The sequence below is a fragment of the Cavia porcellus genome, unplaced genomic scaffold (genome assembly GCF_034190915.1).
Source record: "Cavia porcellus strain 051 isolate PalLab524CR breed Dunkin Hartley unplaced genomic scaffold, mCavPor4.1 scaffold_36, whole genome shotgun sequence".
NCBI lineage: Eukaryota > Metazoa > Chordata > Mammalia > Rodentia > Caviidae > Cavia > Cavia porcellus.
The window spans coordinates 28,571-97,500 of NW_026947519.1; the positions used below are offsets into that span (position 1 = coordinate 28,571).

The 68,930-nt window shown below is 37.5% G+C and overlaps 1 protein-coding gene across 1 annotated transcript; it reads right to left on the reverse strand.

Moving 5' to 3' along the window:
• Positions 1-22,421: 22,421 nt before the first annotated feature.
• LOC134474720 (uncharacterized) lies at positions 22,422-41,932 on the reverse strand. Its single transcript, XM_063243240.1, has 10 exons — positions 39,622-41,932; positions 38,461-38,673; positions 37,780-37,948; positions 27,462-27,721; positions 27,138-27,271; positions 26,696-27,023; positions 24,731-24,866; positions 24,117-24,364; positions 23,333-23,466; positions 22,422-22,814 (listed from the first exon to the last, which is right to left on the reverse strand). The coding sequence occupies exons 1-10, from the start codon at positions 41,702-41,704 to the stop codon at positions 22,542-22,544; spliced, it is 3,978 nt and encodes a 1,325-aa protein (XP_063099310.1). The 5' UTR covers positions 41,705-41,932; the 3' UTR covers positions 22,422-22,541.
• Between the last annotated feature and the right edge of the window lie 26,998 nt (positions 41,933-68,930).

Genomic DNA, 68,930 nt, shown 5'->3' on the forward strand with positions numbered 1-68,930 from the left:
TCAATGCAATTGAATCTAAATAAAAAACAATACAAGGAATTCATGAATTAAAGACGTGGCTATTTGACAGAATAAAAATTCACTGACATACATCTAGGTAACCTTATGAAGAAAAAGAAAGAAAAATCCAAATTCATGAATGAAGGAATGTAAAAAATGAAATTACTATAGATGCCATGGAAATTCAAAAGTTAATGAATTCCTACACTGATGATCTCTAATCAAAAGGGTAGAAAACACAGAGGAAATGGACAGATTTCTAGGAACATATGAGCTACTGAAGCTAAACCACGAAGAAATAGCAATCTTGAAAGACCCAATATAAGCTGTTGAAATTGTAAATGTAATTTAACATTTATCAACAAAGGAAAGCCCAGGTCTTGAGGGATTCATGGCTGAATTCTACAAGAAATTTAGAGATTTGGTGCCAATAATCCTTAAGCTCTTCAAAAAAATGGAAATGAAGCAACCCTCCTTAAATCATTCCTGGAGGCAGATTTTTCTATGATACCAAACCAGAGGAAGACTCAACCAGTAAAGGAGAATTTTAGGCCAATCATACTAATTAACACTGAGGAAAAAATTCTCAGTGAAACACTGACAAATAGAATACAACAAATCATCAAGAAGATTATACATCATGACCAAAGATGAATCATTCCAGGAAGGCAGATATGGTGTAACATATACAAATCAATAAATGTAATACATCACATCAAATGAGCTAAAAAAAAAAACCCATATGACTATCACAGTAGATGCAGAAAAGGTCTAGATAAAGTACAACACAAGTCCATGAGACTAAACCCTTACAAACTGAGAATACATAGGGTCTACTTCAATCTCATAAAGGCCATCTATGACAATCCTCAGCCAGCATTATATTAAATGCCAAAAACTGAAAGCTTTCACTTAAAAATCAGGAACAAGACAGGAATATCTAGTATCACCAATCCTATCCAATATATTTCTGGAAGTACTAAACAGGAAAATTAGAGGAGAGAGAGAAATAAATGTAATAAATATAGGAAATGATAATGTTGAACTAAAAGTATTTGCAGATGACATGATACTCTATATGAAGACCCAAAAAACTCAGTTAAAAAACTACTGCAGGTAATAAAAAAAAATTCAGCCATGGAGATGAATAGAAAGCCAATGCTCAGTAATCAATAGTACTCCTGGACTAAACCGAAAAGCTCACTGACTGATAAATTTTTAAAAATTACATTTACAATAGCATCTAAAAAATGAAACACTTAGGAATCAACATAACCAAGAATGTCAAAGATCTATATGCTGAAAATTATGCTATATTATAAAAAGGGATCAAAGAGGATATTAGAAAGTGAAAGAATATTATTTGCTCTTGGCTTGGAAGAACCAATATTATGAAAATGTTCATAGTCTCAAAACTGTTATACAGATTTAATGCAATCACAATCAAATAGCATTGACATATTTCACAGATCTAGATAAAGCAGTTTTAAAATTCATTTGGAAATAGAAGAGGCCAACAATAGCAAGGAAAATTCTGGGTAACAAAGGCAAGGCTAAAGGAAACTCAATTCCTGACTTTGAACTATACTACAAAGTTTCAGAGATAAAATCAGCATGGTGCTTGCAAAAAATAGATTTGAAGATTAGTGGAACAAATTAGAAGATGCAAGCACAACTACAAAGAAGCTTAGCCACTTTATCTTTGACAAAGTGGCTAAACATGTTAATTGGATGGCAGCCTTTTAATTAATGGTGTTTGAAAATTTGGATTTCCACATGCAAAAAACTGAAAGTAGACCTATGCCTCTTTCCATGCATAATTCTAAAGTCTAAATGTATCACAGATCTAAATATTAAACTAGAAACACTAAATCTACTTTAATACAAGCTCATAGAATTCATGGAGACATAGGGATAGGCAGAGAATTCATGAACAAAATGTAAACTGCACTGGAAAAATTTCAAAGAACCAACAACATGAATCCAATACTATTGAATGGTATCTGCAATTCAAAAGAAATCACCAATAGTGTGAAAACAAATCTCAAAGAATTTGAGCAATTACCAGCAATCCCTCAGACAATGGGCTTATATGCAGAAAATATAAAGAATTAAGAAACATCAAGACCCCTCAAATTCAAAGACCCTCTCTAATAATGGACATCTGAGATGAACACACATTTCTCAGATGAAGATATAATAAATTCATTCTTAGAGAATTATGATTATATATATTTCAGTATTTTTCTGAAGGTCCTGTTTAACTGTATAATTAATGAAAGAAAAGAATGACACATGAAAATACTGCTAAAGAACATATTCTGTTATACTATAAGCATAGTGGTGTATGGAGTCAAAGTAAGTAAATTTACAAAACAAGTAAAAATATCCTTTCACATTTTGTATGAGCATAAAATTTTTTTGATATACTACTTTACTTAATTCTAGTACTTTATTGTGAGGTTTTGTATTCAAAACAGATAAGACTCATAAGCAATTACAAAACATAATGAAGTTAACAAATTTTAAAAATTTAAAATGTTATAAATAAGCTCTCCCACTAAACGATTATCTCAGTCAAAGAAGATCTAAGTGCCACACCAGAATCAAACAAATCTCACCACCATGCCCATCCCTTAGCTTGTCATAATCAGGTTCAAGATCCTACTCACTGACTTAGCCTCAGGCCCACTGCCCATCACTTTAAAACAAGCAGTCTACCACACATTTTCATGGGTCTGCCCAGTAGAAGAGAGGAAAGCCTAGATACAGTTCTACTTGTCAGTATTTTATTTTCTCCTTGCATGAGTTTCATTGTTTGAAGAATTTTTGTCATAGAGTAATTATTACTTATTGTAAAAGGATGTATATAGTATATATCTAATTCAAAGAAGAAGCATCTTAGGTTATTCTGAGTTTCAAATTAACTGTCACCCATGATTACAGACATTTTCTTTAGGTTCTAGACCTGAACACAGATACAGCCTTAGACTAAAGTGGCAGCAAAGCAATTCAGCTACCACAGAAAAATGTATAATTTGGCAAGTTCCTTGACAAAATCTTAATTCTCTCCTATTTGTTATGTTTGTGAGATCCATTGGGTGGCATTTTATGCTCTGTAGTATCAATTTAACTTTGGATCAAGCATTCCAGCAAAGAACTGGCCAGTGTAGATGTTACATGATGTATAAGGAAGTAATCCATTCCAGGAATCTGGGCATAAACCAAGGGTCTCTTAGGGAGTGGCTTTCTGTTTGAGCTGGTACATTTGTCCATCCCCAGAGCCCCTTCTTCCTGCTGGATATCAAGAACACAAACCCTTCCACAACATTTGGGGTGAACATTCTGTGAACCCATCTGAAATTGTTGTAAACTGTCCCTAAGAGGTTGATTGGATGAAAATCTCCTACACTAATGCACAAACTACAATACTGTTGCCATTTCCTTCCTCTCAATAAATATGGAAGTGGAAGCACAGTATCACACCATTCAACCAATATTATTATAGCAACATATTATGGCCAATAATAAAATAAATCCCTGGAATTGAGTCTTCATGCAGTGTTCATTTCTGAGACACTAATTTTGTTCCTCATTGTGCAAGCATAGCTCATCAGGGATATAGCCCTTTGCTGTGATGGTTGAGCATTTTAATTCGATAGGAGTTGTGGCTAGTATTTTCTGCAGAGACCAGGTGACAGAGCTGGATGTTGCTTTAGAGATCCTGTGATGTGCAAAGCCCTGCATTAATCAGACTCTTTTCAAGGATGGTATTGGAAACACATGATTTTGTTTAGCAGGTGCATGCCTGGAATCACCTAAGGCACACAGTTGAATATTTTGGTTCCCTCATCAAGACACAAGAAAACAAGGATAAGGAATCATTTTAACCACCTGTGTTTCCATCATACGTATTGAAGTTTTCTTTTTTTTTTTTTATTTAAGAGGAAAAAGAGAAAAACACAAAACAAAACAAAGCAGTGTAAGGTTACACATAATACAGAACTACCAAAAAAAAGAAAACATAACAGTAAGAAATCACCTGTTAATAGATTACATAATATCATCTTGGAAATAGTTGCTCAAATCACAGTATCAAAGAATACAAAGTAGACATTCAAACGGAGAGACTGCAAACAGCTGTGTTCAATGATCCAAAAACATTAATATAGTCAGCTATTTAACATCCCTAAACACACTTGTTGTTATATCCGTTAGAGCTCTTTTTTTCCCCTCCCTCTCTTTTTTATAACAAAATTTACACATTTTGGATTTTATTACTCCTTAGTTCTTATTACTTTTTTGGGGGGGGAGAGAATAAAGTCAAATATGGCAAAACAAAGCTGTAAGTCAAAACCAAGGATAGACATAGCACATGGTGTAGAACAGAGTACAAGGTCATCAACAATGGTTATCAACATTGTCTCTTGTTTCCTTAAAAGGAATTGTCCATCTCATTAGATATTATAAAGCCGGACAAAACAGTGGAGAACAAGACCAATAAGTTTTCAAAATGAGAATCTTGCTTGCAACACCAGCGAACTCCAGCCAGAGGTATGCATGGGGCTGGCCTGGACTCGGGTCTCTCATGCAACTCCAGCCTTCTCTGCTGGCAGCATTGTGGCACCCAGAAACTCCAGCCAGAAGTACATATGGGGGTGGCCTAGATATAGGTTTCTCCTGTGACTTCTGTCTTCTCTGAAGAACACATTTCATCACCTGGGAACTCCAACCAGATGAGTGCATAGGGCTGGCCCAGATTGCATGCCTCTCCTATAACACCCATCTTCTCCACACATGACTTCACAGCAACCAGGAACTCCAGCCAGATGCATTTACAGGGCTAACCTTGGCACAGGCCTCTCTTGAAACTCTGGATTCCTCTTCATGCCACATTGCAGCACCCAGGAATTTCAGCAAAGGCACATATGTGGTCAACTTAGATGTGGGACTCTTCTGTGACTCCTTCCTTCTCCACAGACCAACTCAAGACACCAGAAACTCCAAACAGAGGCACACACAGGGCCAGGCTAGACCAGGGCCATCCTGCAATTCCTGCGGTCTCCACAGGCCACCTGCAGGACCCAGGAAATATTGCCAGAGGCATGTATAGGGCCAGCATAGATGTGGGCTCCTCCTTTGACTCCTGCCATTTCTGCAGACCACCTCTCACACCTGGAAACACCAGCCAGAAGCACCCAAGGGGTCAGCCTATACACGGGCCTCTCCTGGGACTCCTGCCTTCTCTGCAGATCACATTATGGTACCCAGGGACTCCATCCATGCACAGAACCACTCTAGAACAAGGCCTTCCTGAAACTCAAACTGTCTTCACAGACCACCTTGCAAGACTCAGGAAATTCATCCAGAGAACCTTGGATTGGATTGGATTAAACATGCAATATTGAGAGGAGATTCAGTAAAAAGAACTCAGCACTCTTCCTCAGGGAGGTGAGATTGCTCCTAAAATAAGAATAGAGTTTGCAACCTTCAGTGGGTAAACAGAAGCAACAGAGAAGCCCCTTTCAAACATAGGCCATAGGTGAACTTAAAAAGTGGATGGGTGAGTCCTTCTTCTACACAGAAATATCAGGTTGCATGAGGAGGGTGCCAAACAAGATCTCCCCCAACCTGGGACACAGCAGGATTTAAGATGAGGCAAACACTATGCACAGGAAGATCTGGTGAACCTCATGCACCTAAAGACATAATAAGAGCAGGAACTATCAGTACTGACAGGCTTTTACGCCTAGGAAGAACATAGAACTCACCCAACAGGCCCCTCTGGGAGAATTCAGGTGACTGGCCCACCTCTTTATTGTAGGACCCAGCAAATGGACGAACGTCAATCTAACAGAATTCTCTCTGAGTTACTTTTTCCTCATTGTTGAGACAAATGCCTGAACCCAAAGCTGGGAAAGTAAAGATTTGTTTCTTACAGTTTTTGGAGGCTTGGGTCCACACTCTAAGGCAGGCAGGCATGGCTGGGCCACAATTCATGGTGGCTGCAAACAGCAAGCAGGAACCAGCTAAGAGCAAGATACACCTTCTTCCTGCCATTAAATCACATCCTGGCTCCAACCTATGCGTTGGAGCACAGACACCATCAATCTAAGCCCGAGACAATGAAACATAACAATGCACAATGCATACTCGTGAGGCCTGGGGAACACAGACATAAAACATGACGTCCCACCCCTGGCCCCCAGGACTCAAAGACATTTAGTCCACCTCCAAGAGTTGCGAAAGTCCTAAGTTTCAGCAAGGGTGAAATCTCCAAGTCCAAGTCTTCTCCAAGATCTATGGTAAACTCTTAACTGTAAACCCCTGTACAAATGAAACAAGGTTAAACATTGCTCCAATGCAAAGGCACAAGATAAACATTACCATTCCAAAAGTTACAAAGAGGGGAATATAAAGCATTGGAAATAAAGCAAGGCCAAAATCCATCAGGACAAACATTAAGTCTTAGAGTTTTATGCTCACCATCTGCAGCAATCTGGTTGTAAGCTCAAAAGGCTTGGGTGATTCCACCCCCATGACACTTCTGGTGATTTCAGCTCCCAAAGATTTTCTCTTAAATCTTTTCTGCTCACTTTTTCAGCTTTCCTTGGATCACCCATGTTTCTGGCTTTGCCAAACTTCGGGATCTCCACTGCACCTTTAGTTTCACCCTTACATTGTCACAAATTGCCCTCTCAGGGGCACACTGCTTGGCTTCCCAGGCCCTTTGCAATCCAGGTGGAAGCCATCTTACCCTCAGAATTCATGCAATTTCCTTGCACCTAAAATCAGCACCGTGTGGATGCTGCCACAGTCTGCTACCAGCTGAAGCAGTAGCCAGGCTTTTCTCTCTCTTGGCTGTGAGGGTCAGTTGCCAGGATCACAGGGCTCTGTTTACCTGATTGAGAGGGAAGCTTCTCTATGTTGCCACCATTCTGGAATCTCTGGTGGCCTCAGTCATCATTCTAAAACCTGGTGTTATGCAGCTTTCTCCTCTGAGCAAATTCTTTTACTTTGCAGTGAGGCTGCAAAGGGTAGGGACCTGATTCCTTGGATGCCCTGGGGCCATTTTTCTTTTCTCTCTGTTTCTCCTCAACAATCAAAATATCAACTCTGTCTTTACAATACACATCCTTCCTGGAATTGTCCTTCTGACCAAGTTCACAACATTGTAAATTATCCTGCTGGGCTATTTGTTCTTGTTTTCCAAATAAAGCTGGTTAAAAGCCCCCAACAATAGCCATGCCACAGCCTCAAGGTTAGATTGCATTTTAATTTCTTTTTCAAGATTAAGCAGTCCATTGCCCTATGTCTCAGTTTCAGGGAAAGTTTCTTGGCAGGAGCAAAATGCAGACAAACTTTCTGCTAAGCCACATCAAACTTTCTGCTAAAACACATCATATGGAGTCCAACTACCAATGCAGTCCTTCCTCCCAGCAGAAAGCTCTCAAGCCTGGTCTTTGCCATAAGGCTTTCTATCAGCCTTCTGGTCTCCTTAGCTGTGACCAGTATCTCCTCTACAGAACACCCTGAGCTGATCAAACTCTATGCATACAAGCAACATGTCCGAATCTTTCCAAACTCTGTCCTCAATCCATTTCCAAAGCCTTTCAAGAAACATGGTCAGGTATAGTCATAATGAATGACCCCACTCCTTGGTACCAAATTATGTCTTAGTTACCTTGTACTCATTGCTGAGACAAATCACCTGAAGCCCAAGTTGGGAAAGGAAAATTTATTTCTTACAGTTTTTGGAAGTTTCTGTCCACACTCATTGGCTCTAAGTCATGCAATGCATGGCTGTGCCTCAGTTCATGGTAGCTGCAAACAGCAAGCAGGAATTGGCAAAGAGCAAGACAAACCTTCCTGCCATTACATCTCATCCTGGCTCTACCCCTATGTGGTTGGAGCACTGACACCATCAATCCAAGCACTAGACAATGAACCATCACAAATGCACAGTGCAAACCCATGAGGCCAGGAGGCCACAGACATAAACCATGACAGGCCCAAAGATGCACGCTACAAACAGTACGCACTAGTGGGATTAAAGGACCAAATATTAATCCCCCATGGGAAAATGGCAAAATGAAAAAGCAAACTGCAATCTCAAACATCCTGTGCTCCGTGAGCAAGAACAAAAAAACACGAAAATAGAGGAATTCAAAAGTAGCTCACCAGATAACTCTTAAAAGGTCGCAAGTGAAATAAAAAAAAAAAAAAAAAGCTCCATCAGGCTATAGAGGTAATCAAGTTAGAAGTAATCTCTCCTATGAAAACACAAATAACAACCTAAATAATGGACCTACTCAACACAGCTAGAAAATAAATAGTAAAAAAAAAAAGGTAAAGCATCACGGGAAACTGATGACAACGAACAATATAAAAAACAATAATGAACAATATAAAAAAAGCAGAATACGTGAAACAAATTCAAAGAGACATGCAAAGTAAAGAGACATGCAAAAACCAAAAAAGTCTATTTAAAGCTGGCACATTTTAAAGGTAGCTGAGGATCGAATTTCAGTTTGAGGACAGGATCACAATTACTAATCATGAAAGACTAGGTCTTTCTTAAAAATAATAAAGAAGCCTTAGATGACAATCCAAAAGTTTCAAGATGATGCCAAGAGAAATAATGTAGGATTAATAGGCATCAGTGAAGATGTAGGAGTCAATACAAGACATAACTAAAATATTCACAGAACCAATAAAAGAAAATTTCCCAAACATGTGGAAAAAAATTTATATGCAGATAAATGAGGCAAATAGGACACCAATCACAATCAACATAAATTTACACCCAGACATATAACAATTAAGATCCCAGACATGCAGCATAAAAATCAAAACACTAAAAGCTGTTAGACAAAACATACAACTCACCTATCGGGGAAGCCCATTAGAATCATGGCAGACTTTTCAACACAAACTATCAAGTCAAGTGTGGATTGAGGTATTTCAAGTCCTAAAAGAAAACAACATTCAACCCAAATGGATGTACCCAGCAATACATTCATTCAAATTTAATGGAGAAACAAATACTTCCATGACAAAGAACAATTGAAGAAATTCATGTCCACCAAATGAACCCCGGAATTTTGAATACTAGATTCAAAGCTAAACCCAAATCTCACAGAAGAGAGGAAATTGTAAAGATTGGGGCATACTAGGTAGAGAAAAAACATGACTACAATCCCCAGAACAACAGTGGAAAAAAACCACCAGGTAGGACAAGCAACTAACAAAGTCAAAAGCAGAAAGCAAACAGGGTATATAACATAGCAAAGTCAAGCTAGTACATAAAAGTAAATGGCCTAAATTCACAAATCAAAAGAAACAGATTGACAGTAGGGATCAAGAAACATGATCTTGCAATATGCTGTATACACACAACACATCAAACCCACAGTCAAACTCATATATTAAAAGTCAAGGGATGGCATACCATATTCCTCACAACAGAAGCCCCCAAAAAAGCAGGGATAACCATTTTGTCTGCAGACAATATGAATTTTAAATCTAAAATTATTTGAAGTTATAAAGAATGTTACTACATACTTATTTGTGGAAAAAATCAAGAGAAAAATTTAAAAATTATAAATATATATGCACCGATACCAGAGCACCCAACTATATAAGACAAATACTAATGAATATGAGAAACCAAACACAGAACACAATTAAAAGAAGTGACCTTAATACCCCACTGTCACAAAGAGATCAACTACACAAAATTCATCAAAGTAATAATGAACTGTATCATACCCATGAGCATTTGGATTTAGTAGATGTTTACAGAATGTTCCACCCAACCAAATCAGAATACACATTAATATCAGCTGTACTTCTGTCATTCTTCAAAATACACCATGCATTAACTATAAAGTATTCTTAAATAAATTCAAAGACATTGAAATTATCCCTGTGTAATATTTAACAACATCACAATTAAATTGGAATTTAATGGCAAAAGAAAAAGAAAAATCTTCATGCATACATGGAAGTTAATCATAGCCTTCAAACAATCAGAAGACTACAGATGAAACTAAAGGAGAAATAAAGCAATATCTATAATTTAATGTCAATGCAGAAATAACATGCTGTAATTTGTGTGATGCAATTAAAAAGGTCTTAAAAGGAAAACATATAGCAATAAATTGCCATATCAACTAAAGTGTGAGCACTAGTAAACAACCTGATACTTCATCTCAATTTTCTCGAAAAGGAAGAGAAAGCTAAACCCAAATCTCACAGAAGAGAGGAAATTGTAAAGATTGTGGCAGAAGTTAATGCAATTTAAGCTAAAAAAATTAATTAATGAATCAAAAAGTTGATTTTTTGAGAGAATAAACAAAATTCACAAACCTCTAGCAAACCTTATCAAGAAAAAGAAAGAAAACCCCAAATTCATGCAAAGAGGACTGAAAGGAATGAAATTACTACAGGTTACATGGGAATGCAAAAGACTATGAACATCTGTTTTCAAAATCTCTACTTATGTAGGGTGGAAAACCGAAAGGAAATGGAAAGATTTCTAGGAACATATGAACTACCAAAGCTTAACCAAGAAGACAAAGCAATCTTGAATGACCCAATATCAGTTATTAAAATTGAAAATGTAATTTAAAATTTACCAACAAATAAAAGCTCAGGTCCTGAAGGATTCATGTCTGAACTTTACAAGAAATTTTGAGAAGATTTGATGCCAATACTCCTTAAGATCTTCAATGAAATCCTCCCTAAATCATCACTGGGGGAGAGTATTATTTTGATACTAAAACCAGAGACTCAACCAAAAAGAATTAAAGGCCAGTCTTACTAAACACTGATGCAAAGATTCTCAAGAAAATACTGACAAATAGAATGCAGCAAGTCATAAAGAAGATTATACATCACAGCCAAGGGTGATTCATTCTAGGAATGCAGAGATGGTATAACATTGTTGGGAGCCGCAGCAGCGCTAGATCACCATGCGCGGCGGTCATGCGGCCTGTAGGAAAGAGCAAAGCCTGAGCTAAATTACCCCTCCCATCGAGTGAGCCGAGATGGTGCCTGCCTCCTGCTTTCTGATTGTCCTGGCTACATAAACAGCCCGCTCAGCGGAATAGTCTACCTAGCAACAACTGATGCTAGCCAATCAGCTTGCATCACCCGCTTTTGCTTGATTGGATGATGGGTCTGCATATAAGCGAGTGCCTCTCCCGCTCGAGGAAGAAGCATGGAAGGAGCCGCGGAGAGCGGACCTGTAGAGGCTTCGGCCGGGAAGAATCCCGGGGCAGACTGTACGGAGAGAAAATAAAGAAAGACTTAGCCACTGCCAGACCTTGTCGTGTGTCTTTCCTGCCGGCCGGGAGCGACACCGACATAACATACACAAATCAATAAATGTTATACACCACATCAACAGAGCCTAAAACAAAAACAACTTAATCATCTCAATAGATGTAGGAAAGCTTTTGATAAAGTCCAGCACATGTTCATGAGAATAACCCTTTAGAAACTCAGGTATAGTGTCTACTTTGATCTCATAAAGGCTATCTATGACAAACAAACAGCAAACATTATATTAAATGCACAAAAACTGAAAGCTTTCACTTAAAAATCAGGAACAAGATAAGGATGCCTAGTATCACCACTCTTATTCAATATAGCTCTGGTAATACTATCCAGCGAAATCAGACAAGAGAGAGAAATAAAAGGAATGAAGATAGGAAAGGAAAAAAAAAAACTATCACTATTTGCAAATGACATGAACTGTATATTTAAGACCCAAAAAACTCCATTAAAAGCCTGCTGGAGGTAATAAACAAATTCAGCTGTATAGCCAGGTAGAAAGTCAATGCTCAAAAATCAATAGTATTTCTGTACAAAACCAAAAACATTTACTGATAAATTATGGAAATATTGCCTTTACAAAAGCGCCTAAAAATGAGAAATACTTAGGAATGAACATAACCAAGAATTTTAAGGACCTAAATGATGAAAATTATGCTATGCTAAAAAAAAAATGGGATCAAAGAGTATATGAGAAAATGGAAGAGTATTCTTTGCTTTTGGCTAGGAAGAACCAACATGTTGAAAATGGCCATAATCTCAAAACTGTTATACAGATTTAATGCAGTCACAAAATACAATTGACATATTTACCAGATCTACAGAAAACACTTGTAAAATTCATTTGGAAATATAAGAGACCAACAATAGCAAAGGCAATTCTGGGTAACAAAGGCAAGGCAGAAGGAACCCCAATTCCTGACTTGGAATAAAAATTACAATGAAGCAGAATTTAAAATCAAGATGATAAAAAAAACTATAAAATTAATATTCTTTTATGTTCTTAATTCTTAAGTTATGGATCCTCTTATCATCTTCTAGTCTTTGTATTATTGCTGTTTGTTTCTTTGTTACTTTTAAGAAGTTTTTCATTTCTTTCTCCCATATTAGTCTGTCCTTAGTTTCTTTCAAGCTGTTATGCCAATTTTTGATAGAGTTTTTAGTTTCCTGGTAGTCTCTTTGCTTTCTCTATTTTCTCCATCAAACAATTCTATGCTTTCTCTATTTTCTCCATCAAACAATTAGTGTTTCTGTTTTAATATTTAAATATTTGATGTATTTAGACTTTAGGTTTATGAATGGCAATAGGCAAGGGTCTACTTTCATTTTTTGGCATGTGGAAAGCCAATTTTTCCAGCACCATTTGTTAAAGAGGCTCTCTTTCCAGTGAACATGTTTAGCACCTTTGTCAAATGCTGAGCTTCTTTGTAGTTGTGATTGCATCTTCTAATCTTTTCCACTGATCCTCAGGTCCATTGCTTTGCCAGCACCATGCTGATTTTATCACTGAAATTTTGCAGTATAGTTGTAAAGCTCTCAAGTTGATACAGTGTATCAGAGCCAGAACAATAGTTTGGATATTCCTTTAAAATCTAGTAAGAGAGGTCCCTTTCAACTTACATATTCCACTTCTGAATATCTTTCCAGAAGTATTAAAAATGTATCACAGAAATGCATGTGCACTCATATATAGCAGCACAAGTTCTAATAGCTCAATCTGGGAAATAACCCAAATGTCCATCAATCAAATAATGGGAATAAGATGTGTTACACATGTAAATGTATATTACTTAGTCATAAAGAACTCTTGAGACATTTATAGATGAATGAATGCAACTCATGGCCATACTCATAGGTGAAGTTGATCATACCCAAATACATAAACAATGTATTGTGTCACTAATATGAGCATCTGAAGGGGTAAATCAGATCAAAATTGTAAAACAGATATTGTTAATTGTGAAATATTTCAAAAGTAAATACAAACCATAGTGGGGGAGATTAATGGAAGGAAGCATAAAAGGAAGAAAAATATTTATCCACAGTTAAGATAGTTACACACCTAGTTCTAGTTAGTTCATTGATTTTTGTGCTAATATTGTTGCAAAAGGTATCATGCCTATATTGTGTACTCTAAAAAGGAAAAAAAATATTAATTTTATAGTTTTTTATCATCTTGATTTTAAATTCTGCTTCATTGTAATTTTTATTCATTCTTTGCTCTTGAAAAAATAATGCAATTATTATTTGTGATAATTTCTGTGAGAATGATGATGGTTCATAAAGATTTTGCCTACTCATACCATCCAGATTCTCACCTATCCTATTTTCCATCATGTTTTTGTATGGAACATTTTTAGTATATATGGAACAGCACATGGTGATAGATGGGCATCTAGTTTTATTTAGTCTGTGGTATGTAGAAAGCCCAATGTCCGATACTTTTTATGAAAAAGGCTATACTTCAGTAAACAGAATTAGGTACTTTGCAAAATATCCTGTGACTGAGTACATTAGAAATTGTTTTTGATTGTTCTAGTCTATTCATTTGATATTTAGGTTAGTAATGTTTCTAGTGTCATGGTGCTCTTACCACAATAACTCTGTAGCATAATTCAAATTCAGAGGTTATACTTCTTTAGATTTACCCTTGTTGCCAAAAATTGCATTTGCATTTCTAGGCCCTTTTGGTAACCAGGAAATTTCAGGAAAACTTTGTGTACCTCTTTGAGGATTAATAGCTTGATTAGTACTGCATTCATTCTGTAGAAAAATATTGGCAGTCATAACTATTTTTACTATAATTATGTTTCTGCAAGTGATATCTTTACATTTGGCCCTTTCTCATAGTGTAATAGTTTTCAAAATAGAGAACTTTGCTTTGATTATTATATGATTCCTAGGAATTTCAAATTTTGTAAATATCATGAGATTTTTAAGCTAAATTCTATTTCCGAAGTTTTGCTACTTGTACACAGCTTTGCTATTGATTCGTGCATTGAATGTTTATTTAGCTACTATGAAAAAACGTGGTAATTTAATATAGAAGTCTTCTTTGGAACTTTGGTATATTCTATCCAGGAAAATCTGCAATCTTCAAAGAATGGAAATTTAAATTTTTGCTTTTCTAAATTTATTTTACTTTTCTCTGATGTGGTTTTGCTCTAATTAATGTTTACATAATATTAATAGATGTGCTAATAGGCAAATCTTTTTCTTTTGTTCCCAGTGTTACAGAGACAAATTTTGGTTTTTGAACACTTATTTTAGTGTGGTGGATTTTCCCCTTATATATGACTTCATGAGATTTAAGTAAATATAATCTATGTAAATATTCTGTAATGTTAAGACGACTGTGTTGAATATTGACCATATTTTTCTTTCATTTTTCTCTGAAATATTTTATTGAATCTCATCTACTGAAATATTTTATTTCAACTTGGTCCCCTCATAATAGATTATACAAAATTAGTTATTTTTTATGTTGAATTATCCCAGAAAGCCTAGGATGAACACTACTTGTATGACCTGCTTGAAAATTATGGTAGATGCAGTGTGTCACATTTAGAAGTTTGATATTTACCTATGAGTCTCAGCAGAGAGCCAGATTGCTAAACCCAGGGTGGTGTAGCCTGCTTACAATATAAGGGAAGAAATGATGCTTCCTCTATCTTATGTTTGCCTTTGCTCTGGCTGTTTTTCTGGATGCAGCCTTAAATTGCCACTCTGTCTTGGAACCAGCTGATTATGGACTTAAACATTCACAAATAGTGAGATAAACATATCTCCTTCCTTCATTTTGAGTTTGAGGGGTTCTTGTCCCAGCTACCAGAGAAGATTAGCCTAGACAGAATTTGGCACCAGTAGAATTGGGACATTGCTGTGATCATCCCTGACCATCTGGTTTCAGAGCCTTTGGAATTGGCTTATGGGAAGATTTTGAATATATTCAGCGATGTCACCTGAATGAGTAGAGCTGAAAGGCCTTAGACCATTTTGTTTAGGAGATTCTTTTCAGCACTCACATGACCAGAAAACCAAGAAAGAATATGCTCAGGAGCTTTCTGTTTGGAAGAAACTCTGCACTGGATGTTCAGCACAAGATGATCATGGTGTGGTTTGGCAATATGTTGTCTATATATTGCTTGTGTCCAGAGACCTTGCCTTAGACTAAGATTAAGGGCTTTGGACTAATAAATCTGGCAGAAGAAATTTGAAGATAGTCAAATGTTGCAGTTTTGGCATGAATAATTTTTTGGTTTTATAGCCAGTTTTGTGTTATGAATCAAGAACAAATAGCCTAACAGAATGATTGAAAGTATTTTGAGTTTAGCTGGAAAGGAAGATTGAGTAAAGCTAAGACAGATCTGAGGATATTTCCATTGTTGAGAAGGAATAGGAGGATAGAGATGGTGTGAATTCATCATAAAAAGCAGCAAGTCTTGCACATCTGCAGCCTCAAACTTGCAAAAGTGAGACTTCACTTTAAGGCAACAGCTGCAGAGCATCATGGTTCAAAAAAGCAGTGGCATGAGAAATTTGTTAATCAAAATTGGATTCAAAGAGCTCAGCAATCAAGACTCTTGACTCCTACCGAAAACAGAGAGGAAAACCTGGCTTCTGCTCCATCTGGCGTCAGACGATAGTGTCATCCATGTGACATATGCTGGTTTTAAGTACCTACAGAAGGCAAGAGTTCTGAGGTTAAAAAGACTTCAACCCCAATTTTAGAGAGTCTGGATGGCCAGGCTCTGTGTTTGTGGGAGGGAGTGTCTTAAGTGATTAGTGTGAAGCCAAAGGTTCAGAAATTTGAAACATCCAGGGACATAGATGGTCTAAGAAAAGCTGCAAGGAGAAAGCAAAGCAGGTGTAAGAGTAAAACTGTGGGAGATACTACCAACAAATGTGCTACAGGTAAATACACAAAACATTTCGAGTTAACAATTTACCATAGATTGCTTCAGCTGTTAGATGGGAAATTATAGGACTTAATGTTTACCATATTGGATTTTGGGTTTGCTTTGTTTCTGTTTGTTTTCCCATTTGTCCCACAGCAATATATGCACACTCATGTTTATAACAGCACAGTTCGCAATTACATAACCTTGGAAAAGTTTCAACTGCCCATCAAACAATGAATAGACAAAGAAATTATTTTTGTTGTTTTATAAAATGGAAATATGTCTTGTGTCATTGAATATTTTCATTTGTACAAGAGGTTGCATCCAAAAGTTTGACTTATATCTCATAAGAAACTTGGGTCTTGTAATTTTCAACAATGCTGAAACTGCTAGGAATTCGACAACCCTTGAGGATGGATAAAATGCCTTTTGTAAATGGGATATGTATGAGTTCTTTGCTGGTGCTGAAGGACAAGATGTTAGATCTCTCATATAATATAATGTTGATAGAGTTAACACTGATTATTTTTATTTAAAGAAAGATTAAACAAAACAGAAAATAGGTAGAAATAGTACATACATTCAGAGGGAAAAAAGAGTAAGAAATCACTAGTTGATGTTGTCATTTTACAAACAGTTGTTCAAGGTACAAAAATGGAACATGTAAAGTGGGAATTCAAACAGAGAGACTGCAAAAAGTTCTAATCAACTGTCCAACAAAAATTTAGTAACATGGTTTTCAATCCTATACATTTAAACATACATACAGTTTTCCATGTCTTCATTTATGTTTAAACAAACTAAAGCAGGTTAAAATCATTTGAACAAAGAATAATAGTATTGCTGGATTTCACTTCATGACACTCCATGATCAGCACTGGGTACTGAAGTGGCTTTTTTTAAAAACTGAATTTAAAGAAAGACTAAAAAAACAGAAAATGGGTAGAAATAATACATAATTTCAAAGAAAAATAAACAGTAAGAAATCACTAGTTGATGATTACAGATTATCTTCTTACAAATAGTTATTCAAGATACTAAATTGGAGCACATAAAGTGGGGATTCAAACAGTTAACACTGATTTTTAAGGATTGTTGAACCTATGGCACAATGTGCAAGTTGTAAGATGCTAAGAATTAGCATGTCTTTTAAACTGGAAAACAGTATAAAGAAATGTGTATGCTTGTCAAGATGACAATAGTTTGATTGGTATAGTCGATACACTATCAATTTGAGAGTTTTAGAATACTTAGTGACTCAGCAGTAATCTTTGGTTCTCACTTCATAAGTATCCTCAGCCTGTGAAAGAGGATAGCACACAAGGACTATGAGTGCTACACCTGCTTTGAGTTGGGGTAGCCTGCTTATATTATAAGGGAGGAGAAAAGACTTATTCCGTGCTCTTTTGATCCAGTGGTTTTTGCTGGCTACTGCCTTGTAATTTTGCCACTATACCATGTTACCTGGCCTTAGATCTAGCTAATTATGGACTGAAATCCCCACAAACGGTAAGCTAAATAAACTTTTCTTCCTTCATTTTGGACATTGGGTATATTATCCCAGCAATAATAGAAATGTAACCAAGACACTACCTTTCTTTAACCCTACACCTGTGATCAATTTCCAGCTTGAGCCATTCCCTATGGTATGTCTTGACAAAACTAATCAAGAAAATATAACATCACAAATACATATTTTTCTGAGAATAACTGTATAATAAAAATTTTGCATTTTGTTATTTTTAAAAAACAATATAAAGGGGTTATTACCCTCAAATGGTACTTCCAGTTTTAATTTTCTTGGGATGCTTCAAACTGATTCTCATAGTGGTTGTGTCAGTCTACACTACCACCAGTAATGAAGATATTCATTTTACCTGACATCTATGCCACAAGAATATATTAATTTCAGTGACTCATTCAGAGATTGTGTCTTTAATTTTGGTAGGTTTGTGTGTTTGCATGTTTCACTTATCCTGGTTATTAATTCCTTGTTTGAATAAAGACAGGCAATTTTTTCCCACTCAATTCATTGTCTTTGTTACTGTTGGTGATTTCCTTTAATTTTCAAGAAGTTTTCCGTAAAATAAGTTCCTGTTTTTTGGTTCCTTGTAATACCACAGCAATATATCCACGTTCATGTTTACAGTAACACAGTTCTCAATTACTTAATGTTAGACAAGTTACAGATGGTTACCAAACAATGAATGGACCAAGAAATATTTTGTTGCTGTTTCATAAAACTAAATACTAATCATTTATAAGTAAGGATGTACTTGAGGCATTTCTAGTTGATTGGACTCACCTTGAAAAAATAATCTTAAGTCAAGTAAGTCAGTTGCATCTGATAAATGCCATATTGTTTTTGTGGTGTGAGAAACTAAGGAACAAGATTATGTATTAGACCAAAATTTTATAACAGACATTGTGAAATGAAAAGAAAATATTCAAATAGAATGGGTAAGTAGGAGAAGGCTGAGGAAGGAAGGAAAAAATTTGAAAAACAAGGGGAAAAGCAAATATGGAGATAAAACTTTTGTAAACAAAAGGAGGGAGAAAAATATTTGAAGGAAGGGAAGAGAATTCAAAAAAGAAGTGTCAAGTCAGGAGCAATTCCCCTATAATGAATGTGAATGTTATGTATATCTAAAATATAACAGCATCATTAATTAATTAGAAAGTTAGGAGTTAGATCTTGTATGAAAGCCTGGTTCAACATTTAAACATCAGTTAATGAAATCTATTTTGGAATGGTAAAAAATAATACACGTCAAATTTTATAAAAATGATAAAATAAATCCTACTTCCCTTATTGACCTAAAGAAACTCACAGAGAGAAAAAAAACAAAGGATACATTACCCACCTTGATAAAATATCTGTGCACAAAATTACTGCTAAGTAGATATTCAAAGTGGAGGAAGCATTCTTTTGTATCTGAGCATGAAAAAAGGATGAATACCATTTATCACAACTTCTAAACACAATATTAGCTAATTGATTTGCCATGAAAAAAAGTAAGTTGCATAATTTGTAAAAGTGAAATAAATGTTATTTTTGCTTTCAAATAGCATGATTGCTCATTGTTTACAGGGAATCTCATGGAACTGACAAAAATACAGAAAAATATGCCTTTGTTTTATAAAGAAAGCAACTCAATGGACTTACAATAGCTTCCTATAGAAAATGAATCAATTTATTTTACTTATCTAATGAAACATTGGATTTTATGTAGAAATCTGATAGCTGCATCTAATGAAAATATTTTAGAACATGCAAAATAGAAATATTATTAGGATCTAAATTTTTCTTTTGCACATCAGAATGTGAAATTCTGATGATGCAATTCATATAAATGATTTAGTGATTAGAATGCATAGTATCTGGGAACTAGAATTCCACACAGATGAAATGACCCATCTTTAAAATCTATTCTTTTAACAAAACTTCCACCAAGATTATGCAGATATCTTGAAAGTGTCAATAAAAGGATAATCAAAATAATAATAAAAAATAAAATTGATGGATTGACATTCAAAAACAATTCTTGCTATTAATTCCAATAATGAAGACAGTGTGATGCTGTTGGAAAATAATAACTAGGCAACTAGAGTTAAACAATAGACAATTTAAAAATCAATTCACAGAAGTCTACATAATGAGGAAAGTTTGACAATTTTATTGGAGAAATAAATATGGTGTTATCATAATGGTGCTCTAGGTTTTTATTTCAATTAATTCAAAATAACTTCCATGGAAAAATCTAAATCTAAGAAAAATTGAAAATTTTTAATTTTTTATTACATTACTAAATAATGGTAGTGAATACATTTTCAAACATGTGGTCTGGACCACGAGCCTGAAGGAAGAATATTTCATTAACTGACTTGCTTAAGCCAAGACCCAAACACAAGAATCATCCAAAAATGAGTCACACACTATCAATGTAGTACAGGATTTTTCAATATGTGGGAACTTTCTGATACTAGAGCTTCTGAAGATGAACTGATACATCTAAAGGAAAGAGGAGGCAGAGGTAGCAGAAATGTGGCTGCAACTGCAAGCATGTGCCAAGCTCTGAAGCCAGGACAGTTCACAACATCTAACTATGACAGAGATGGCAAATACTGCTCATTTTATAAATTTCCTATTGGATTGCCATAGGATTTATTGAATTATTCCTTTCAAGGAGATTTCATCTTAACCTTATTGAAACAATTTAATGTAGAAACATGTTTTTATATTTGGTTGGTGTTAAATGTTATGACACTAAAGTTCGATTAATGATTATTGAGTCTTCCACGAGACCTATCAGTAATCTTTTTCTCCTGGAAGGCAAAACAAAACACTTTTTCTTTTTCATATGTAGTTTTTCTGACATTCATTACTGCTCTTTACTTGTCCAAGTTTTATGCTGTGAAAGTAGTAAGCGTCCTTTGGTACAAGTATCTCTGTACTTTAGCCAAATTTTATGTGCATACATATGAATAAGGGTGAATATTGTTAAAATGACACATTAGAATACTTAGAAATCTAAAAATCATTTTTAATGTAAGTAGTTTTGTGTGATTTTGTTTCTAATTTCAGGTAATTACTGGTCTGAAGATTTTGATCAGTGTGAAGGTCCTGGTTTCAAATCTCACTAATCCTAACACTAACCTTAAACCTAAGCCTAAGCCTCAAGTTTCACATATTAGTGAAAATATGTAACGTGATTTTTTTGAGTCTGGATAATTTATGTATCATCATGGTGAACAACATTTCTGCTTTGTTTAAAATAAAAAAAAAATTTCTCCTTTATTGAAAAGTAATCATATCTACATACCTACATGCATATGTACACACATAGCTAAACACATATGTATGTGTAAAAATCATATTTTCTTCATGCATTAATATTTAAAATCCTGAAGATATTTTATGTTGCTAATGCACTCATTTTAGATTTTTTTTAAAAATGAAAACATTTAAGACACAAGCACTAATTAATTTAGGTAGTGTTATGGCTTATATATGTCCTTCTACAACCTCATGCACTCAAAAGGTAGGGATTCAGAGAGAAAAGTAGATCATGTGTGTGTGATGCTTGAGCCTTGATTTTTCCAGTAAATGGCAATTGATTCTCTAAAGTTAATGTCACCAAGCTCAGTCATCCAGCTACTCTTGTACTCTGCTACCCCTTGCAAAATGGTAAATGGCTTAGCTAACACTGTCATCATTTTATTGTGCTGCTTTTATGCTCATGTGGTATACAAGACTTGTGGAGGCTGGGATGCTTCCACCCAGATTTCAGAAGGTCTAGGAGGCCAGGCAATTCCTGAGAGGGTAGTGTATGAAGTTGGGAATGTGAAGCCAGAAGTACAGTGGCAAATCCAGATGGTTGGAGAAGTCAAGGATATAGATAATCTGATGAAATTCCCAAGCAATCAATACCCAAGAGAGAGCCCATGAGGGCTATAAATATAGTGCCATATACTCATGGACAGTCAAACACTTGAAAGTTCACATCATGCCACATACTACCCCAGTTCTGGTCAAAAATCTATAGGACATTAGGTCTTCTTTGTTGGATTTCTGTCTTACTTTAGTCCCATTCCTTGCTAGGATTTTATTTTCACTATTTAGTATAGGGGTGTTTACACCACATTACACAACAACAGAAGTTTCAATTTTATTTTTTTACAAAGTCTCATTCTAGAAGTTTGCCTTAAATCTCAGAGTATATGTGGCCATTAGACATTTTAGCAATGTTGAAATTGTCATAACTTTGGCAATTCTTACAGATGGGCTAAATGGATTTTGCAAAGTGAAATCCACAAGAGAGTGATTCTCAACAATGGATTAGCACAATGGGTTTATATCTAGATGTGATGTTGGGACATAAAGACTGTGCAAAGAGTTGGGTCACTGTGGCCCAGGAAGTAATGTCTCACTTCTGTTCCCTTGTTCAGGACCCCTGCCTCTCACTGTCATGTCATGAGTTCTTTCTCCATTGCCACAAAACCTGTGATCTCTAGTCATGACCAAGACTAAGCCAGCCATGGGAGGAAACCACTCCAAATTATGAACCAGAATAAACCGCTCTTCTTTAAATTGTGGCTATCTTGTCCAACCAAGGAGTATTCAAATAAAGCATATAATAAGAAAACAACAGGCACTAAGGAATAAAATTGTATTTTTGAAGACTACAAAACATAGGAAATATATAACATAGAGCATAAGTTGTGCTTTGTTCTGTGATGATTTTCATTCTCTTATCTTTCAGGACAAGTAGACTAGCACTTCCAACTGTAGCTACTGGACTACAGAATTATATGGGCTTCAATAATCAGTATTGAAAGAAGCAGCAATGCACTTGACTCTTTGAGGAGACTAGAAGACTTGGGATTTTCAACCCAAGGCATTATGACCTGGTTTAGTGATGGGCCAGCTTTTGCCAAACTAGACAAAATCCAGGAGAAATGGGGACTCACAATTGTAGCTAGAGCCTTGACACTGGTGAAGCCTACATGCATCCATTTGCCATTTGCAGACTTCTCTCTACACATGACAGCACTTCCTGGACTTACTAACTCCTGCAAAGGCAAAAGTAGAGTTACGTTAAATCACGTTCCCAAGTCTATCTAGGACTTTATAGATTACAATGAATACTCAGTAAAGGAGCAGATTTAAGGCTGGTGCATAAAATCATTCTTACTACTCAAAATATTCTAGAATGTACCATTACAAGAAAATCTTTGTGGATTATACTACTGTTGGAATAGATAAGATTAGATTTATCAATCCACATGAAGACCAGCATATTAAAATAAGTGAATTATATGAAACGCCTAACTTGCATTACAAATGCTAAATCTACTCCACCATATAGGGTCAAAAACGAAAAGTAACATTAATCACATGTGTCAAAATTAACAGCATATGCCTCTATTTTAATGTGTGATTGAAAAAGTATATAATTTCAGAGGTCAAGGCATTTCTTCATTGAATGTATATTATTATTTAAGGTTAATTTATCTACCTCTTTAGATACTGACAAAGATAAATGTCCAACGTTTTGAAGGAGAAGTCTAAAAATTCCTGTGAGGCTCACCGTATTTGCATCAGCACCTTTGGCCTTAGAAATGTAGCAAACAATGGAACCATCTATGTCCGGGTATAGATAGGCACAAGTTGATGCTGTCATCACCTGAATCTGTAATTTTTCTGGATTTCCATCTGTCTGTCCTGATGTAACAGATGAAACATAAATATCTTCAGATATTGATTATATTGAAGAAGCAAACATTGAGATAACACTATGTCCTGGTTTATTACATAAGACGGTATCGCTATTTTATTATGCTAAAAGGCTGTGTTTTGCTTGTAATATCATTAGCAGCTTATCACACAAATTATTCCATTCCCCTTGAAGTTATTCAAAGTCCTTTTCAAACAAAACATACTTATTGTCAATATTACAACTTCTTCAAAATTTAGAAGTACATTGTGATTTGTAAAATTCCAAATTCAAACTCAAATCAATCTTCATTTTCCTCATAAGGTAAAATACAAAATAAAACCAAATTTATTCTTTCCTCCTTTTCAAAACTATCAAGGAATTGAGCCCCAAGTCATTTCTTCATTTTATTTAAGTGGTTGTAATATATAGATATATTTTCCTATTACATTTTGACAACTAAAACCCTATGGAGTAATTATCAATACAATCATTTTATGGAAAAATGCAGGTTTTTGTTTTGGATAAAAATCATAATAGTTTTGTATTTAGTAAAATAGATATTTACAATTACAATCTTTCTTTAAATGCTAATACCAAAACTTCAATCCTCTGTTGGTTTAGAATTACTCCCCTAAAAATACATGAAATAACTAACCTGGCTTAAGAATTTGTGGTCCAGACAGCCAACATTCTGAGTTGTTTAGATTCTTCATGTGACCCAAAGGTGCTAATGTTTGAATGGATGTCTGGGGATTTTGCAGGAGCAACAATGCCAGGTCATTTTTTGCTGCCTCACTCACCAACCGGAATCTCTCATGCAGTAGAATATTAGACACCTTAGCAACTTTCAGAGATTCCCCAGGATGCTTAAAGCCAAGTATTACAGCAGTGTCTTCAGGGTTCCTAAATGTGTGGGGAAATTTTAATTTAAATAAACTTACTAGGAAGCTTGAACTTCCAAATCATATGAGGCTTTTGAAGGTATTCCTTTAACTCTACCACACAAGTTCCCTAGTTTGTTTCCAGACAAATTAGAATTCTATGGATCAATTGACATCCACAGATAATAGGATTACAGACAAACCAAATAATGGAAGTACCAATCAATCAGGCTGAGAGAATTTTTTGGATGGCCTGAAACTAAGATAATATGACACAAGAGATATGATTCAGGTAATATGGAATTTTTTATACTGGAAGAAGTCTGCACCAATGTAATCTGAATGTAATAGTTAATAAGATATAAGAGGAAGAAAAGCAGAAGCTTACATGTTTCTGACACAGTGGGCAGCAGTGAGAATCCAAGAGCTGCTAATAATGGAACCACTGCAGATTTGACTGCTACAGCTTATTATAATTGCCTGCCAAGGCATCGCATAATGAAGAGAAATGCGATCTGTCAAAGCTGAGAGAAACATAAATGTGTAGTTTGTGAACTCTTATTGGTATCCCATATTTTCATTTTATTAGTTACTAATATATCTGTTAAACAGGTTAGTATCAGGAATTGTGGCTTAGCTTGACATAAGGCTGTCAATTTATCTGTGACATGCCTGAGAAAACATCCCCCATTATCATTCCAAGCACATTTTTCTTTATTATTCAGATTATATTACCTCAATCAAATTATTAGCAATGAGTCCAGCTTTCTCTTTAACTGTATACCTCACATAGCTATTATCTTAGCATGTTAGAATTTATTATGGCACTTACTTACATAAGTAGAGCAGAGTTACGCATAAAATGATAAATAAATTAAAGTTTTGGAGTTAGCACAACTATACAGTAAGCAAGAGAAAATATTTTACTAAATTTATAATCTACATAATGTAGATAGTATTAATGGTAAATTCTGATTTAAATGTTGGTTAGCTGTACATGTTCAGACCAAACTGATAAATTGTCAGATTATAATTTATATAGGTATGTTAATTTTATTTTATTTTTATTTTTTATCATTTTATATATATATATATATATATATATATATATATATATACACACACACACAAAATGGATAATTCTATTGCTAGTATCTATTAGTTTATCAAATAGAACATTTTGTGTATTTCTTATTTAATAATTTTTGATGCCTAAATTTTGTAATCTGGGGATCTGTTTTTAAGATAACAATATGCAATGTAATCATTAGTGTTGCTTTCCCATTATTTTTGAAATTCCATGTCATTTTTACACTTTTGTTTTTGGTTTCAAATTAAAAATACAAGATAGGAAACAAACTTTAGATCTCTTCAAAGGTCAACATGCTTAGGGAGTGCTGGTTAATATATACACTGAGAAAAGCAAAAAAAATACTGCCCATCATTTTCCAATTAGAAATGAGCAAAACATACAGTGGAACCTCAGGTAATAACCCTAATTTATATTATAATTTAGAAATGATGGCTACATGTGTGCTTTTGTGATGAAGATGCCCTGGATTTTATTCATCACTCAACATGGAGTTTTCTAACTGAAACAACATTTTGCCAGTGCTTTATAGAACCAAATTGTTACAAAGAGAAGCTCCCATAAATTGAGGTATCACTATGTAGCTGAAATTTAAAGCATAACTTGGATCCTCAAGATAACCTGTTTCAAGTTCTCCATGTGGCTCAGGATTTGAGCAAAGAAGGTTTATGTCCTCATTTAGGTAGGAAAGATAGTCATCTCTAGGAGAGGCAGCTGATAAATGGTTTTACTTAGGTAAAAATGTAATACATAGGTCTGAAATGGATGCCTGAGTAAGTAAAGATAAGCAGAGAAATGTAAAGTGGTAATTGAATATGTTGTGAGACACTTCAGGATAGGCAAGGGAAGAAGGAAAGTGATGAACACAGTGTCATATAAGTTGGATTACACAGGAACTGACAAAGAGCTACCACCTGCTTGCCAACATATTTATAATATATTTACTAGTTGCACAAGGTTACTTGGCAAAGAAGCAACTCAAAATAACACATAAAAGCTCATCATTAGGTTGTTTTACTTTACTTCTAAGAATGTGATAGACATTTTCACCTTTTAGGGTCTCAAGAGTTTTTTAAAATAATTAGTGTCACCATTATCCAGGGATTTATGACAGTGACATAATACACACTACTGCATAAGTCCTTAGTATTTTTATTTAACATTTTTAACACATACAAACTCATACTATTCATGAAGTTTGCTTTCCCTCCAACTCCATTCTGCTTTCCTACTTCCACCATCCTCTTCATTCCCTTTTCATACCTTTACTGCCATTGTCTTGTGATCTTCTCTGAGGCTGTAGTAGAGGGATGAAGTGTGATTGAACAGAAGCTGAATTGCCAGTAAAAACTGAGGCATTTATAGAAGTAGTGACTGAAGGGGAGGCAGAAACAGAGGGCGTCATGGCTGCTTGCTGAGACCAGGGTGCAAGGCTGGGCCGTGTTACTCCACGAAGCCAGAAAATGAAAGGGCTCACTTGGATGAAGACATAGGGCTTTATGCAATGTTCATCAAAGTGACTCAATATTCCCACCTGCACCCAAGTGTTCTTTCGTGGTAGACGGCACACTAGAGGTGCCCCTACGTCACCCTGTAAGAAATAGGGAAGAAGTTCATTTGATAACATGGGGAATTCTGAAAGTAATTTAAGTGTTCAATAGTATTGCTTTTACCCCATCCATTTCATAGGCCCTGAATTTGTTACCTTACAATCATCTTCCCCAGTAGCTTTCTTGGCTTCCACACAGAAAGTAAATTCACTTGCTGTGGGCCAATATTCTTCACAAGTGCTGGTTTGCAGAATACTTAGGTGTCTTTTTTGCAGAATTCCAGGTCTTCCTGGTTAACAAGAGAGAAGAATGGCTTGTTTCATTTTTTTTTTCTATTTTGTTTTGTGTTAAATTTAGCCTAAATTTTTGTGACTAATATGGCTTGAGAGAGATAATAAAGGAGTATTCTCTCAAGAGAACACCATTCTGATTACCAGCAAAACATTTCATTCTACTCCACTTCCTTCGTTAATACTTACCCCTCAGAAGGGACCAGCTAGATAGCCAGCAATCATATAGTGGCTTATTTTTCTCTTGCTCCATGTTATCCTCCAGACAAATAGGAAGCACGAGGGGTTGGAGATGTAGTGGCTCCTTCAGAAAGATCAGGCCGGGTCCTAGGGGCCCTGAGGGACCTATATAGGGCATGGCACGGTGAATGCCCACAATATGAGTTTGAGCTGGTCCCTGGAGGTCAATAAGCCCCACTTGCACCATGGACAGTGTCTCTGAACTTTTTCTGGAAGAAAAAGATATCAATTGGTTTACTATCTCCCCATTGCAATTTGGAAAAGAAGCTCAGATGTCACATGAATTGGCTTCATAATATGTGGACTTACTCTTATTACCTAATCTATGTATTGCCATCAAATATATTAGAAACAAATCACACTATTAGTTATAGTAAGGGATTATTAATTCCATTAGGGGAAAACATTTTGAAATGGCTTGAATTGTTAATGTTGCAATGCAATCAAACCTTTGTTGCTAATTCTGACATGAATCCAACTAAGGCACTTGAGTTGTGGAGCACTTACCTGGGACACATAAACTTCTGAGTTGTTTCTCCAGCCACAAATGTGTTAGAACTTAATTACTCCACACTCTAATATTTATTGTTTAATAATTGAATGTAAAACACATAACTATTGCACTCTCTAACAGTTATGATGTTCAATAATTGAAGCTAATACACATTAAAACTTAAAAATGAAGCATGCTGCTAAAAAGTGATGTTTTGGACACCCATCCCCTCATTCTGAAAAATATTTCACTTGTGTAAACTAATGTGTTGACCACACCTTTGAAACGAAGAAATTCAGCTACACAACTGAATTTGGTTATTAAATCTGGAAGTCTTTTATATGGTGTTTTTGGGGTGTTGTATACAGAATATCAAATCATCTGCAATAATAATAATTTCTTTTCCAACCTTTTTCTTTTTATTTCTCTCTTGTCTAATGGCTCTGGCTAAAGTTTCCAGCACATGATGGTGATAGTAAACATCTTTGACTCTTTGCTGATTTTAAAGTTGAAAGCTTTTGGTTTTTGTCAATTTAGTTAGCTATTTCATATTGATTCATAATAGATACACAAGCAACACTCAAAAGCCAGTAGTATTGTTGTACATAAAAAAGTAATGCTCCAAGAAATGAAGTAGGGAAGTCATATCATTAATCATAACATCAAAACATGAGATATTTAGGCATCAATCTAACAATGGAAGTGAAGAGATATATACTGAAAATTATGTTTTGAAATATTGATCAAAGATTATAGCAGAAAAGGGAAAGATGTCACTTTCTCATGGATAAGAATTGCATAAATAGTGAAAAAAGGCTATTCTCAAAAAATAACAGAATCTCAATAATACCAATAAAAGGGCTGGGCATTTCAGAGACATAATTACCTACTGGAAAGTGCAAGGTTATGAGTTCAAACCCCAATACCAAACAAAATGCCATTAGTATACCTTATTGAACAATAGAAAGTATTTTGAAAATTCAAGAGGCCTAGAAGAACAAAGATAGTCCTGAGCAACAAAGATAAGGTAGGAGGCATCACGATGCCTGAGTTAAAAATAACTTTTTGGGGTAGCCAATAATCCAACTCAGGACCTTAGGCTTGGCAGGCAATCACTGATGCCCCACTGTTGTATTGCCAGGCGTCTGAGTGTAAATTTCTCATACTTTTTTTTTAAGAGGAAAAAGAGAAAAACACAAAACAAAACAAAGCGGTGTAAGGGTACACGTAATACAGAACTACAAAAAAAATATAACAGTAAGAAATCACCTGTTAGTAGATTACATATTAATTATCATCTTGAAAATAGTTGCTCAAATCACAGTATCAAAGAATACAAGGTGGACATTCAAACAGGGAGACTGCAAACAGCTGTGTTCAATGATCCAAAAACATTGATATAGTCAGCTATTTAACACCCCTAAACACACTTGCTGTTATATCCGTTAGAGCTCTTTTTCTTTTTTTTTTTTTCCTCTCTTTTTTACAACAAAATTTACACATTTTGGATTTTATTACTCCTTAGTGCTTATTACTTTTTTGGTGGGGGGGAGAATACAGTCAAATATGGCAAAACAAAGCTGTCAGTCAATACCAAGGATAGACATAGCACATGGTGTAGAACAGAGTACAAGGTTATCAACAATGGCTATCAAAGTTGTCCCTTGTTTCCTTAAAAAGAATTGTCTATCTCATTAGATATTATAAAGTTGGACAAAACAGTAGAGAACAAGACAAATAAAACTTAGGCATTGTAAACATTACAGGACTTCCAAAGAAGACAATAGTCAAACCAGAATGGGTATCTTAGTGAATCTTATTGCCTTCAAAGTAGTTGCCTATGTCTTCAAACTTGATACTATCATATAGAATGGAACAGAGTCTAATCAGTCAAAACAAGATCATGGGAGTACAACAGGACTTCAAAACAATTTAATAGGAAATCATAAAGAGTTACTATTTATATATCCTAATTTTTTAAATTTTTTCTTTAATTAAGACAAACATAAGAAATGACTAAATAATTTTTTTAAAACAATAAGGGGGAGATTGAGATAAAACAGGACATAACAATATAACAAAAGAGGTCAAAGCATGACTGTTTCAGCAACCTAGTACTTCACGCAAAGCTAATTGTTAATATCAGAATGGCACCAGTAAAAAACTAAATTAAACACAGTCCTGAGGATCACAGGAACAAATTACACTATATTGATACAGCTAAAAATGCACTTAGCACCCTTAATGACAAAGAGTGAAACATAGTAACTGTAGGAATGATACACTCTAAATAAGTGGTCCTGGAAAACCTGGCTTTCCACCTAAGTAAGATAAAAATGAGGCCCATGTCTGTCACCCTGCATGAAACTAAAGTTAAAGTGGCTCAAAGATCTAAATATTAATAAACAAACAATAAATTTTCTAGAAGTGAGCACAGGTTGAAATCCCGAAGACACAGGTGTCAGAGAGAGTTCATGAACCAAACCTAGACTGCACTGGAAATACTGTAAGGAATCAAAAACTGGGCTCTTACCTTCTCAAAAACATTTTACATACAAAAGAATTCACCAACAGAGCAAAATGAACCCCAGAGTGGTAAAATATTTTATCCAGTTGCCCCTCAGACTTATATATATATATCCATCACCAAATTTCACAGATTCAAAGATCCAGTGAAAACACGGGCATCTGATATAAATACTTAATTCTAGGATAAAGAAAATGAATGATAAATGAACGAATGAAAAAAATGTTCAACATCATGAGTCCTTTGACACATGCACATTAGAAAATCACCACAGAAAGAATGACCATCATAAGGAAATTAACCCAGTAACCAGTGCTGGGGAGATTGGGAAAGAAAGAGCCCTTCTCCATTTTTGATGGCTGTGTGGAATGATGTGATCACTGTGAAAATCAGTGTGGAGATTCCTTGAAAACTAGGACTTCAAATTCCCTTTGACCCAACTAGTCACTTTCTGCAAATTTTCACAGAATATTACAAGCATCATATCACAGAAGCATGCATGTAGCCATGTTTGTATCAGCACAATTTGCAGAAGGTAAATGTTGGAAACAACGTAAATGTCTATCAACTGAAGTGTGGATTTTTAAAAGCAGTATTTTTTTTATAATGGGAGTTTTACTTGGCCAAAAATAAGCATAAACTCAAGGCTTCTGTAAGGTAAATGGAGAAAACTTGAGACCATAGTTACAAGTGAATAAACCAGACTCATATGTGTAAACATCACATTGTGTTCCTTGTGTGAGGAACTGAAAAAGAAAAGAAAGGCTAGATGGGCTAGATGTAGACACACCACTCAAGGCCTCTTTCAGACTTGTTCTATGGTGGCAAGCTGGTGGATGTGTCAGTGGCATGGATGCATGCCTGCTCCCAGATGCTGTTGGCACACAGCATGGGCCATGGTACCCGGGGTCCAGCTCCACAAGTGTGGCGCATCCCTGGGCTATGTGCCAATGCAGCCAATGCTTGCATGCATAATCTTGTGAAGAGCATAATAACTGCCTTTTAATGTGTATTGTCTATCACAGTCTGAGCAAATGACTCCAGGGGTGTGCTATTGTAGTAAAATGCAGAGAGCTGTGGAATACACTGATTCTTTTAAAATGAGTAAGAGACACTTGACAGGCCTGAAGACTTTAAGAAGGAATTGTTCATATCTGCAACACAAATGAAGGAAGTGTCTGAGCCCTTCTTCAATGGAAAAGCATTTCAACAATTATTGTGGTGCAAGTGGTGCAAGAATGTAACATTCATCATAATAACTCCTTGGTGCACAAGTCATCTAGCACTCCATAGCCTTAACGGTAAAAGTGATCCACATGTTAAACCTGGTTCATGAGGACTTCATTGATGATACAAGTTCTTTGAGAAGAAACCAAGGATTTAACAAGATAAAGCGTGTAAATGAGGCTTGTCTTGCTGGAGATTTAATTCTTTAAACAGCATCTACTACTCTGGAATTGCAAATACTACTGCTCTATCTATTTTAACTGCAGTTACTGAATATGTGATATATGGTTAGTTTTTCCATTAAGGATTCAAAGAACATGAACATAAGAAATTTTCCCTCAACCTTGAAAAGAACTGCAATAAGAACACGTGTCTGAATGACAACCATTGTAAAGAACCCTATGTCCTGGGAACCCAGACCCAGTAGTACATATTATCACTTATCAATATGGAAGAAATGTGGGAATGGCTTTTAGCTCAAAAGCGATGTGCTTGCTGCACTTCATCTCGCTTTCAAAAACAAATGGCCAAACTGATGTCCACTGATCTGAAGCTCAGATTAGCTACTGGCCCCTCTTGTCTGCATTCCAGCCCAGTGCTGGTGTGAGGCAAACAATTTATCTCACCTAGAAGTACTGCCATGAAGCAATAAGGATGAGGAAAGAGGGAAAAAGGAATGGAAAGGGGTAAATATACAAGTCATTTATACTAGCAATGTCTCTGAGTTCGCTTAAAAGGAAGTTTTAGACTAATATAAGTTGGGGAAACTTTTTTTTAATTTTATTTAAAAGGAAAAAGAGAAAAACACAAAACAAAACAAAGCGGTGTAAGGGTACAATTTTGATAACTATATCCTTAATAACTATTTTACAGATGACAGTGTACAATATATTAACCATTTTATTTTCCTATTTTAATGAAATTTTGTTTTACTCTTCTATAAAGTAAAAAAAATTACAAATAAGTAATATTAGATTATGAGAGATTTCATCATGTGGATAGCACTACATAGATGAGCAAAATGAATTTTAAGAGACAGACCTCTGAGTAGATCCATCTCTGCCTTCCAGGTGCTGCCATCAGAAGGCTCTATTGTGTGGACACACAGAGTGAGCATATAAAGCCAGAAGACCCACTTCTAACTGCCAGACACTGTCATCAGAAACCCTTTCCTATGGTTGCACAGCATGGGCAGAGAGAGCAAGACAGATCCACCTCAGGCTAATGGGCACCACCACCAGAATTCCTTTTCTTCTGGGTATAGAGCACAGACTAAGATCCAGATCCTTCTGGGTACCACCACCAGAAGGGCCTTTCTTATGGTTGCACAGCACAGTCAGATAGAGCCAGCAGCTCTGCCTCTGCCTGACAGGTGCCACCTAAGAAGGCCCTTTCCAATGGGCCCACAACACTAGCAGAGGGAACCAGACAGATCTCCCTCTGCTTGCTGTGGACATACTGCTACCAGAATGTCCTTTCCTGTGGTGGCCAGCACAGTGAGAGAGAGACAGTAGACTTGCCTCTTCCTGCAGGGAGCTACCATCAGAAGTCTCCTTCCTGCAGGTGGTCAGGAGGAACAGGAACGCTTTAGCCAAGTAAGACTTGTGCATGTGTAGGCCACCATTGGACGCCCTTGGTTCCTTCAGGTAGCCATCACCATATAGCAGAATCAGACAAATAAACTGACTGTGTGTCTGCCAGTATCACAAGAGGACCAGGGTAGCCACACTGGCTGAGATAAAGAGCCCCGCCTCCATGGACGCTGATCATCAAGGATGTCCCAGTGTAGGTTCACAGGTCTGAAGAAGCCTATTTATGCCTTGCTACCTCCCTGTAAATCTGTGATTAGATAAAGCCAAGTATTGTTCCATCCCCTTTCACCATGGAGGAGCACCCAATATGGGAAAGTGCCTGGGGCCCCACATAAACTTGTTTGGAAGAACCTAAGAAAATTACAAGATAAAGCATCAAAAGACAATCTCAGATCTTTAGCACAAACAGAACAAGTCTGGGAGATATAGTCATGGAAGAAAAATGGAAGTCACATACCTAAAATGTCCAATAAAGTCAAGAAACAGCCTCATGACATTGTAAATGTAGTGAAGTGAAAAATAATTTGTCACATAAAAGAAGAAATTAAAAACATACTGAAAGAATTGTTCAGCAGGTCCAAAAAAGACATAGACAAAAAAGGAGCATAGGAAATTAATGGAAATCTAGAATGAATATAAAAAGAAATTACAATTCAGGAAACAGATTCAAAGACAGATCCAGGAAATTTTTAAAAATCAATCAAAGTCTGGCAAATGTGCTTGAAAAAGACTGAAGATAGGCTTTGACACCTTGAAGGTAGGATTGCAACTAATGATCATGAAAGGAAAGGTCTCTTAAAAACAACATGGAATCAGAAAATAACCCAATGGCTACAAGCTGACACAAAAAGGCATAAATTTAAAGTGACAAGTATTGGTGAAGAAGTAGAGGTCAACACATATGAAATTAAAAGTTTACAGAAATAATAGTAGAAAACTTTCCAAACATGGAAAATGGATCTGGCATGCAGATTAATGAGGCATATAGGACTCCAACTATCCATAACCAAAGTAAAATTACACTCAGACATATAATAATCAGGATTCCAGAAATTCAGCAAAAGAAGGGAATATTAAAGGTTGTTAAAGAAAAGAAACATCATCTTTAAAGGAAAACCATTCAGACTCATAGCTGACTTATCAATGCAAACCGCAAACTCAAGAAGAGTATAGAGTGAAGTGTTTCAAATTCTAAAAAAAAAAACAATTTCCAATCCAGATTCATCTACCCTACAAAACTATTTAAAAATTCATATAAAAATGATACTTCCATGATAAAGTTAAAGGATATTCTAGAGACAAATAAAGATGGTTCCCAAAAGAGCAGCATAGGAAGATTTCCAAAAAAGACAGGCAATTGAATTAAGGGAAAAGCGGAAGGCTAACGACAGGAGGATAGCATGGCAGAGACAAACCAGTATATGCTGATTGTAACCATTAATGTAGATGGCTTCATGTCAGCAATAAAAAGAAACACAGGGATAATTGATCAAGAAACAAGACCCATCAATGTACTGTATATAAAAAAAAAACACATTTAACTAGACAGGAAAATCATAGACTGAAAATCAAAGAGAGAAAACAATTATGCCAAATGATAGGAGAGCAGAAAAAAAGCAAGAACAATTTTCCTATCAACCACAGAATGGATAAGAAAGATATAGTATTTTGATGCAGTGGGAAGGTACCTAGCTATAAAGCAGAATATTCTCAAGGCTTCCATATGTAAATGGACCAACTGGAAATCATGTTTAAAGGTGAAACTATTCAAAGTCATTTGCATGAACTGTAGGATAAGGAACAGAAGGAGATAATGGGATCCAAAAGCAAAAAAGTTATTGTACGTGTCATAGGGGAGGAAACATCTGGGAGGGAAAGGTATTAGTTATTGTTAATTTGCTAATGTCCTGATTTTAATTCTCGTATTGTTTTCACAGTTTTGTTAGGTTTGATTTGTTCTGTCTTGTTTTGTCAGGTTTTACTGTATGATGATAGGGGAAGTTATTTTGAATGTAATGGGATATATTATGATAATCTGGTCTTCCTATTCTATTCCTTTAAAATCTTGTTTTTATTCTGTTTGTTTGATTTTATTATATGTAAGGGTATGAACAGCTATTCTGAAGAAAGTATGACATTGTAGTAGCTACTGCTGACTTCCTATCAGCTTTGAAGTCTTTTCATGCTTCCATTCTGTTTTGATTGGTTCTATCTTGTGTTTGATTTTATTATGTGTGATGGTATAGACAAATATTTCGAGGAAAATGAGATATTACAGTAACCATTGTTCATTTCCTGTTACCTGTTTTTGAATTCCTTTCATTCTTTTGAATAGTTTCACACTATTTTCTTATGTTTGCTGTTATTGTGTGTGAAAGGATACTCACTTATTTTGAAGAAAACAAGAGACATTATGGTAGCTACAGTTGATGTACTTTGTCTTGTTGTGAAGTGCTATGCTGCTTGCATTGTTTTGTTCTCATTTCACTTGTTCTGTTCTTTTCTGTTTTGTTTTATTCTCTTTAAAATAAAAATTTAAACTTAAAAATAATGAGGCAGACTTGGATTTAGTTCAGTGTCACAAGCACCTGCCTGGCAAAAACAAAGTCATGAGTTTGAACTCTGGTACAGAAAATAAAGTAAAACAATATAATTGAAATAACGAGGACTCAGGAAATAACAAATCGATGGTTGCAAGATGACTTGAAAAATAATTTAAGAGTGATAGATGTCATTGAAGGAACAGGAGTCAACACAAATTACATAAACTATTTAAAGAAATAATAGCATATAATTTTCCAAGCATGCAAAAGATGTGACATAAAATGAATGAAGTATATAGAATTCCAGCTAGATATATCAAAGTAAATCTATACTCAGACATACAATAAATAAGATCCAAGAAATTGAACACAAGAACAGCACATACATATTGTGAAAGAGAAGAAACAGATCACATATAAAGGAAAACCAATCAGAATCATGGCAGAGTTCTTGGTGCAAATCATCAAATAAAGAATTGGTTTGAGTTAAATATTCCAAATCACAATCATGGGTGAAATAGTTAAGACTCATATGGGTAAATATTGTGTTGTCTCCTACTGTGAAAACTTGATTTGGTGGGATGCAAAATGCACAACAGATATTATGAAATTGATAGGGGAAGAAACATTTAAAAGAAGGAAGGTGTTAACCATTGTTAATTTCTTGTTTTGAATTTCTATGTTGTTTTTAATAGTTTTGTTAGGGTCGGCATTATTTTGTCTTCTGCATTTGATTTTCTTGTGTCTGATGATATGGTGAGCTATTTTGAAGGTAAAGGATTGCATAATGGTAGCCTTTGTTGATTTCCTATTATCTTGATTTGAAGTCCTGTAATGTTTTCGTTATTTTGTCTTGATTGGTTTTGTTCTGTTTTGTTTCAATTTTATTATGTTTGATGCTATGGATAGCTAATTTCAAGGAAAATAGAGTTCATTTCCTCTTTTGTTTCAAAGTCCTGTATCACATTAATTTTTCTATACTGATTAGCTTCAATCTGTTTTGTTTGATTTGAATTTATTCCCTAAAATAAAATGAAATAAATAAAATGAAATGAAATAAAATGAAATGAAATAAAAAATAAAAAGATACAAGCAACCTTGCACTGTAAGAAATGAAGCAAAAATTCTAAGACAGAAGCCTTGCTAATCTTGATGGGTTTATATCCTGACAATTTATCAGAAGTTGAAAATGTCATAGTTTGAAAATACACTTAAAACACTTATTCTACAGAGCACCATAGTTTAACAACAATCTCACCCACAAAGTGCAATGTAGAGAGAATATAGGTGCATAGATATTTTCTTCAAGGCTGTTGGATCTACACCCAACTGACATGATTCAATATCTCATGAAATTCTAAAATTTTATCTCACTCTAGTGATCAACACCCAAAATGTATAGTTCCTACTAAATCCATGTTATTTTTATCCTACTTTACTATCAATTAACTAAAAGAAGTGTAAAATTACATGAAAGACATACCATGAGTCAAAGAGTATCTGATGATTTCAACTCAGCATATTTCCATCATAATTTAGGGTAAAATTTATGAGCTAGGAGATTATTTTACTATTGTACTGATTAGAAAATTGAGATTATTCCCCAAGAAATGGATAAATACTAATTTGGACCTACATGAGAGGAACTGAATAAAACAGAAAATGGTAGACTTCTAGACAAAATTCTAGAAAATTTTGTTATCTGGTGCTTGAGATACACTTTCCTATGAGATAAGGAAATATAAGAGATATGGAACAACAACCAATCTAATTTCTACAAGGAAATGCATTTTCTTTGTTCAGCAAAAGCTAACCATAAATAATGTCATGCATTTCATCAGTCTCTAATGATATCTTAATCTTGATATGATATACTCATACTTACACAAAATTGGCACATCTAGCGGAGGTAAGGATCCAGTGTTCATTCAGAATAGAGCCAGCACAGAAATGGGAGAAAGACAATTGTATTGAAACCATCCAGGGAAATTCACCCACTTCTGCCTTCCAGCAGTTGGGACAGCGAGGAACAAAGCCTGGGCGTAATCCACACTCTGAAAAAGGAACCAAAAGGCAGGATAATGTTTCTGCTACCACCCTAACTTTTCTACTTTGACCTTCACATTTTAGGAAAATATCTAAAAATCTAGCACCTTGAAATTTAGCAGTATGCTTGGAAATGTGCAACTAACTTCTCACAACCTTAGGTAGAGAAACGAATTCTCTACATACTTTCCCTGACTGATAACATGAAGCCTTTTTATTTCCTCAAGCTAAATAACAAGACACTTCTAAAGAAGTAAGTGTTGAATTCTGGATGGAATTACACTGAAAAAACTTAGTTCCTACATACACTCTGACTAAACAAAATCAGTTTTGTGTCTTTTCATCTCACAAGTACTATGCCATTAATTATAATCTATTCTTGTATAAAACTATGACCCAAGTTTTAGACTTACATTTCTGAAAACATGACATCTTCCTTATTCAGAAATTAAGATTTGCCTCCAAAAAGAACCTGTAATCCAGGGTAATCAGTTCAGACACATGAAAATAATAAACCTACCTGTGGCAGCATGAGTGATAACAGGTGTTTTGACAAGCCAGAGAGCCTGAAGATTCTCTTGCCACAGTAAACCTAGGTGACACTGAGCCAGAGAAATCTTGAGTTCTGAATGGTTGGGAGTCTGTTGTCCAGGCTGATACTGAGATTCGGGTTCAAACTGAGATCCAGTCATGGGTCCTTTTAATGTTACTGTGGCTGGAGAGCCTTGCAGTACTAAAATGTTGGAAGAGAGAATGGGCTCTTCAGTAAATTTGAAGGAAGGTACTTCCTGCAGCAGACTTATCAGAATTTGAATGCTCAAGAAGTGGAGAAGGGGTCATGGGTTTGGGAGAGGTTCCAATGTAGCACAAGAAAGGAAAATCTATAATGAAAAGTGTGTACAAGAAAGGAAGGGCACCTAGGAATAGGATGATATGTATGGAGATGGGAGAGAACAGGAAATAAGAAAGGACAGCAAGAAAGTGTACTTAGTGAAGCAGATAAGCCATCAAGGCCTCATTTGTCTTGGTAAATTTCAATTTTTCCCCAAGATCTGGTGATCAACTTCTACATCTAGACATTCAAAGGGGTAAGAAATGGAATGTTTAAGAGCTCGCTGGGCTAGAGACAATTTTTTTAAATCTACATCGTCTATCTCATGTCATGGTAAGTAGAGTTAGCAAAGCTATAGAATAACAATTCAGAGAGAAAGTGGCTCTACTTGTGTAAAGCATACAAATTAGCACTGGCAAGATGCCAAAATTGCTCATTAGTAGGGTTTCTCCATTTGCTTCTAATTTAGGAGAAGTAACTGAAGCTATTGTACCAGTTTTTGTAGGGGCCAGGTATTACTATTTCAGACTGAATGCAAATTCTAACAGTTTTAGGTTTATGGATAGCACTTCATGCTAATATGCCACCTTCACATTGGGTTCAGGATCTCTCTAGTTGGTTTTCAGACTGAATACCTTCCATGGGTGTTCTTTTGATTAGTGAATTCTGTGGTATGGCTACTTGAACTATAACATCAGACCAAGATCTGACTGTGAAAGTTCGAGGCCATATTAGTTTTAGGCTTGGTCTGATTGCTTGGGAGTTAGGCTGAATCTAGGCATGGATTTGGCCAACTTCAGGGTAATTGAAGGAATTCCAAAGTTGAGAATCTGAATAAAACTGGCTTACCTGTACTCATTTGAATGTGGAACCAAGGGCTGGCCTTACTAAATTCATGTTTCTGCCAGGGTTTGATTGCTTGAGTATCAGGATGATTTGCAGCATCACTTTCCTGTGTCTGGGTTACACCAAGTTTACTCTGCATTTCAGGACTCACTGTTTTGGAGTCAGGCTGAATCCGAACTGTAGAACTGTCTTGAGTCTGAAGCCAAGGTGTCACTCCCTCAACCTCAACCTCCTCCCAGTTCGACCCTTTTATTATTTCTTTTCCAGTTGGGGTCCAGCTTAGAATTGGTTTACTTTCAGGCTGGTTCCAGGATCCGACTGAATCTATTTGAGACTGGAGCCAGTATTCTCTTTCGGCTCCAGGCTGGGTCAAGTGAATACTTTCTGATGCTTCAGACTGGGCCAAATGGCTGATCATCCCAGCTTTGTACTGAAGCCAAGGATCGGTTAGAACAACTTTAGTCCCGGCCAACGAATGTGTCACTTGAGATTCAGTGAGGGACCAATGACTATTTGTCGTATGTTCAGTGAAGGCTAAATTTCTGACCAAATCATCCTCTGCCCAGGTTTTCATCACTTGGCCTTCTGTCTGGGTCAAAAGTAGTATTTCATCACTTTCAGAAGAGGTCAAACCTTTGATTGAATTTGTTCCAGAGTAGTCCTCAACTTGGGTTATATCACACTTATCTTGGGAAGGAGTTTCAATCATATTACTTTCAAGAGATTGCCCTTCTGCCTCCATGAAGAGAGTAACCATTTGTTCTTCAAGTTGGCCTTCTTGTATTGTATTCTTTTGAGTCTGAAACAAAACTCTGACATTATAACTGTCAGGTAGGATCAAGCGCTTTGGTTCCTGAATTTCAACCTGGGATGACATTGTGACTTTATCAGATGTGTCCTGAGTACAGAGCCTGGTTGCTTCATAATCAGTTTGGGTATGTGGTCGGATTATATTATCCGTTGGCTGGATCCAGGCATTGATTGACTCAGATTCAGTTTGGATCAGTGGTCTCAGTAAATTCTCAATCCCTGCAGTGGTCTGGGACCTTGTTATGTCTACTTTAGATGTCCACAGATCAAACATACCAACTTCTGATTGGGTCAATGAGGTGAATGAAGCAAGCGTATGTTGGACCCCTAGTTCTATTTGTCTGGTCCTAAATGAGATATAGTTTTGAAAATCTGTTTGAGCCCATGGTTGGATATTTTCTGTTTCAATTTCAAACCAACCTCTGCTATTATGAGGGTCAATTTCAGGCCAGACTCTAGCTGATTGACTTGCAGGCAAAGCCTCAGATACAAGTGCTCCAACTTTAGACAAAGTCCCTGCATTAGCATCTTCAAATTTATGTGCCCTCAGAATATAATCTTGATTTTCCATCTCATTCAAGCCTTGGGTTGTGTAAGTTTGAGTTTGTTCAGACAGAATGAATACATTAACTTTAGAACCAAGTGGAATCAAAGGTTTTACAGACATTTCAGAAAATATGGCTACATCAGTTTCAGTTTGTGTGTAAACATTCATACGCAAAAAGTCAGTCTGTTTCCAGTTCCTAGGAGTGGAAGCTAAATGTCCTGACAAAGGCTGGATTTCTGGAGACGCATAGTGTGTCAAAGGGGAGACTGTGGCAGCTGAAGCCCTTGAACCAAAGTTAATGGCTGGAGATGCACTTGGTTTCCACATGGTGGTTGTAGGAGTAACAGTTGGTTCCCAAAACCTGAAAATAGGAAATTTAGCTTGTCTCCACTGTGTAACTGTGGAAGCTGTAATTTCAGTCCAAATCTTGCTTCCTGGAGATCCAAAATGCATCCATTGTATCAAGGTATCAGATATAGAGTGTATCCTCCCAACTTTGGCCAGAAACTCAGTTGGGCTCTGTGGTATGTCTGCATCAGACACAGGTTGCATAGAGGAAACTTTAGATATAGATGCAGCCTGAGTCACAGGCATTCCTATGCCATATTGGGCTTTCTTCCAAGGCTTGTCTGAAGCAAACATGGCTTGGGCCCACAGTGTGATTTCATCAGATAAAATTGTCAATTCATTTTTAGTAAATGCTGTAAAAGTGTCAGACACAGTGTACATCCGGGAAATGATTGCTGAAGATTCAGAACAATTCTGTAATATAGTAGGGTTAGATGAAGACTTTGTCCAGGTGTTTCCTGTGTGATATATAAGCTGTGTTATAGGATCTATCCAGTTGACTGCTGGCAATTCAATGGGGTTCCACAGCTTTACTTCTGAAGCTAAAGCTTCTTTCCCAAGACCCTCTATTGGAGATTCAGCCTTGGGCCAGGATATCACTGTTGAACCTTGTGATTCTTTCCAGGGATATTCCTCTGGGCATTCAACCTGTTTTCTGACTATGGATGTTTTAGTCTCTGCCCAAGAACTTGCTGGAAAAGATTCAGCCTGTGTCATGGGTATGAGTTGTGATGCTTTAGCTGTCTTCCAGCGACACATCTGTGTAACTTGAGGTTTATACCCTGATGTTGCTAGATTTTCCTTTTGTGAGAAAGAATCCAGGGTTGTAGGTATGTACCTTGGATACAATGTGTGGATTACAGTTACAGAATCTCTCCATGGATCTTCCTCCAGGGTTCTTAGTATGACACTGTCAGACTTAGCCTGTGTCCAAGGAGTTAAGGGTAGAGTTTCAGGCTGTCCCTGGAGACTTGTTGGGCATTCAGGAAATACCCTGAGGTTTCCAGCTACTTTTTGACCTTGTCTACATGTACTGATGAATGTAGTTTTGGGTTTTGTCCTTGATGTGATTTTATCAAATAGAAATGCTTTCCAGGGATTTCTTGGATATATTACTGGAGGCATTGTCTGTACTATTCCTCTCACCACATCAGTTACTGGTTTTATCAAATTATTGATAGTTGGGTATTCATACTGTGTCCAACATTTGACCGATTTAGATATACCCTGTATCTCAGGAATTACTGCTTTCTGTATAACTTTATCAGCCTCTGGCTGTGACTCCAACTTTACTTCTAAAGCATCACCCCGGTTCCATGGTACCACAGATTCAGAATTAACCTCTAGCCAGACATTCTCTTTTGGAGGTTTATCTTGGATTTGAGTTATCATATCAGCTTCAGATGTTGCCCATGTGTTTACTGCTTTATTTTTTGTTGGGTATCTTCCTTGTGGGAATAGAGTAGTGGTGCAATCTGTATAGATGTCACTTTCATACGTTGTCCACAGATACACAGCAGGTAAACTGGCTTGCCTCTGCAATGTGGCTGCACCAAATAGTACCTGTGTCCAAGGACTCACTGATTGAAACTGGTCCCCAGGTATGAGCAAACCAGAATCAGCCTGGATCCCGGATTTTTCCCTTAGAAACTCAGTCAGTTTCCTTAATGGTGAGAGTTTACTAGCCATAGGCTCTGCTCTGGGGATTAAAGCTGGGTGATTAAATTTGGCCCACAGTGGCATAATCAGATCAGATATGATCAGTGTTCTTGGGATAACCGCTAAAGATTCAGAGGGGGCCCATGGTGTTGCTGTAATATGATGATGTAATGGGATAACTGCTAAAGATTCAGAGGGGGCCCATGGTGTTGCTGGCTGACATTTTGTGTGTATCCATGGTGAAGTCATGTGATCAAATATGGTGAGGGGCCATGAAATTAACGGTAAAACATCAGCCTTGTACCAACGTGATACTATTGATTGGGATATGGGAGGAGTCCGTATGTTTGTTGGTGAACTTGTAGTCTGGGCCCACATTGGTATGACTGTATCAGAGACAGACTGGGGCCACAGATGTCCTTCTTTATACTTTTTCTGGTCCCATTTTGGGGACACTGTTTTGGAGTGTTTCAGTTCCCATCCTCTAACTGGTAGAGACTGACTCAGTGATCGTAATAGTGTGACTGTGTCAGAATGCACCTGTGAATGCACTGCTTGAACTTCAGATTCAGTAATTTCAGTAGGTAGAGTCTGTGCCCATCGATTCTTAGCTGGAGATGCTGTCAGGGGCCAGAAGCTTATCACTGGACCAAACACATGTTCTGGCCAAAATTTTGTCAGAAATCCTGATGGAGACCCTGGTGATATTTTTGAATCACAAACTAGTGATGTACACAGATTTCCTACCAGCAGTTCAGAGTGGGACCATGAAAGTTTGCTTGGCTCTAACAGAGGAATTGGCCCTAAATTTTCTGTGGCAGATTTAATCTGGAGCCATGGTGACAAAAACATTTTAGATGCATGCAGTAGCCTCACACTAGTGACAGAGGAATCAACTTGGGGCCACACTGATGTAATTATATTAGACGTAGAGGTGACCCACAGATTTTCTTCTGTAGATTCTGCTAGGAACCAATGTGGTATGCTAGTATCAGGCAAAAGCTGTGCCAAAACATTGTTAGAGGAAGGCCTTAGTGATGTCATCTTATCAGATACCTCCAGTGACCACATAGGAAGGAGATTAATAGTAGCCACTGACCACAGAGGTACAACTTCACTGGAGATGGAATTTGGCCAAAGACCTCCTCCTGGAGATTCAGCCTGAGGCCAAAGTGGTACAACTGTATGAGATACAAGGCCTGGCCTTTCATATGCTGCTGGGGATCCCAACAGAGAATGCAATGATATGATCCTGTGTGAAGTTTTTGTCCATAGAATTCCTGCTGACTGGGGCCACAGTGCTGTGTTTGTACCAAAAAGAGGCTCTGGCCATTTATGTCCTGATGGAAATGCAGAAGGAAGCCATCGTGATATAATCAGGTCAGGTAACTGAAGTGCCCTTATGCTTTCTGCTGGAGGTTCAGTCTGGATCTGAGGTAGTTTGCTTATAGTAGATAAAGTCATTGTTGAAAGGTTTACTGGTGGAGGTTCAGCCTGGGGCCATGGAGTTGTTATAGAATAAGAATCAGCTAAAAACTGCATATTTACTGGTGGAAATTTAACCTTTGTCTGTGTCACTGTAACTGAATCAGATGACAGCAGTGTCCATAGATTTCTTGCTGAAGATTCAACCTTGGGACTAGATTCTGTGACTGTATCAATTAACGGTGGTGTCCATACAGTGTCTGCATGAGATTCAGCATGGTACAAAGGGTTTGTGATTGTACCAGATGCCTCCAGTATCCATGGATAAAAAATTGGGTATTTATCATGCATCCATGGTGTGACAATTGTTTCAGACACAGGCTGTGGTAGGAGATGGACATCTGGAGATTTGTCCATGGACCATGGTGGTATAATTGTATCAGACAAAAAAATGGGCCATTGATTTCTTGGTGAAGTTTTATCTGGTGACCATGATGTTACCTCTGTACAAGTTCCAAGTAAGTACAATTGATTCACTGTTGGAGATGTAACTCTTATATTATCATATGCCTGTAATTTCCAAAGGTTTACTATTGGATATTCACTCTGGTGTCTCCATGGCACTACTGTTTGAGAACAAGATTGTGCCCATAAACTTCCTGCTCGTGATTTATCCTGGAGCCAAGGAAGTATGGACATATCAGAGATAGGTGATTTCCAGATATTGACTGGAGATGATTCCATCTTTGGCCAGTGTGGTGAGGTTTCATCAGAAACAGGCAATGTCCCCATATTTACTGATGGATACGCAGCTAGAGGCCATCGAGGAAGAGCTGTACTAGAAGTTAACATTGTTGACAGATCCATCAATGAAGCTTCTAAATCTGCCCAAGGTTGTGTGATTTTATTTGATGTTGACAATGTCCACATATGAGCAGGTGGAAGAATACCCGCCTGAGACCAATGTGGTGTGATTTTATGAGCCAGTTTTACTGCCCAATTGTTTCCTGCCTCAGGCAAGTGTTCTGTGATTGTATCAGTCACCTCTCGAACCCAGCGTTCGACTGTAGAGTATTCTTCCTGGAGCCAAGGTATGGATATACCATACCAATCCTGCATCTCTTGATTTACTGGCAGATACAGAGTCTGAGGCCATAACCATGTCATCATAGCAAATATAGGGTCTGGCTGTTGACTTAATAGTGGAGAATCATCCTGCAGGCCTGGTGTTGCAGTAGGAGCTACATCCTCTCTCCGTGGTTTTTCTATTGTAAGGACAGGCTGAGTATCTGATATGATTTCACCAGAGATGGTCTGGGACCTCAGGCTTATTGCTGTTGACTCAACAGAAATCATTGATGGATATTCATTCTGGCATCTCTGTGGTTCTACTGTATCAGAACAAGACCTTGACCATAAATCTCCTGCTGTTGATTTAGCCTGGAGCCAAGAAGTTAGGAAGATATCAGAGATAGTCTGTATCTGGATATTGACTGGAGATGATTCAATCTGTGGCCAGTATGTTGATAGGATATCATTAAGAAAAGGCAAGGTCCACAGGCTTCTTGGTGGATATTCAGCTAGGTTCCATGGTGGAAGAACTATGTCAGAAGGTAGTAATGTTGACAGATTCATTGCTGAAGCTTCTAAATCTTTCAATGATTGTGTGATTTTATTTGATGCTGACAATGTCTGCGTATGTACAGGTAGAAGAGAACCAGCCAGAAACAAAGGTAGGGTTGTATCAGCCAATGTTACTGGCTGAATGCTTTTGGCCTCAGGCAAGGGTTCTGTGATTGTATCAGGCATCTTCAGGAGCCAGAGGCCAACTGTAGGAGATTCTCCTTGTTGCCATGACAGAGCTATATCATATCCAGCCTGCACCTCTTGATTTACTGACAAATATGGAGCCTGAAGCTGTGGCCATGTCATCATAGCAAATGTAGGGTCTGGCCATAGATTTAATAATGGAGAATCATCCTGCAGTGATGTTGTTGCAGTAGAAGCCAAATCATTTATCCATGGTTTTCCTGTTGTAAAAACAGCCTGAGTACCTGTTTTGATTGTATCAGATATAAGCTGGGTCTGCAGGTTTATGGCTGGTGATTCAATAGGAATCATTGGTATAACACTATCAGCTATAAGTTCTGTAAATGAGCTTAATCCTGGAAGTCCATCTATGAACCATAGTTGTTTTTCACTATCTATTGTCTCTGACCCTGTGGTTACTGATGAAGGTTCACCTGGTACCCATTCTGTTGCAGATTCAGACATCACCCATGCATAAGCAGATAAAAATTGAGCCTCAGACCACAGGGAATCTGTATCAAACAATGTATCTGACCGTGTATATATTTGAGAATCTCCATATTGAATCCATGTTGGAACTACCCCAGACACACTGGGTTGAGACACAAGATTCACTGCCTGAATTTCAGGACTTGCCAATGTTGTGACAGTGTCAGATTTAGACTGTGTCCAGTGATCTAATGATGGAGATTCAGTTTGGATACAAATCATTACTGACTGGGTTATATGATGTGCCCAGGAACACACTTGTGATGATTGCATGTGGGCCCATTCTTTGGTTACAACCCTTCCAAACTGATTCCAAAGAGTTGCACCTGGAGAATCTTTTTCCACCTGTGGCATGAATGTATCAGTTGCAAAACTGAAGATTGTGTTGAGTGATGTAATTTCAGAATGTGCCCACTGTGAAGCCAGATCAAATTCAGACAAGATGGAGAAATTTACTCCTGAAGATCCAACCAGCAACTGTGAATTGACTGTATTACCAGTACTTTTAATCTGAGGACTTCCTGATGACAGTTTCATTTGGGCCCACAGTATGACTGTTTCCACTGGACCCTTGGTCTGAGCACTTATTGCTGGCAGATCATTATGAGTTTTTGTGAGGAATGCACTAGCTACAGGGTTTTTCAAGTGTGTGAGTGCTGGGAATTCTGATTGAGTCCATAGCATAAGTAAATCATTTTGAGACAATGCCCGGCGATTCAGTATTCGAGGTTCATCCTGGGTCAGCATTGCAACAGTATCAGTTTTAGATGGCGTTGGGGGCTCTAGTATTAGAAATTCAGGCCTCAGCCATGCTGTGTCTGTGTCAACTAACAAAGCTGTGGGGTGACTTGTTGCTGGAATTGCCTGTTGAATCCATAGTTTAACTGTGCCAGCTGCAGATGGTGTCTCTAACTTTACTGCTGAAGACTTGTGCTGGGGCTGCTGGTTAAAAGCAGGGGACATATTTTGTGCCCGTTGGTTGATTTTACTAATGTCTGCCTGAAACCAGGTGTCAATTTCAGGATGGGCCCAAAATCTATTTTTATGTCCTGCAGTTTTAAATTTCATTTGTGTCCAAGTTCTAATTGTTCTTCTTTTATCCATCCAGTATTTGTTTTTATTTTCTTCTTCCTGTGTTCTGTGCCTATCTTTTGGAAATGTGGACTCAAAGAAGCTTCTTTTTTCAGTTTTAGTTTGTAACAAAGTTTGATTGGTATCGGCTTTCTTCTGAATCAATGTTTTTCCAAAATGGATTTTTGATTGGGCCCAGCTGTCAACAATGTCAGATTTACTACTAGTAGTTCTATCCTGGTATTTCATCACATGTACATAAGGAATTTCCCGCAGCGTATACATTCTGGAGATCTTGGTTCCAGAATGAATCAAATATTTAGAGGTATCTGCTGTGTAGGTCTTCCCAGAATCTGCTATATCAGAAGGCTTCCATGTTTTGGCAATAGGAAAGTGTGATGATTGTGCCACTGAAAATTTGTTAGCTGAAGATGGTTGATAAATTTGAAAGTGTAACTGTTTACTTCCAGGAATTAAGGTTTTAAGGTTTGAAACATAAAGCACTGGAGAAAGATTTCTTCGCTGTCTCCTGGCTGGAGGTGTGGCTAAAATACTCCACATTGGTAGAGAGTATCTCTGGTATAGTGCAGTAGAAGAGCTTGTGCTAGGGTTAAACATATCTTGTGGATTACTATCTTTTCCAGAGAAAGAACTGCAGAGTTTGAAAATCCTAATATCCAATGGCTTCTGTGATGTCTTAATGAACCATCTCATCCAAGGTAAACATGGGCCTGCCAGTTTGATGTGAAACAGGTTGGAACACACTACTGGGGATTCACTGACTCGTCTTTCTAGTTGTCTGCCAAAGAGACAAACAAGACTGCCTGGCTGAACCTGAATAAGAAAACAAAATATTTTACATTTATGAGTTATATCCATATATGCATATGCACATACAGAAATAGAGTACATATGTAAAATCAGTGGAAATGTGGCATAAAGTGTGCGTGTATCTTACGAATTAAATAGATTTCTATATTTTGTAAGGTTACATATAGAACATTCAATTTACAAGTTTTAGTATATGTACCTTTTATATATAAAAATATAAGGTTTATATGTTTTTGAGCCACATAAAAATTCAATGTCACATGAAGGATGGAAATATTGGAAGGGTCAATGTCAGATGTGACTGGAGAAGTACATTCCCATAAAAAAAAAAAAAAAAAAAAGCAACTCACTGAAAGAATCATGCTCCACTCAACAAATAGTGTGTCTGGCCACAAAGCAATTCTGGATACACAATCTTTCAGGTGTCAGAATGTCCAGCAGTGTCCTCACATACCAACTTACCATCTCTGCAACTCTCTTCCAACGTATTCCAACCAGATTCTTTGACACTGGAAACCCTTGTCCCATACTGTGTGTTTTGTCAAATCTAATCTAGACCATCTGCTAGACCATTATATCCTTGAGTCCCAGCTGCAGAATTCCACTTGGGGACCTCTTTTTGCCATGCCGGGGTGACAGGTACCTCTCTGTGCTTATTGTCTATTTCTTCTCCTCACCCTATCTCTTAAAGTTTGAAACCTTTTATCTCCCTCTGGAGCCATTGATCAAACATCTAATATTCTTCTGTCACACTATATGTCCACAATGAAAACTGGTCATCTTGGGCAAAAAATGACTTCTGATTTCTCTATTCGAATTATGAGAGTAGGAAAATTACCACCAGAGGGCACAATATCCCATTCTTGACCTAGCTTTATGGACAACAAAACTTATTGTTTCTCATCTGCTATGACACCATCTTTTAATTTCTGACAAAGCCCCTAACAAAAGCACCTATGATAACCACATGCTGTTACAAGTCAGATGACTCTTGTAGGATGAGTCAAGATCTCCACATTATCCATCATGTCATCCTTCCCATGCAGCCCATGGTAGCTAATCCCTATACTCTTGTTCTTCATCCCTCCCTGAACCACTCACTACTCTTCCTAGGTCTTTTCACTATCCCTGCACCCCTTCCCACACACTTTCTTCATTCTCAACTAAACATACACTCACAACTGTCAGCATTAATCTGAACTCTCTTCCATGAATGTTTCCAGAAAAATCTCCACTAACTTGCTTGGGTCCTTGTGCATGATGAACTTTCCGAAAATCCCACTTTTCTCACATTATACAATATACAGATGATCTCTTCTTCTGTGACTACTCCTGTGAGTTATCTTGCAAGGACATTCAGTAGTGTAGCACCTAAATTCCAAGGTATAGCAGCATGTATCTCACTCTCAGGATGAGATATTCTCCTAGTCTGTCACTACCATTGCATAATTCTATGTAAACACACCAAGCAATCCCTTCAGACAAGGTGCACTCATTTCCCAGATCCCAATTCCTACTAACAAACAATTGCACCTCTCTTTCCCCAGTGTAATAGGACACTTTCTCCTCTGGCTTGCCAGCATTGCACTCCTTACTAAACCCCTTAAAAGTCCATAAGGGAACACCGTGCTGAGCCTTGGATCACAAGGCCTTTCCTTACCTGTGCTTTCAGACTTCAAGAGAAACCCAAAACTAGCCCCATTTTTAATCCTTTTGGACTCCATCCAACCTTCATACAACTGAACACAGGTGTGGGTGTTAAGCAGGAGTTCCATCACTATATCTAAATTCATACTTCTCACTTAAGCTGTTACAGAATCTCCTGGGAACAATGCTCTTAGTGTAACTTAAACTCACTAGACTTGCTCCCATCCACTTTACTCCTCCCATAATCATCAAAGACTCTTGTCTACATCCATGTCTACCACCTTCTTACTATGTCTCACCTTCAGCTCTATGCACATTTCATAGCCACTCCCATGATTACTGTCCTTTCAGTCCCTGACATTAACTAGGTCTGTCCTCACAGGGCCGGAGCCATGTGACCAAGGTCTCTAATTCATCTAGCAACCTCCCATTTCCCCATACATTTGCATCCTCCTTCTTCTCAACCCTGACCTCACCTGCTCCAATGGTAAAAAGTTCTTATAAACCCATCCCCAACACCTTTGTCAGGTCAGGATATATTCTAACATTTTCCAGGATTCTACAATGGAAATGGCATCCTTCCCTTCCTCCCTCCATCATTTCTCAAAAGACTGAACTAAGAGTGGTGTCCAGTGCCTTCACACTATCTAAAGGCTTTCAAGTTAATATGTATATACATTCAAATAACATGTTCCAAATATTGCATAGGCATGCTTCCTTCTCGCAGAACATGTATTTCTCATCTGCTGAAGTTGTTCAGTCATTAATATCTGCCTTATAAATGCCTTTTCAAGCTGTCCTATTGTAATTATGGGTGAGAGTCTTCCACCACATGGCACACCAGGGACTTTCACCTCCCAAAGTCACTGGAAAAACCTGTGGAAATAAAACTGCCTAAGTTCCAGCAGACCTCACCTACCGTACACTTAAGGGTCAATATTCCTCCTTTTACAGCATAAAACTAGCACCAAAAGTACCAAGACCTTCTCAAAAAGATGGATGGTTCCTAAGTCAGGCAACATTCCTCCTGTGTGCTTCCCAAGGACCATTTTATTCTCTGAACTTTTCATGGTACTTTCCATTTAGATTATAGGTCCCTAATCAGTTCTTTGGGCCTTTTACTTGCTTTCCTGCCTGAAAAACTCTTTCTTCAAGCTATCAATGCTCAGTGCTCTCTCTGCCACACAAGCAAGGTGTCAGGGTTTTCTGAGGCACACTCCCTTGCTACCCACAGAGCATGAGGTTTCTTTCCAACTCAGGACTCCTAGGTGAATTTCACCCACATTCCAAGAATGTGAAAGCTGAGACATTCTCCAGGAATGGGCAGACACCCATTTCTGGATGAGTAGAAGTTTTCCCCATGGAAGGCTTCAGATGTTACTCCTTTTCTTTTGGCTTATTTCATTTCAAGGTTTTTCTCCCCACTATTCCATTCAATCAAATAACAGCCCAACATCTATTACTCAAGAGGGTCTTGGGGTCCACTGAAATCTTCACACTCCTAACAGGCCTCAATCATTCAGTAAGGTAGAAAGAGCTAACAGCCTTCCTTAAGATCCATCCACTAAACAAACAATTAACCTTCACAAGTCCTGAGTTCCCCATCTCCTCATTGCCTCCCTTACGTCTGAGCTACCCTTAAGAGCCTATAAGATGCGGTCCTTTTGAACTTTCCTACAGCCACAATAATGGGCTCAGACCTTTCCACAATCTGGAGGCTGGCTCCTTTCATGGAGTGTGTCTCTCCATGCTTCACTGAGCCAAAAATGATACAAGACATTTACATAACCTTCTACCTTCTCCTAATACTCACCCTAATGAGGCTAAACTGTCCAACTAACTGGCCTTGAGCAGGAGTTAAAGACCCTGTTCACTACATTCCAAGTGGATAGGATCCTTCTCAGTCACTTGTAGCTTTCCAGTGGCCATTCATCTGTACAGTCCCTGTAATATACTTAGTACTCTAGAACAAAATTGTGACCTGATATCAGTTTGCCTGACCTCTCTTCATCGAAATCACAAGTAAATCCTGGATTCCTCTCAGGTTGACTATAATTCCAAAAGACACTTAAATGCCATTCTCTGTGGGCTTTAGTCTCATTCCTACTTGGTCTCCAACTCAATTGTCCTTCATCTCAGATATGGAAATATTTTCTTGGAAGCTTTCAACCTCACCCTATTTTGGTGTCGCCCATTCTCCACTAAGCTTTGGCTCAGTTAATTCTCTTCTTCTATTCACAGCATCCATGGTTGCATTCCCATAGCTTCCCCCAACCTTGCCTAATTAGCTTCACAAATCTGTGCAGTTTTTTCATTCTTTGCTAAACCATTCTACCCTACCTCACCCCAAAGGTTTCTGGGTCTGTAATTCTACACCTACAGCAATGGAATGGTTAATCCAGTACCTCTCCATGTCTGGGTTCTTAGCAACTTTCCATAGCACCCTCAGTATGAAAAGAAAGGCCCGCTGACACTCCTAAGTATAGTATACATAGCTATTTTATCACTGACAATACAAAGTCTTGCAGGGAGGATATTTGATTCAACTGCCCTGCACAATTTCACAAATGCTTCTGTCTCTGTACTCCAGTGTGTCACTAGATCCTCATTTCCCCCATCAGTGTAACTATGCTATTGTAACTGGCCTGGTACAATCATGCCACCCACCACAATTTCTTCAGTTTGTGTGCTTTTCTGGTCCTCCCAAAGTTGTGACTATAGCACTGCTCAATTAGACTGATTTGTGATACAAATGTCATTTCCCATGTGTTCCTTTCTCCCGTGTCTTGGCATCCATCTCCTCCTCACTTACACTGTCTGCTCTTTCCCATTTTTGAACCCTCCTCACAATATATCCTGAGAGACACCTAAAGTTTCTTCCTACAGTGGGGAAAACAGAATAGTTGGTGCCAGTCAGTTCCTATGTTTAAGACCTCTCCAGATTCTGACAGGCACTGCCTTAGTAGGCATTGTAAGCATCTGGGAAAGAGAAAATAAGAGTCATAAACCTCACTAACATTCTCAATCAAAACTGTACATGCAGTCAAGGGTCTCTCTGTGGTCCTCTTCCTACTTGTGTTTCCTCACAAATTGGTACTGCCTATTCACATTAAAACTTGTTGCCACTAGAAGATCCAGTGACATGGAGCCATAAATCTAATATACCTCATTATTGGCTTGGATATCACCTCTCCCACAGAGACAGGCATCACAGGTCTAACTACTTCATTGAGTATCATTCCGACTCTCAAAATTTTCTGCCAGGCTCAGACAAAACTGAGGCTCCATTCTCACCTTACACAACCAGGTGAGATGCCTTGTAGGAGTGACAGCACCAGTCTCACTCTTATACTAACTTGGGAAGTGCCTTATGGCTTCTTCCACTAGATGTACCTCTTGTTTGTATTCTCCTTCTCTTTCCTTTGGTCTGTACTTTGCAGACCTTTCTCACAGTTTTTACAGAATTTGCAAAAGCCATTACCAACTAGGCCACAGTGGTTTAGACCGGTGTTTGATATATGTTGGTTTCACAATATTTTCTCATGATTAGGCTGCATATAGCAAGCCATTTTGTCAGAATTCAAGGACATTGGAAAGTTCATTTACTTTCCTGTCCCTTCTCTGTACACAACAACAAATTGCTAGAAATGTCATCCCTGACCTGAGAAAGACCTTTGCCATAAAAACTGCTGCCCTCCATAAATGACAGAAATCTGCTAAAGAACTATGATTTCCTCAGCAAACATCATAGTTTGTGGCTGGCCAAAAAGAAATTGAGGACTAGATGTACAGTCTTCCATATGGGAGAACTTTCACCTCATAAATTCTATCCAGATTCCTTGAGATTAGAAACCTCTTCCTTTAGCCCTACATTATCTTAATTCCTCCTGCAGACCATCTGCTGATATATTCTTATTTCAGCCTGCCTGTGACTAGATAGAACTAAATCCAGATATTCCCACAAAGTAAGCCTGTCTTGTATTTGCACATGCACCACATTAAATAGTCTACATCTTGAAGTGAAGAATGTGACTTGGTCACAAATCACTAACTCCATTTGAAAGGTAAATGTAATTCTTAAAATGACTTCAGAATAAACTTCCAACCTCTAAGCAATTTATCTGGATAATCAACAATTTTCTCTGTATTTCAGGCTTTTCATATGGCCATAGCATATACTCACAATCTAGTCCAACAGTTTGCTGTGGAGTGCAACCACAATTTTCTCTGTATTTCTCTGTATTCCTATAGCTAACTATTTTTTCACGGAGGCTCTATCATCTCATTATATAAGACTATTGAATGTGATTGATCATGATGAATGCAAATATCTGACCTACCTACACATTTGAAAGTTTCAAATGGTATTTTACTTTATATTCTTTATTTCATCTTAATTTTCTTATTTTCTTTGTAGATTTTACTTTTAGTGGTTTTATAAGTTACCAATACTTCCTCAAAATTTACTATATGGAAATTGTGCATGGTGGGAACAGCTATATTTCCAGTCCTTTGGGAGGCTGAGTTTGTGAGGGGGAATTTGAATTGAGTACTCAAAAGGCAAGTTACAAACACCCTATGCCAAATTAAAAAATATGAGAACTCTAGAGAGACCTTTCATTGTGAAAGCACTAAGTTTCATCAACAGGATGAGGAAAACAAACAAAAAGCACACTACATGATGTTACATGTTAGGCTATTTAAAAAGAATTAAATATCCTTTTTTAACAATTATTGAGAAATGTGTAGCTTAGGACATTTTGTCGTGTTATTTTAGTACCCTCTTGATATGCAATTTTCCCCTCATAATGTTGATTTTATGTTTAGTTTATGATAGTTATATTTCAATGTTAAAACACAGAACAGGTATTTCACTATTTTCCACCTGTTATAATTTACAGAATGTCTTTTCTAAATTGCAGGCTTCACCAATTTCATCTCAGTTAAGATGATTCAGCACTATTTATACTCTTAATGTCTCATGCATGACTGTAGAATTTTGAGTATATTGCTACAACCTCAAAATGCAACTTTTCCTTTACAATAAGTACCAAGCAGTCTTTTTGTGGCTGACTCCAGATACACAAGCTACTACTTGCCATCATGTGCATATGTTGATGGTGGAAAAATGAGAGGTCCAGAAGCTTAACTGACAGTTTCTTGATGCTGGTCCAATAGTTATGCTCTGTGGGAATAAAGGTGACAATGTGATACATCAGTTAATCTGTCCCTTACTTACTTTATTAGCATAGCCTCCTCCGGTTCATCGAGTAATTGCTTTCATTTTATGTCATAGTGACTGTCTTCATCTTGAATATCTTGTACACACTTAGATTTTCACCAACCCCTCCTTTAGCTGAATAATGGAATACAATATACAGTTAAACTTTGATACTGCTCCTTTACTCTCATAAAGAGAAGTGTTATGGCTTCATATACTTACAAGAGTTTCATGAACTATCTTTTATTTCTCAAATAGCGGGTTTCCATAGCACAAATGATCTATTTTGATGACTTAATGGCTTACCGTGATGCTGGTGTACTCTGTGGAGTTTCTGCAAGAAGTTGTAATAGATTTTCCAAAAGACCTTGTTGTAAGTGTGGGAAAGTGACTCTTCTTTTTTTCTAAATGGATTATGGAGAAGGATCATTCCAATGTTTCCCTTGATTGCGGGTGTAGCATCTTGCATACTAAGATGGACAGGCAGGCAGATTTTATGAACAATTAGCCTGCCAGTTTGGTCAACGACTCCTGAAATGTCGGGATACAAATGATTCCTACAATAAAGAATATATAATAACAATAAAATGAAAAGTTTCACTAAAATTGCATTTATGTGCATGTGATTATTAACCCAAGGTATTGTCATATGTAGTTACTTATCATGGTCTCTCCTTGAAATTGTTTTTTGTATTACAGCATATTGATGCTTTACCTTACATATCAAAGAATGTTTGACTTTTAAAACATAGTTTTTGCCATATATTCTAAATAAGTAAAAGTTTATTTAAAGTGCCAAAATCCAACATGAATACAGTTAGTGATGCTAAGGCGTATCTCAAAGTTCATGCAATGCAAGGCTTTTCATATGGCCATAGCATATACTCACAATCTAGTCCAACAGTTTGCTGTGGAGTGCATCCACCACGGACTCAGCACCATACCCTGGCTTGTTTTAGCCAAGGACTTGACCCATGGAATGTAGATGGACGTAGAAAATAGGCCAATCATAGTGGTTAAAGAGTTGAATGACTGCTTCTGAGAGTGAGGTACTGCAAAGTGGAGGGTCAGGATAGGGAGACGAAGGAGTGACAAACATGAAAACCAATATCTTATTAATGCTTAATGATATATATATATATGTATACATGCATTAGATTTATATTCATAGATATTTTTTGCATGTGCAGTGAAATCAGAAAAAATATACGTATATATCTTATTTGATAAAGTAGAGAAAACTACAGAGATTTTGAAAAGATGTGATGACAATGAAAAATGTAGGACTAAGTGAAATAGACATGAAGGAAAAATAGAACAAGAGATAACTTATATAAGAATTCTAATATAAAGAATTTATAATTTATAAATTATATAGTACAAATTATAAATATATATTTATAAATCATAAGTATATAGTATAAATATTTTATAAAGTACCATAACATAAGGAAGAAAACATTTGAAATGTCAAAGAAAACAAAAGTTGTGTAGTAAGAAAATTATGTCTAAAAAGGACAGTTAACAAAATACACCCTCATGTGCCTATAACTTACCACAAAAACCGTATAAAAATAATGCCCAAAACTGATGAAAGTAAAGGGGATTCTTCATGTTGCCTCAAGGGACTCTCAAGGCAAAATGTACTTGTAATGTATCAGCTTCAGAGTTGAGGCTGAAGTTTAAGGCTATGGAACCTCTGACATCATAAAAGCTATTTGTGAGATAACTGCCCTCCTGTTAATATGAATAACCAACTTGAGCTCCTTATAGGAGAAATATGGTCAAATTAAAGGTGGTAGCTAAGAACTGAAACCAAATTTGATATTTTTCAATGTTAGGTTTTGTTTTGTTTTGATGTGAACAAATTTTCCTGTGCCAGGTCTCATAAAGTATTACTTCATATTTCATCTTACTTTCAAAATGATATAGTAACAAGATAATTTAAAATCATTATAAAAGCATATATGGTGTGTCAAAGAGTTAATGTAATATTAATTTTTAAAAAATAACATGTATGTCCCTATCAAAGTTATATTTAAATTCATTTATACACCTGTTCAACTACACATTACTTATGAACATGAATGACATAGAAAATATGTAGAAAGCTATCTGGACCTAATTTTCTGTCAATGGAAATGTGTCACAAGATTCTACACACAATGAAATATTTCAGATTTTTGTGCAGTGTATGTTGTATGTTGAATGTAAAATGCAAAGGGAAAATAGCCTTTAAATCAGAGATTTCAGGGCAGAATAGTATAATATAAAGATTAGTTTCACCAAATGCAGAGGTACCCTAACATCTAAACTAGGAAGTCTCTACCACACAGGAAGAGGTCACTTGAACATCTACACTGGGTGCCATCTTTGTGGATGGATAACATTAGCTTCATGATGAAAAGGCCTGAGGCGTACAGAGCAGTACTTCCTGTAATCTGCATATTAGGGTTGCTTCACAGAAGAACCTCTCTGGCCTTTCCACAAGTCTCTAAGTACCTGTCATGCTGTGTTTGGAAAATTGTCTCAACAGGATCCAGGAGCTGAGGAGCAAACAGGAAAGCTGACTGAATGACCATGGACTTCATAGTGTGAGGTTTTGATTACAGAAAGTTTGTCTTTTTTAGCAGGTGGCAAGTGACAATAACAATACACTGAGATAAGCATAGCTGAATGTCATGTTACAATGGGTATCTTGGAAGGACAGCTTTATTTGGATACATGGTTTTAGCACAATCACAGAAATTTCAGTTTGTGAACAAATCAAATAATGTGGCCAAGCTCAGAGGCAAAAAACAATGACTGAAGATTCTGAACAACATGCTTGCAGTTACATCAGTCTTTCGGCTTTCTTCTGCCCTCTTCGTGCACCTCAGAAACTCTGGCCTGAATCATCATCTAATTATTAGGGACTGCCAAGTGTGTAGGTCTTAAGTACAGCATAAGTGGTTAAGGTGGGCTTATCTCCTTATGAAGAATTATCTACATTTAACCTCTGAATTAAACTTTTTGTCTACTGATCTACTTTATTTTCAGTCCAGGGCTATGGTATCCATGATCTAAGTCAAAACCCAGGAACATGACATTGTTTGCAGAATTTTGTCTTTTTCATAGGATACCTTACAGCCAGTCGGGGTGCCATGTTGTAGCTGAACTTTAGTACTTTCCCATCAGGGAGCTTAGGTGTGTCTAAGCGAAAGAAGATCAGCAGTGATATCCTGTGCTGGGGAAACTAGTGATGTCCTCCATGATGACTTCTCTAAAAGTGGTAGGCAATTTTAATCCTTGCAGACATTCTGTATAATGCTAGAGTCTTCCCACTTAAAGGCAGAGAGGGAATGGCTGACACAAGAGGTGTCCAAAGGCAGAGGTGACCAAAGGCAGAAGTCAGACCTCCTTTAGATCCATGAAAGTGGACCAGTGGGCTGTTGGTGGTGGAAGACTGTGGAGAATGTAATTGTTTGGGTTGCATGATGGAAGGCAACCACAGTGGCAATGATGCTACAGAGCTTGTGAACTCAACACTATTCCCCACTGGGTTTCTTAACAGGAAGTGGAGGTATACTACAGGGTCATTGACAGTCTATGAGTATTTATTAATGCTGAAGTTTCTAAATGTGCATTAGAAATCCTAGTCAAATCTCTTGAGGCATGCAGTATTGTTTGTCTCTGATGGGGACAGCCCCAAAATGGAGTTTCAAAACTAGATGTGAGTAGTTGATGGCAGTGCAGGAGAAGAGTCTTCATCTAAAACTCAAGGAAAGAGGGGCTTGAGAATTTATGGGTTAATTTTATCTGTGCATGTGTGATGGCAGAATAGCATGACACACTCACAGGTGGTGAGAACAGGTAAACAAGCTCTACTTCCAGTAAAGCCCATCCAGAGTAGGACAGAATCCTACCAAAGTGAAGAGAGAAAGCCAACAGTCTAAATACAATTTGGGCAGCTCTAAAAATATCAGAAACTTTCAGTATTTAAATATATCAGCAAATGTCCTGGAAAATGATGTACAAATCACATGCAATCATGACAAATCATGGGGTGATTCTAATTATCTATGTATTTTGACATTTACCAAAAAAAAGCAACTTCAGCTAGAGACAGAAAGTTATGTGTAAAGTGAGACAGTTTTCCAGAATGGTGTCAACTGTTCTTATTAGTAAATATGTAAGTTTTTTTCTGTATCACTTCCCCATCACAGACACTGTCCCCTAATAAAAATGAGTGAGGTGTCCTTCACATCCCAGGCCCATGTAATGACAGAAAGTACAACCATCAGCAAGACTATAAGGATTAAAACCAAAATTTTGAGTAAAGCAGAGGTTCTAGTGTATAAGCTTGTCTACCAATCCTGGCAATGTGAGGAAACTGTGGATGAAGAGATTACACTGCAGTAAACAGATTTTGTTGGGATTTTGGCCTTGTCACCTTCAGGGACATACAAATGCTGGAGAAGTAAAAATTGGCAATTAATTCCCCTGGTGACTGATCTCTATTATTCAGAACTGGGTCAAACTTTATATTGCAGAGGAAGTTGTTTATTTTCTCTCCAAATATAAATGTAGACAAGATCCACGAGTATGTGGTAATGCTTTAAGTTTCTCCTTTATACATGACATCAACCTGGAAAGTACTAAGTATGCCCAGTTTATTTTTAAAAACTTTTTAAAGTGTATCACAGTCATTTTTGAAGGGTGTCATAAATATTTTTATCACTCACCTCTTTTTTAATCCCTCATCTAATCTTTCATGGTCAAATAATTCAATGGATGAGTTTATTATCATCCTTAGTTACAATATTTTTTTCTTTATCCACAATGTCTCTTTGATTTTTTTAAACCATTGGAGGCATCACTTGCAAGATGAGTGCATAAAAATAGCTTTTTTTCTGCATTTCATTTTTGCCAAGCCCTGAACTTGTTTCGATTTGCTCTCTTCAAGTGTTTCATCTCACCTTGTTTTTACTAGTTTCTGCTTTTGTGCACTTGGATATATCATATTTGTTGGTGTCTAGGTAATACACAATACACATTTTACAAAATGAATATATAGAGCCTATATAGTTGTGGCATCAATGGAGTGTTATATGCAGAGCACATGCATTAGATGGAGGTTTAGCTCAATGATCTTGATTCTCCTTGTTTAATGCATTTCTGTTTGAAAAACATGCTGTAAAACATGGAAATATTGGCCACAATTTAAACAGAGAAAAATCAGGATTTTTCTCTAATTCCTAGTTTACTATAATCTTCTATATTCCTAGTTAACTATACACTCTGAAATATTGCATTTGATATAGTCATTTAAAATTGCATAGCTGAACCACCCCAACATACCCAGCAGAAGTATTTTCTTGATTAAATTGAACAAAACTTATTGAAATGGTGGGCAATGGATAGAAGTTCAGCTGGGTGGCAGCTTGGTCTTCCAGCAGTGGACCTACAGAGGCTGGTGTCACCTGAGAGAGGAACACATGGCTGTCATTACTGGCTAAATATACACTCCAATGAGCAGGACCAGTAAGAGGCTAGGGTGGCTGTATCCCAGCCAGCAGTGGGCCAGAATCCCTCATCATTGCTGTTTCCTCTCCACAGGCCAGAGTGCTCATTGGTGCCACTGTTGTCATCATTTTCCAATTCTACTGGCCCAAATTCTATGTCCCATATGTCTCTCTCTTGCCCTGAAATATTTGTGGAGTGGAGATGTCAGAGCTAGTGATTTCTGTGTGCAAATGTGCCAGGTTTGCATCTATGAACATTCTACAAGTAACTTTAAGAAGTTATGATTTAATTGTAGATTTTTCTTGATACTTAGTGTGCTACAGTTCCTTTATTATGGCATGCTTCTAAAAGTTCAGCATGGTGTGGCACATGTTGTCATGCACAAAGTTTCCAATTGCTTCTGGGCTTGGTTTCAACCCAGCACTTCTTGCAGGAGATATGGATTCTTAAAGCAAGCCCTGGAACATTAAGTGCAGGCACAGTTAGTATGACTTTGGATTGAACACCCCAACCCGGTTGGAGAGAAAGTTTTAACTGTGTCTTTGTCTCTTGGTCCAAAAGAATGACCAGAAGAGTGAACTGTCATGGAATGTCATGGGAAAATAGTTTGTTGTAGATTTTTAAGTATCTGATGTAATATCTTCATTCTTTAATGCGAGTTCAAAGTTTATATCTCTTATAATTCTTTGAAAATGGGTAAGAGTTGAAAAAGTCACCCAGACATCTTGAAGAGAGTTATTCCATCCCAGTATGAATGCATCATGAACAAAGAAGTGCCTCATGATGCATGGTAATCTAATAAGCTCTGTTCTCTTGGCAAAAGTGAGAGCAAGGGAGTTTCCATAGCTCAGTTTTGTGTCTTCCTTTGGCCTGAACTTTGTGATCAATGGGATCTATACAGCTTTTCAGCCAGGCCCGAGAGCAGGAGAAATGCAGATTCATTACCTGAACCTAACATTATGGCGAGTTCTTACTAGGGCTAACTCTGTCTACAATTAAGTGTTTTAGTCCTAGTGGGAAGACACCAGTGGGAACAGCCTTCATCTAAACTGAGTAGGTGCATATAAAAACCATCACACATTGTTTGTTTGTACTGGTGGGCTTGATTTCAGTAAAATGTATCTCAACATCTTTAAATGGTAGTGTTTCTTGTATCCAGGCACCTGGCTAGTGCTGGTACTCAGAAACAGGAGTGTTGCTCACCATGATTGAGCACCTTTTAGTCATGGAAATGCACAAAGCTCAGGGTCTGGCCACAAAGAAATGGCAACCAAGCAAAGGTATCACAGAAATTATGCCCTTATTGGCATGGCGATGTAAATCTTGTTTCACACATGTCTCTCAGTCTCATAGAAACTGGAGCAACAGAACTTCATGGCACTATACCACCATTGCACATGCCTTCAATACCCAATTGTTCAGCATGTCCTTGTTATTTGACACCCGAGTCAATTTATGGAGAGGTGTGTCCTGTAAGTCTGGTGGAGTGGATTGGGCTGTCTAAATTGCCTCCAAACACATATGTTTAGATGGTTCCATAGATGTGGGTAACCAGGGGCAGGGTGAATGAGTTGAACATTTCTTATGGTCAGTCAAATGTCTTCTAAAAATAATTCCCTGCTTTGTAGGGAGCCTAGATTCAGACAAATGTTTTCTATCTATGCCTCTCAGGAAAGTTTCAACACTGTGTGGGACACACACTTTCAGTGTCTACCCCAAAGTCTTCTTATCATATTCTCTGCCTAGGATGGTGGTGGGTATGGTGGCCTACAAATACTGGAACTGACTCACAGCCACATGGTCCAGCATCAGGTATAGGTAATCCACTGGGCAGTACCATGATTGTGTGGTCTGGGTTAAAACATCTCATGCAACGCTTTTCATAATCATCTGAGAGGGCACCATAATATCAGGGAGTGCTAAGACAGATATACTGACCAGTGGATCCTTCATGTTGTTGACAACTGATTGTTGTTCAGGATTCCATTTTACTAGGTGGATTTTTCCTCCTTTTGATAACCAATAACCTCAAATGTGATAGGACCCAACATTTCCCAAAAACTCTAAGGTTTTTGTGCTGGTAGGCTTTCCAGGGGCACAGATGAGCTGTGTTCCAGTTGCTGATAACATGTGAGTCCCGCCTATTAGTGTAAATATTGAGTTTTTATCTTAGATGCTTCATAACCCGTTTTCTACAACAATCCCAATGTTTGTTGGCTTTGCCAGTTTGGAACTTTTCTAGTGCTATCACAAAACACTTTTAACGTTGTGTTTGCCAGCACAGGTATGATGAATTCATCTGTCCATGCCTGGGCATGTTTCTGTCCCAGTGGCTCATCTGTGAAGCACAGGGACTGGGCAGCTGAACAGAAATGCTCACTTCAAAGAGCAGAAGCAGCTGCATTTCCCCAAGAAATTACATATGAGTAGGAAAAGTCAGTGTAAACCATCTCTACATCTACAGGAGACATATTTCAAAAGACAAACAGAGAATGGCTAGGTAACACAATGCAGCTGCTGCGGTAGAAGAAATAATCTTAATCCTGAGGTGTTTCCAAGAAGGGCACATGCTATGGATGCACCAGTGTGTGACTGGCCAACCATCTTTCTGACAGAACTCAATCAAATGCAGGTCTTTCCTTTTAATTATCCATGCTACACCCTAAACTGAGAGGAACAGCTCACATTGAAGGTCCTGGTTTGTGGAAACAAATATTGGATGTGCATTAGGCAGAAGGAGCATGTATCATTAAAACAGTGGCTACCTACAAGAAAAGGATTCCCATGAGATGTGAAGTAATTCCCAATTTTAGGAATCATGAAGTTATCACAGGCTTGGAAATGCCATGATATATTTGGGATGGCACAAGTTGCCTTCTCTGTCACAAAGCAAAGGGTGTGAACTAACCCTAACCCTAGCAACACACACTTTCCTGAACCTCAGGCTCATCCTCACCCTAACAAAACATGCATGCCTTGATCCTCCATATCCCTAAAAACACACAAACACATATAAGCCTTGACCCTCAAACTCACCCAAAGCATACACTTATGCCGATAATCACCATCACCCTAAAAAGACATACATGCCCTGATCCTCACCCTCAATCTAACAACACACACACAGACATGCTTCAATCCTCAACTTCACACTAAAAACAGATACACATGCCTGATCCTCATGGTCATCCTAAAACTAGACACATGACACCATACTCATCTCAATCCTACAACACACTGATGTGCCGTGATCCTCACCCTAACCCTTACAACAAACACACATTCCCTGGTCCCTGTCACTCAGAGAAAGAGGTTCTAAGTCTCATGAGAAAAAGCAAGATTAAACACACACACACACACACACACACACACACACACACACACACACACACACTGCCCTGATCCTCACACTAAACCTAAAAACACAGACATATACTCTGATCTTGGCCACTTAGAGAGTATCTGTCCCATTAGAAAAATCAAAATGCAGTGTGCCCACACACAGTAAAAACAACCCATTTGCTCCAACAAAGAAATAGTAGACATATGAGTTGGAGGGTGGGTGAGTGAGTGTCTGTTAGTCAAACCAAGAATCATTATCAGATTCTGGTTAATCATTTCTAGGGGGAGGTCCTATTTCTCTCTGCCTGAAATCTTTGCAATTTTACAGTTATTGTGCAGCCTTTGATCCTCTGAAGTGAGCAGTGTACGTGACTCATGGTTACCAACATTGGCTAACTCAGTTCAACTCAGTGGACTACACTTAACTAGTGTTCTTTGTTTGATGCAGGAAAATGAAAAAATTACACAAGGTATAAGTCCCATGAGAGAAGCAGAATCAGCTGTGGTACCTACAGGAGAAAAATTAACCTGCTCAACAAAAGAAGATAGATACAAGTGTCGCCTGAAAATTAACTAAAGATTTGAGCTAAATTGTTTCCAAAATGATTTCTGTTGTTATCTTCTCCTTTAAAATCTCTGTAACTTTCCAGTTCAGGCCTCAGCCAGGAGGCCTGTATATGAGTAGTCCTGACTCAGTTAATAAAATTCCAGATTTATAAATTGGGCTATTTAGATTCCTATATGGTTGTTCATGAACTAACCTCAACCTCAAGCTCTGCATTTTTTTTAATCCTTCGCCTCTTTTTGCTCTCTTTCTCTGCTTTTGGTTGTCTGTGTATCTGCTGAACTAAAAAAATCAATGTTAGAATATACTTAAATCATTTCTAGGGGAAAGGAATTATTTCTTTTCTGTAGTTCTTTCTCTGAAATCTGTTTTATTTTCCAGATCATGCCAAGTGAGTGAGTCTCTGAAACATGGGATGCATGGGAATGGTAGTCACCCATCTACCTAAGCATACCAAACTCCAAATATATCTATTTGGCTGCTGGGTCTTCTAGATCATTCACCAAACCACTTTATTCCAATTTGCCTCTTTTCTCTCTGATTCTGTTTCTGTTTTTCTAACACCCTTTACCTATTTTTGTTTCTCTCTGTTTTTTTTAAGGACAATTGCATTTTTTCTCTATATCTGATTTTCTGTCTTCCCTTGGTCTCTTTTTGCTCTCTCTCTCTCTCTCTCTCTCTCTCTCTCTCTCTCTCTCTCTCTCTCTCTCTCTCTCTCTCTCTCTTTCTGATTTCTTTCATGCCTGTGGCTTTATTTCTAGCTCTCAGAAGTTTTGGGGATCTGTGCATTTTTACTCTGTGTATTTTTCATGGACCCTAACAAGACACACATTCCCTGCGCATAACTGTAACCCTGAGAAAACACACACATGCCCTGATCCTCACCCTTAAACATAACCACATACATACATTCACACACACACACTCACATACATATACACACACACACACACACACACAAGCCCTAATACCCATCCTAAACACACACCACATGTCCCAATCCTTACACACACAACTGCACATGCACCCTGATCCTCACCTTCACATTAACTGCATACACACATAACTTGATGCTCACTCTCACTGTAACAGACACACACACACACACACACACACACACACACATACACACACACACATACACACACACACACACACACACACACACACACACACACACACACACATCCTGGCCCTTGTCACTCACAGATAGAGTGTCTAAATAATATGATAAAATGCAAAATGATCTGTACCCAAACACAGGACAGAAAAGTAAGCCACTCACTCCCCAAAAGAAGTGGGTTACAGACAGGTGGTTGAGTGGAATGAGGTCTGTCTGTCAAAACCATAAGTCAGTGACAAATTCTATTTAAATCATTGCATTGGAAAGTACTATTTTTCTGTGGTTCTCTGAAATGTTTGTGATTTGCAAATTCTGGGGCATCTATGAAAGTCTAAATCAATTGGTCCACATTACTGATGGTGGCCCTGCTCAGCTTAGCTCAGTTCAGCTCAACTCAGCTCAGCTCAGTTCAGTAAACTCCAAATATATCAATCCATTTGGCTGCTTGGACTCAGATAAATTCACCAAGCCATTTCAAACCTCTTTGCCTTTTTTTGTCTCTCTGTGTCTGCTTTTCTTGCAGTCTTCACCTATCTTTGTTTCTCTCTTTTGTTTTTAGGCCCCTGATGTTGTTTCACTTTCTGCTTGCTTTACTCCATTCCCTTGGCCTCTTTAGGTACTCTCTCTGCTCTCTTCCATGCCTGTGGCTTATTTTTTGGTGGCTATCAGCAGTGTTTTGGGCCTTGTACCTCTTTTCAGTCTTTCCCAAAATTCTCTCAAAGCCTAACTCTCACAAGCCCTGATATTCACCCTAACCTTAACAAAATATTCACATGCCCAAGTACTCACCCTAACACTAAGAAAATAGACTTGGTATGATCCTCACACTCACTCTCAACCTCACCTTAACAACATACACATGCCCTGACCCTCATCCTAACCCTAACCACACACATGCCCTTATCATCACCCATAACCCTAACAATGGCACGCATAAACCCTGATCCTCTCACTCGCCCTAACAACACACACATTCCACAATCCTAGCCATCATCCTACCAACACACACAATACACTGATCCTGTCCCTCACACTAACAACACACACGACCCCATCATCACTCTTACCCAGACAGTATGAATTTGTGCCCAGATCCTCACCCTAATCATAGCATACATATCCCTGATCCTCACCCTAACACTAACAAACTCGTTCCAGCACCAATTTCAACCTCAATTGTTACTGAAGGGATATCTGTCTGTCATTGTTTGGGCTCCGTGTTCAAAATCTTTGTGAATTATGGAAAATCACAGAGGAATATAGGGTCTACATCCTACAAGAAAAGAAGAATGTGCTTTAACCATTAACAGTAGAAAAAAATCAACCCAAGCACACCACCAAACGATCATGTAGTTGTATGTGGGTCTGTGTGTCTACCTGTCTGTCTGTTTAACCAGAAACCAATGAATGTCAGACTATAGCTAAATCATTCCCAGTCAGTGTCTTTTTATATTTGTGGACCTCTGTTTGTTCAAAATCTTTATGATGATTTTTTTGTTCTTATTAAGGTCCAGCCTCCCTATGAGATGCTGAAAAAAGGCAAGGGGTCTAAACATGTGATGGTAACCCAGCTCAGCTCAGCTCAATACAGCAATGCTTTCAGGAACCCACATCAATCTCTGCTTTGTCACTCTTTCTTTCTGCTTTTTTCTCTGAGGCCCATTGCCCATTTGCACTCTCTGGGTATTTTTTGTTAAAACACTTTGTCTCTTTTGCCCCTTCTCTCTGCTTTTTCTCAAGCCGAGTGCCTCTTTTCCTTCTCTGTTTTTTCTAAGATGCTTTGCCCTTATCCTGACCCTCACAATAAAACCACTCACACACACATGTCCCATTGATTATTACCCAAATACTAACTACAAAGTCACATACCCTGCCCCTCAATGAACCTTTCTCACACATGCACACACACACACACACACACACACACACACACACACACACCCCATTATGCCCTTATTTTCACTCTAACCCCAACAATGCATACAAATGCCATGATCCTGGCTCACTCATGGAGAGAGTGAGACTCCCATGAAATAAAGCCAAATGAGCCACACACACTTTCAGTAGAGAAACGAAACCCAAAATTCTCCTCCAAAGAACCAGGAGACAGACAGATGGGTTGGTGGGTGCGTGATTGGATAACTTTTGAATATCAAAGTCAGATTGTACCTAAATTATTTCTAAGCAGAAGTCCTGTTTCTCTGTGTTTCTCTGTTTGAAATCTTTGTGCTTTCCAGTTGCCTGTGAGACTCTGAAATGATGGGTTCCCAAGAGTAATCATTGTCCAGCTCAGCTCAGCTCGGCTTAGTCCACTGGACTATGATGCATCCATCTGGAAGATTGGATTCCTCTGTCTGTCATTCATATGCCCACTCTTGCCCCTTTGCCTCTGTTTGATCTTGTGTGTTGTAGCTTAGCATAACCAATGCCATCCTGAGCCATGCATTTAACTAATGCCATGTGTTTGACTCGGGAAAATGGAAAATTACTAATGATATAAGAACTATAAGAAAAGCAGAATGTGCTCTAGTACCTAGAGAAAAATTAATCTGCTCAAGCAAAGAAGCAGGATACAAGTGCTAACAGAAAACTAATGACAGATTCAAGCTTAATTGTTTCAAGCAGGATGTTCTTTTTGATTCTGCTTTTAAAATTATGTAAATCTTTAATTCATGCTCACTTGTTTGGACCCTGAAACATGGGGCACTGTAAATGAGTAGTTGCTTGGATTCCTATGTTGTCTTTCAGGAACCCACCTCAGGCTCTGCTGTTTTGGGTCCTTTGCCTTCCTCTCCCCCTCTGCTTTTTGGTGTCTGTGTGTTTGTTGAACCAAAAATCAATGTCAGATTCTACCTAAACCCTTTCCAAGTGGTAGGAAGTTTTTCTATTATGCAGCCCTGTGTCTAAAATATTTGCAATT

Coding starts and splice junctions, on each gene's coding strand:
- LOC134474720 (XM_063243240.1), bottom strand. CDS start 41,704: ATGTACACTGTGTCTGACACTTTTACAGCATTTACTAAAAATGAATTG. Junction 24,867..26,695: donor ACAAGACAATGGCAGTAAAG/GTATGAAAAGGG, acceptor TGTTTCTCTCAG/CTTTGACAGATCGCATTTCT. Junction 22,815..23,332: donor AAGGTGCTGATGCAAATACG/GTGAGCCTCACA, acceptor TTGCCTTTGCAG/GAGTTAGTAAGTCCAGGAAG.